This window comes from Oncorhynchus masou, chromosome 17, assembly GCF_036934945.1.
Source record: "Oncorhynchus masou masou isolate Uvic2021 chromosome 17, UVic_Omas_1.1, whole genome shotgun sequence".
NCBI lineage: Eukaryota > Metazoa > Chordata > Actinopteri > Salmoniformes > Salmonidae > Oncorhynchus > Oncorhynchus masou.
The window spans coordinates 28960229-29032317 of record NC_088228.1 but is presented as its reverse complement, the minus strand read 5'-3'; the positions used below and the strand labels follow the sequence as shown (position 1 = coordinate 29032317).

The 72089-nt window shown below is 42.1% G+C and overlaps 3 protein-coding genes and 1 pseudogene across 4 annotated transcripts; 3 read left to right on the top strand and 1 right to left on the bottom strand.

The window, feature by feature from the left end:
* The first annotated feature begins 32030 nt into the window (after nucleotides 1-32030).
* On the top strand, nucleotides 32031-45520 carry LOC135558808 (cAMP-dependent protein kinase catalytic subunit beta-like). The gene is made up of 10 exons (XM_064992948.1): nucleotides 32031-32337; nucleotides 36471-36532; nucleotides 36803-36931; nucleotides 38708-38806; nucleotides 39064-39146; nucleotides 40318-40444; nucleotides 41676-41771; nucleotides 41903-42025; nucleotides 42290-42454; nucleotides 43183-45520. Exons 1-10 carry the CDS (start codon nucleotides 32292-32294, stop codon nucleotides 43306-43308), a joined length of 1056 nt encoding a protein of 351 aa, XP_064849020.1. The 5' UTR covers nucleotides 32031-32291; the 3' UTR covers nucleotides 43309-45520.
* Nucleotides 45521-47563: 2043 nt separating this feature from the next.
* Nucleotides 47564-49195, top strand: exosc4 (exosome component 4). Its single transcript, XM_064992949.1, has 3 exons — nucleotides 47564-47778; nucleotides 48237-48443; nucleotides 48696-49195. The coding sequence occupies exons 1-3, from the start codon at nucleotides 47608-47610 to the stop codon at nucleotides 49053-49055; spliced, it is 738 nt and encodes a 245-aa protein (XP_064849021.1). The 5' UTR covers nucleotides 47564-47607; the 3' UTR covers nucleotides 49056-49195.
* Nucleotides 49196-49987: 792 nt separating this feature from the next.
* LOC135558247 (glycosylphosphatidylinositol anchor attachment 1 protein-like) lies at nucleotides 49988-55116 on the top strand (annotated as a pseudogene).
* Nucleotides 55117-55947: 831 nt separating this feature from the next.
* LOC135558807 (ranBP-type and C3HC4-type zinc finger-containing protein 1-like) lies at nucleotides 55948-61059 on the bottom strand. Of its 2 annotated transcripts, none has more exons than XM_064992947.1 (9): nucleotides 60778-61059; nucleotides 59439-59613; nucleotides 59207-59302; nucleotides 58957-59098; nucleotides 58783-58873; nucleotides 58395-58680; nucleotides 58195-58313; nucleotides 57901-58011; nucleotides 55948-57797 (listed from the first exon to the last, which is right to left on the bottom strand). In XM_064992947.1, the coding sequence occupies exons 2-9, from the start codon at nucleotides 59548-59550 to the stop codon at nucleotides 57753-57755; spliced, it is 1002 nt and encodes a 333-aa protein (XP_064849019.1). In that variant the 5' UTR covers nucleotides 59551-59613; nucleotides 60778-61059; the 3' UTR covers nucleotides 55948-57752. The 2 variants fall into 2 exon arrangements, with proteins under 2 accessions (XP_064849019.1, XP_064849018.1); XM_064992946.1 differs by lacking the exon at nucleotides 60778-61059 and adding an exon at nucleotides 60052-60761.
* Nucleotides 61060-72089: the final 11030 nt, after the last annotated feature.

Here is a 72089-nt window from a genome sequence, read left to right as displayed (position 1 = left end):
CTTCTGCCGAAGTCGGTCTCTCTCCTTGTTCGGGCGGCGTTCGGCGGTCGACGTCACCAGTCTTCTAGCCATCGCCGATCCACCTTTCATTTTCCATTTGTTTTGCCTTGCTTTACCGCATTCCCCCATTACTCGTCTTGCATATAACCCTTTGTTTCCCCCCATGTCTGTGTGTGGAATTGTTATGTGTAAATGTATGTGTACTCCAGGCTGGTTTGTACCGGGTTATTGTAACCCGTGTGTGTTTAGTTTTCTGCGTGTTTAGTTTTCTGAGTGCTGTGTTTTGTTCGCCTCAATAAAGGGCTCCATTTGCTACCCATTTCTGCTCTCCTGCGCCTGACTTCCCTGCAGCCAGTTACTCACTCCTTTACACATAATACCAGGGTCTACTTGATCTGGTGGGCTTTCTGGAATAAGGACAAGCCTATATCGTGAAACCAATGAAACCTTATGAAACCAAAGGGTTTACTTTAACATCTATTGTTTTACCTAACACAATGTGGATGTTTATTTTTAATTTAAAATAAATATCTGGTACCATGATAATGCCCACTGTGTCATGCACAGAACAGACAGAAAAACATTTAGAATGTTGCACCGTGATGCATCGATGTATCACTGCTTTTGTGCAGGATATTGGTCAAGTCATATTTCCACGAGAAAAAAAAATGAGGGAAGGAAAAAATGGAGGCAGGGAACAGCAGGGGAGGTGTAGATACATGCTATTTTCTTTAAGAGGAGAGTCAGTGTGAACTCCAGTAATCTGTTTATCTTGTGTTAGAAAAGAAGGAAGAAAAACACCCCGCAAAACAGTTAGCACTTGCTCTATTATACCCACTGTACACCCACTGTACAAACATTCCTCAACTTTCCCCAACTTATATCTCCTTATAACCAAACAAACATCTATACTGTGCTTTGAAAAAACTGTTGACAGCCCCTCACTTTGTGTATATAAATGTTATTATTGCATTTGTGGGAACCTTTTCCATAATACAGTCACCTTCATTTTACAGAATAAGACGTGGCTTTTAATGTTACATTATTTTCCCCACAATGCTTTTTTCTAAGTGTTCCTTTTGTTAGTCAGTGATTCAAGGCTGTGCGTGGTATTAACATTGCAATATGTATTGAAAAACAGGCCTGAATAGCCCTTTATGATGTTCATTCTCATCTTAAAATGAAAAGCTGTTCTTTGAGGGCATCATTCCAATCTGTAGCCTACTTTCAATAGGAAGTCAGGGTTCTTCATCCATATAAGAGGGAGCTGTGTTATTGTGGCCGCGATGGTGTAAAGGTAGACTAGCTGTGTTTCAGTGCTCTCAGAGCAATACTCTTTATCGTTCCAGTAGCTGTCATAGGCTACCAACCACAATATGACCAGATGTAACATCTAGCACTAAAACCACGGCTGCTTGTTCGTCCTTATCCGTCTAGTACACAGTGGCCCTGTAGCAGATAATCTGTCAGGGGCAGTGGAAATTACAGCACATATGTTTAGTATAATACTGTACACTCATTATATAATACAATATCGCATAGAGTTACAATGACTTATCTTCATGATGACTCTCATCATCTAATAGCAGAAAACAAACATGTTTGAAACATTTTTGGCTTCCTATTTATTTAATTGAAGTGTCCAAATCAAATCAAATCAAATGCATTTATAAAGCCCTTCGTACATCAGCTGATATCTCAAAGTGCTGTACAAAAACCCAGCCTAAAACCCCAAACAGCAAGCAGGTGTAGAAGCACGGTGGCTAGAAAAAACTCCCTAGAAAGGCCAGAACCTAGGAAGAAACCTAGAGAGGAACCAGGCTATGAGGGGTGGCCAGTCCTCTTCTGGCTGTGCCATATCCAATATTTCTAGATTGCTATTTTGCATAAGTGAATAAAATACATTATTTTGTATTTTTATGTGATATATGACTATTTGTGATCTATTAGTGTTGATCTATGTACACCTAAAAAATTACACATATGAAAAAAAGAGAATTGAGTAGCAGGATTGTCCTTGACCCCACTTGATGCTCAAAGAGCATTCCATGTTTTCCCGGGTGACTTTTAGGGTTTACTGGAGTTTATTGTGCCATTTAAGAATGGCAGCTGGTAAAGTGAACAGGAACATGTTTAACAACCTCAAAAGATCCCCTAAAGCTGGGTCTGTCTCTGAGTCTCTGACCACCTCATGCAAACACACAAACACACACACACACACACACACACACACACACACACACACACACACACACACACACACACACACACACACACACACACACACACACACACACACACACACACACACACACACACACTTCTTAACCCCCTACCCAGTGCTTGCCGTAGACTATTCGATTATTGATCATTTGTCGTACATTGTGCCTCGTTAATTATTAATCGAGGCAACATTTAAAAAAACGTAAATTATATCATAATAGAAGGGCTTGAGTCTGTGGATTACTCTGTGAAAAGTTGCACTCCAGCAACATAGTGTCCAGTAGTTGAGGACAGCAATGGGTAAGATGTGGCCCCTTTCTACAGTATTGTAGCATCAATGATGAAAATACAGTACATCAATTGTCCTACATGTTTTGGACATAGGCCTATATATTTTGCACAGGAAGAACAAATCTTAAAGGAGTAGTCATAAGTATTCAGAGAAGATTCATTTTGTCGTAAAGAGGACATACAGCTCTCCTCTACGAGTCTGCTCTCCGCAGATGTGTGCATGTCTGTAAAATGTGTGTCTGTTGAGAAGGTTGTCCTAGTTGTCCTTGAGATACACACAGAAATATTCACATGCACACACACGCATAGGCTTCTGCACACTCACATACTGTACATACTATACACTATAGATCCTCTCGCCTAGACACACTCAGTAAACAGCACACACAGACACACGCAATGACCTACACACACACAAACAAACATAGACAAACACACACACCCAACACAAACACTTTTGGGACTCTGTGTGTGTGTTTTTGTGTGTGTGTGTGTCTGTGTTTTCGCGTGCGTTATTGCGTCTGTGTTCATATGTGTGTGAGTCATCAAAGCTGACAGCTGGGTAAGTGACACAACCTGGGGCCCTACCATCCAGATTAGACTGCGGCCCAAAGGGCCGCATATTGTCTAATAAGTTTAGCATTAATTGCTTCCCTTGGGGACGTTTAATCTTGAATTAATGAGTTAGCAGGGAACCTGAACACTGGATTAGCTGGGAGGAGCAGAGGAACATTTTCTGTGACACATAACTCCTGCTCATAGCATGATAGGACTTGTCTCTGACTGTCAGCACTGCAGATGTAAACTTAAAGTGTCAATGTGTCAAGGTGTCAAACTTGCCATGAATGTGACAGTAACTTACAGGCAGCAAATTGGCAAGTAAGTTACTGTATTTCCTATTGCAGTACACCCATTGTAATCGTATTACAGAATCAAAGCAAGTACTGTGTAATGACACAGTACAATATTATCGAATTTCCAGAAATACCGTTGCATGGAATTTTTTAAGCTCTATCAACTTTTCATTTCAAGCTATTGTAACTTACACCAGATTCACTAATCAAAGAAAGGTAAGTCAACTTTGCAGTTTGTCAGTCAAATATACTATTTATAGTTTAATCAATTTAGGTTTCAGTAGAGATAACAAGCCTCCATTTACAAATGACTCCTTATTTTCAATTAATATAATTTACTATCAAGTTAAGTAGACTATATACACAACAAGTGTACAAAACATTAGGAACACCTGCTCTTTCCATGACATAGACTGACCAGGTGAAGCTAAAGCTATGAGCCCTTATTGATGTCACTTGTTAAATCCACTTAATCAGTTTAGGATTAAGGGAGGAGACAAGTTAAAGAAGGATTTTTAAGCCTTGAGACAATTGAGACATGGATTGTGTATGTGTGCCAATCAGAGGGTGAACGATCAAGACAAAAGATTTAAGTGCCTTTGATCGGGGTATGGTAGCAGGTGCCAGGCTCATCGGCTTGAGTGTGTCAAGAACTGCAACGCTGCTGGGTTTTTCCACATTCAACAGTTTCCCATGTGTATCAAGAATGTTCCACCACCCAGTTGACACAACTGTGGAAGGCATTGAAGTCGACATGGGCCAGCATCCCTGTGGAACGCTTTTAACACCTTGTAGAGTCCATGCCCCGACGAATTGAGGATGTTCTGAGGGCAAAAGGGAATGAAACTACACATTAGGAAGATGTTCCTGATGTTTTGTACACTAAACAAACCTAAACTGTAAAAAAAAAAATGTTTTTTTTTTTTTACAGTAACTTACTGGCAGCTAATTACCTGTAAATTACTGAAAAAATATTTTTTTAAATGATAGTGTAACAATGATATAATGAAGATTTCAGTAAGGACCTTTATGCTCCCATCTGTCTCTTGCTCGTGTAAACTTTTTAACCAGTTTCAAAACTGGCAGTGCACTCAGTGATGTCAACCAACCAACATGACACTTTAACTATAATGACATTCTCAGTGCTGTTTCAGAAACGTTTTACTTGTAAATTTTTATGCACTGACTAATTGAAGTCGCTCTGGATAAAAGCGGCAGCTAAATTACCAACATGTAAATGTAACAATTAACGATTGCAAACCATTCTGGGTATTATTCAAATAAGCTCTGCCGCCCCCAAAAATAAGTTGAAGTCATCTGAACTTGACATTTTTAGTCAATACAGCTGTTATGTTGTTTCAGTTGATTTGACTTTTTGCTTGTGAATTTCTAAATTGTAAACACATTGATCTTTGTTGATTCAACTTAATTATAAAAATAGACAATTAGACAAGTTGAAGTCATCTTAACTTGACATGTTAACTCAACACAGCTGTTATGTTGCTTCAGTAGATTGTTGTTGTGAATGTATAAGTTGAGTAAACATGTAGTTCTTAGGTGATTCAACTTGATTTCATAAGTTAAGCCAATTTGATAAGTTCTGGTTCTAAAAACTTGATGTTTTTTGTCAACGCAAAACTTTATGGTTGTGAATTTCTAATTTGATAAACACATTGTTTTTTGGTGACTTGATTTAATACATTTGGACATTTTGAGTGAGTTGAAGGCAACTCAACTTAAAAATCATTGTCAACTCAACAAATTTTGCAAATGTAGTTTACTTCGCTACATAAAATGAGTAATTTTGACTGAATCTCAATATATACATTTTTTACAGTGCCGTATGACTCTTTCACAGTATGTTACTGTTGATAATACCCCAAATTACCATATACATTAATTTTCCATTGCATTGTAGTATTCAGCCACCATGTAAACAATGTTTGGTCACTAAATCATCAGAGTTACATAGGCTAATGGAATCTTGTATGTCTTGTATGGACATTTGTGGTAAAAATCCAACAGAATCAATAACTCAAGTGTTCCTCCTCTTTAACGTGTATTGTTCTGCTTGTCCGTTTGCCATTACACGCACACGCACGCACGCACGCACGCACACACACACACACACACACACACACACACACACACACACACACACACGCACACGCACGAACACACACACACACACACACACACAAGACAAAACGTCCTGCTGACTTTGAAGCCCTGCGACCGTCTTGTCCATCCTTTCAAAGAACTGTCCAGAGTGGCGAAAAAGCCCGGCCATCAGCTCTCCTCTCAGAACCTGTCCATCACTGTCAACGTGGATCAGTGGTGCAGAACTCTGCCTGTCTCTCCTACAGTGCTAGTCCCTGCCTGCCCGACTGGACTTGTGCAGTCCAGCCCTCATATCGCTGTCAGGAGGCAATGCCTGACACCCCGCTGCTGCAGCTGATTCCAGTTTGTATCCATGGATCGATGCCAATGATCTGCCGTTGTCTGTGGTAGTGTGCTGGGAGTGCAGTACTAGGAAGAAAAAGTGGAAGACAGTGGAGAATGGAGTGGTGCAGCACTCGAGGTATGTGTCATAATGTGTGTACGATGGCAAGCTATCATAATCGTGATATCATATGCAGGCTATCATGGCTTTTCATAACCGACAATGACAGATGACGTGACAGTATACACGAATACCATTCCCCCTGAGAGAGAGACGGGGGGACGTGAGTCACACACACAACAAGCAGTGAGGCTCTTGACTTCTCCCAGTTGAATGGGCAGGACAGAGAACCATACATGATTCTATTCTATGATTCCATGATTCTGCCTGTACTGACTGAGCATAGAGGGGCCCACCGCTGTTGCACCACATGTGCGAATTCCATCGTTATAGCAGGGGTTTCCAGAGAACTCTTCCAGAGAGCTTTCAAACAAACCACAACAGGCGGCAATCCCAACTTCTCAACCTCCCACTGAGAGAGCCGGGGACGGCCAGTGGAGAAGTGAGAGCTGGGATTGGAATTTAATTATAGCCTGAAAGCCCTCTCTCTACTTCGCTCCGAGTCCAATATGGGAGAGAAGGATGAGGGATAGACTAGACCTGGGGGCTGCCTCTGTTTGTGTGACGGATACGAAGGCCGGGGGAAGCCACTCAAAACAGACCACTGAGACACTCAGCCTGCTAAATGGTGTTTGAAAATCTTGACAGACTGATAACCTGCATGACAGGCAGACAGACTGACTCATTCAATTCAGTCCAGATTTATTTCATTAACTCGTTCAATCATATTCCAAAGGAGTGCAAAATCCACTCTCTCGATTTCTTAGTTATAACAGTCTGTTCAGTAGCTTGAGTAGTAACATGAGTTTGATTCTGGAATATGTTTGGCACTATAGAAATAGCCTGCCTACATGTATGGCATTATTGCTATCATTATGTTAGATTCATTGCTTTTTTACTGATAAGAAAATGCACATGGACTCTCTTGCTTCCCTAGATCTGTCTGGGAAGTAGCGTGAGTAGTAGCATGAGTTTGACGGTGCATTCTGGAAGATGTACAGAAGACACTTGACTGTATTGTATAGCAAAACAATATTCAATCCCCATTTTAGATTTAGTGCATTTGAACTAGAAAATGCACAAAATGGACCCTCTTCTTTCGTATGAGTTTTTACCATGAGTTTGAGTGTTTGACTGAAAGATATATACTCGGCAGGAATTGTGTGGGAATAGATGATGGTGGCTTTATTCCATCACCATATTAGATTCAGTGCTTTTTAACTGATAAGAACAATTCACAAAGATCGTGATAAACGACTGTCAGCCGTAGAGTGCGAGCCGAAGGAGTAAATTGTTATCTCCTCAGATTAACTACCGTATAGATTTACCAGACTATTTATCAGTTTTCCTCTGCTGAAATACATCACTGAGGGACCTGAGATTTGTGGCGAAAAATCAATCTGTCTTTTTCCACATTGCTGACCATAAACGCAATTCCCTAGTGTCCCCTCTCCAGGAACAGGGATGGACTATTACAGGGGGAACCTATGGCCTTATGATTGGATTCAAAGCTGCTCTGGCTGACACATCAAGGGAGGTTCTGCGCAGCATATTGGGCCAGACTGGCGGCAGAGCATGGAATCTGCAAAGTGAGTTAAAAGTCAAAGTCATGGGCCTGCTCCCAATCCATTGTGTACAGAGCTAGGGCAGGGCAGCTGACTGACTTGACTGAGGATGAAAACCAGACTGGGCTCTCTGTGGTCCCATATGGCTGCTGAAGAGAGAACCCAATCTGTTGGACTGCTGGCTGTTCTCCGTTGCATCACTCTTCTCTTCGGGGATACAGGAAGCGTCTGCAGAGTTCCCCCTCCAAAGATAGGCAGGATAGAAACATCGAAGGGCATACATTTAGAATGTTGAGGGGTGTTGGTGTTACTGACAGAGGAAGAGAGCTGCTTCTGAATGAGTTTCAGGCTTTGGTTCTGTATGGGGCTCCTTTTAAGGAGGATGGTGGGCTTTCAAGGAGGGTGGGGGGGGGGGGGGGGGAACCCGCTAGCACACAAATCTAGATGGAGGTCACTGCCAAAAAATTCCTAAATCCTGATCTGCTGGCCGACAGGAAGACTGCAGAACTTTCCCCATGTAAATAATGTCAGCAAATCACCCCCCTGTACAACGCTTTTATAAAAATCTGGATGTGTTTAGACTAAGACAGGCATGAGAATATGGTCTGCATGTCTTTTTCTGTTATGGTTCCTTAAATCACCTCAGCACCGTTAAAACAAAATACCAGAGTCTGTTCTGTCAGGTACAAGGCAAACAATGGGCATGGAGGATGACGTCCACTGGAGGGTGGGGACTAACCTGTCAAGCCTTGATTGGATCGGCATCAAGCGTCATGCTAATATAACTTTCCAAGCCGTTTTCCTAACAAATTGTTAACATAATTTCAAAATTCTCAGACCTCCATCTATGGATTTGGACAGTGCTGTGGTGTTGAACTTTCCACCTCGATTCTTCACTGTCAAACATACTGGAGCCTAGCCAGTAGACCTGATGAATAGGTTTTAATGCTTCGCAGCATGGGTTCTATGGTCGGACTTGCATGGGCCAATGGCCCATTGCCACGGACCATAACTAGCTGGGAACCCAGTATTAGAAGGCTGTTGGCTGAGAAGGTCAATGTAAATTCCAACTAAGGTGGAATCTCTACTTTGCCAATCCCAAAATGAAACTCTCTTCACTGTACTGAAAGATGGCTGCGAAAATACCTGTAAGGGACTAATGTTGCTGACATGTATAGTCTCCCAGTGTTAAAGACGACTTCACCTGTTTTCTATTCATTTGTGTAATCACACTCCTCCAAGTGTCACATTCCACCCCGTTTTCAGTTCCGGCTCAATTCCACCATTCCTCATATCCAATTTTATGACACATGCAATCTCTTTCTTTTGAGCATGATTACTTTTTTCCCCCCAGGAAAAGTGTTGTCCACCAGATGTTTCATCTTCACTCCTTTCACATCGCCGTTTTGGTTTTGAGATTTTGAGATGTAGCTTCTAAAGATGTTGTCAGAGTGTAGCAATGTAAAGTGAAGTTGGGGGAAATGCGGAGGTGTTCAGAACCAGGAGAACGTTCCACATAAGACTGGCTACCAGAGCGGCCACTGTCTTTGCCTTTTAGTCCTACTACAATATGGCTGCTTCTACATCTGCAACTATATAGAACTGGAACTGTTTTGTACTATAGCCAGATTACAAGCCAATGTAATAGACCAACATGGGTGGCCCTTTTTCCACCTCCTGGGTCTTGATTTAGTGTTCAAAAGAAGCATGAGTTATTGTGTGTATTGTGTATCCAAACTCCTCCTCTTCCCCCACTTCTGCCTTCTCCGTCTCTACAAATCTCTGTGTCCAAATAACTGAACTGATACCCCCTATAAATAACTTACAGTATAAAAGAAAACACTAGTAAAACCTTGGAATATAAAACAATGAGATTAGTGTTTAAGAGTGAATACATGGCACTACATTGTAGCTCTTTCAAATAGATTAAATCATTTCATGTCACCAAGACATTTTTGGCATATCATGAACATCCTGCTCAAATATGGTTGAGGAATCTTGAGTCATACAATACAGTCTTGTTTGGCCTAATTATACAAATGGCTTTTAGTATGTTTGCAAAATATTATGGCAACTCACCAAGTTCACGTACATAGTTCTCTTTTTTTTTTCTTGATGAAAATACCCTGTGAGTTCAGCTCTAAACAAAGTGTAAACAAAGGGGGCCAGTACACAGATGACATGTAGGGGCTGTGACATGTCATCATGAATGCTAGTATTTATCCCAGCACTCATTGCGACTGACTGGGCCGGCCTGGACTGCCGTGGCAGTCGCTAAGTTTAATTAACTATCTGGAAACTATTTCAACCCTGCCAAGTTTCTGTCACTTCAGGTATGTCTCCATTTAACTCTGTCTTCCATTCTATGTATAGTGGGCTGGCATGGAGTCAGAATGCATTTCCGCGGTGAGTAATTATAATGACAGACAGTGCCAGGGGATGTAATAACAAGGCAAGGTGAAAAAATAAGGAGATTTCTCTGAGCTAGTTCTTGGAAACATTGTATGTTTTTGGCTCATAAACGGTGCCATGACAAGCACTGTCAACAAGGGCATCCATGTGCTGGAGGCTACAACTGGGTCACGCCTTCTTATCCTGTAGCCTGTGAGGATAGGCTATACAATTCTCCCACTTCTTCAACCTACATAAGTTCCAGTTAAAATGTTATCAGTATTTGTCAGACCTATTGGTTCAAATATTATAATTTTCCCAAACACTTTGGGCATTAGATTGAGCCTGCATTGAGTGCCAGATGGGCTCGGGTTTGAACATTTGGGACTATTCCATTGGTTCAATTGCACCAGAAAAGCTCAGTCAAGCACACATCAAGTATTCCAAAAGAGAAAAAATACTATTTGAACCCAGGTTTTATATTTGTTGACATTATCACCAGGCTCTGTTAAGCACAGCTTTCCAATTTCATCACCTTCTTCAAGAGTGTAAATTATATTTCTGTTGCCATGTTTTCATTGTTACCAATCCTTTGTCTCTGGAAAAAACCGTGCCACACCACAAAGACATTGACTGTGCTTTACTCTGGCTTCCTGCCTTCCTTTACAGACCTTCTTCTTCGTTTGTCTTTTTAGCATAATCAAACATTTGTGTTTGAAATACAACTGTCATATCGCTGTTATGTATTGTTCATGCGTTCCATGTGTAGATGTTACCACAACTGTCATTTTGCGGCATAATTCATTGGGGACATCAAAAGCTTTTGTTCTCTATGTTAAACAGGGCAATGTTCCTCTCCACAGCCGTTTCATATCCAACTCTGTTAATTGGCACTTCAGGATGGATACAAGGAAATGTGCCACCAGCCGACACAATGCATGGAGTTGTCATATTGTCCAATTCATCAACAAATATACATGTATGTAAATATTAGAAAAATGTATTGCCTAACTTCATCTTGATAAAGTGCAATGCAAAAACATGTTTCAAAGTGGGATTAAATAGTGATGTAATGTTTATTTCATTCTATTTACATATTGCGTTTAAGTTAGGCATCAATTATTATTTCATCTTTAATTTGTGGTTAATAACATTTGAGTAGATGAGAGATACAAAGTATATTGAAAGCAGGTGCTTCCACACAGGTGTGGTTCCTGAGCTAATTAAGCAATTAACATCCCATCGTGCTTAGGGTCATCTATAAAAATGTTGGGCAGGCCAAGTTGCCTATTATATTGGCTACCATGACTATGCTCCCATAGGATGACAACGCTCCCAACCACAGGGCACGAGTGGTCACTGAATGGTTTGAAAAGCATGAAAATGATATAAACCATATGCTTTCTCAGTCACCAGATCTCAACCCAAATGAAAAGTTATGGGAGATTCTGGAACGGAGACTGAGACTGCGTTTTCCACCACCATCAACAAAACACCAAACTATTGAATTACTTGTGGAAGAATGGTGTCGCATCCCTCCAATAGATTTCTGAAAACTTATCAACAGCGACCCTAGAGGAATTCTGAGGTTGGCAACGTTACATAAACCTATTTGTCTGTTGTGCAGCAAGTCTTGGCATGGGTGGTTTTTATTAGACAATAATATTATATTATCGCTACATTCGACTACAGAAATTAAAATAATTAGCACAATGCATATTTTAATACACATCACTGGCTTCCCAGATACAAAACATGAGTTCGACAAGATGGGGCCTAGGGCCATAAGTCTGTACATGCAGAACACTGTAGGTGGGGGCTTGTGGTACGGAGTTAGTTCGGTATATGGGGTGGAATTGATTACTGCCATTAAATTCCAAAATCAAAAATAATTTTTCAAAGTGAGTGAGTACAGTACTGTGCGTGAAGCATTAGTCATGTTGACTGTGGTGTCATAAATAATATTTTATAGCTGTGAGGAGACGTGTCCGTTAGCATGACATCTGGGTTTTAATTCTGAGAGGAAAAAGCCTCATATCTGCATGATCCTACTAACACGAACCATCTGAGGAGAATACAGATGTGTGTCTTTCTCGTTAAACCTCCTCGAACAGCATAGCAAGGCAACGCTCTGTAACCCATCTATTTCAATGCTCTAACCTTTGTTGATTAAACATGTGTTTTCTTAGCTCTGTTTATACATAGTTCTAACATGCATCCTTAGTCCTGAACTTGTCCACATTCTGATTGTGCCCACATTTTTTGACAGGTGTAGACGATTAAAGGACGTATTCTGAACAGATTTTTACTTAGATCAGTGTAAATGGCAAGATCAGGACGAAGCACGCATGTCTGCATTTCTGGTCAATGCCATGCCGTGAGTGCGTGTGGTCTACATTGTGTATCTACTGAGCACCTACAAGTGGCTGGATTCAAGTCATTTCAAAACCTTGGCCTGGATTCAATCTGTATCGCAAAATTCAAAGGTAATTTCCGATTGAGCTGACATATGCAGAGTTAACCGTAAATACAGTCTCTGTGAACGCGGGAACATTGAAATTTAAAGACAATCGAGCTATAACGCAGAATTTCAGAGATACTTCTGCGATACAAACTGAATCCAGCCCAAGATTTAGAAATGACTGTAAACAATTTCAAATGATTTGAAATCAGTAATAAATAAACACATTTCACCTATGAAGAAATGAAATGGAAATGAGAGGTATAAAAAGAACAGTAAAATGTGGCTTCTTAGAAAAGATTGATATGTCAGTTCTGATGAATGTGGTGTGCGTATGTGTGTGTGTGTGCGTGCGTGTGTGTGCGTGTGTGCGTGTGTGTGTGGGGAATAAGTAACAATGTGGAGTGCAGTCATATCAGAGGAGAGATAAGGGCTAGGATTGATAGGATGTATATTCAGCCGATGCGTGTGTATCTGTGACTCGAGACGACTTCACTGCACGATCATGGGATCTTTGGGACTTATTATCATCACTCATTTTAATGAGGTAGCAAGCGATAGGGCATCTCGAGCGCAAAGGGTAATGTGTCACAGCGAGAGTGTACAGAGCGCCACAACATGGTTTGTTCCGGAATTACAGCTACTTCGAACAAGACTGCTAAAAAGACCCACTCAACACAGCCTGAGTGAGAGAAGAAAGGTGCAACATACTCTTTCATACAACTGTCATTGCCTGGGTTACCAATCCAACTCCAGGGCCCTCGCAAAAGGGGAGGATGGAAAAATACCAACGGCTCAATATCCTGTATATGCAGTATTCCCATTAAAATTAACTTCCATTATTATCAGTGCCTACAGTAGATTTGAAGGTTTTGCACAAATGGCATGAACATTATTTTTAATATGTTACAGTATAATATCCATGGGTGGTTCTGTGGGCCAAGATAATGTGGAGGATATATAGCGAGCAGTAGGATGCTGTTCTCTTCTGTCCTTCATAACCCGAGGCACTACTGACACCAAGCGTTACTTGTTCACGGCACAATCGGAACATGAGGAGATATAATATACCCTCTATAGTATGATATCGGTTTCATTTCACATAAAACCCTGGGTTGGGGTCTTTGAATCAGTTGGTAACAATGGAAATTGCTAAAAAAAATTGTATATACCTGTTTGGTTATCATTAGGCCCATCACTCCTCGGGGCTGCTTAAAACCCCTCTATGTGCCTGAAAGGGAACAAAAGGAATATAAATTAAGGGTGTAACTGAGCTCTGCATTGGCTGGTCTCAGCGGTGCCTTCGTTCGCGGTCTTTCATCTGATTCCTGTCTCTGAATACTTTCTTTTAATTACAATGGGTAAAGGCAGAGCGGTGTGGACTTGGGGAAAAAAAAGACATTAGGCACAGGAGGCAGAGCTGCAATGAAACGAAAAGCCAGAGACAGTAGACACCTACTGTCATGGTCTGTCTGGTGTCCATTGGAGACAGACTGTAAGACTTTTCAGAGAGAAAGAGAAGGGTTGAAAACACTCCTGCAATGTGCTGAGACTAAAATAATGAGAGACAGCCAGTCAGCCATATTGTAGCCTTTGCCTGCACTCTATAATGTTACCAGTGTTTTCTCTGTCAAACACAGCAGCACTAATACACTTGGCCTCTCATCTCAAATGACAAAAAAAAAAAACACACAAAAAAACACCTACAACATTCTTACCATTTAAAACTCGGATAATCTGAGTGTTGTTTGTGAAAGGTCAGTCCATAGTCACATCTTGTTCAGTGAAACGTTATGCAGGTTATGCAGGGGAATGCCAGATCACAATGGCCAGATGTTGAGAGCAGAAGCTGAGGCAGTGGTCGTTTTATTTGCTTGGAGTCCGCCACCACACTCCGCCGCACTGACAACACTGAGGGATTCTCCTGGAGTATGCTGAGATCTGGATGTGCTGAGAACTAGGAGACACAAACAGTGGGAAAAGCATTATATTCAAACAGTAATTACAGCTGTCAAAGACTACAATCTTACAAATAAAGGTGCAAGTTGGAACCAAATAAGGCTCAACAACAACGCCATAGAGGGACCATTTTATGGCCTCTGAAGAACCATAAATGGGATGGTTCTTTGAAGAACCATACAAAAACCAGAAACCTAGTCTGCCCTCCAGGACCGGAATTGAATAGCCCTGCTGTAGGATTTTAAGCATTATTTGCATATTTCCCAGGATGTCTGTAGAGTGAATTTTAGAGTTACAGTACACCCCATGACTGTGCTTGCTAGTGACAGAGACATGGCTGTTGCATTCATTCATTTTTAGCCCTGTGGTCGTCACCATTAGATCCTAAGTGAATATGTTGTCATTAAAATTACATTATTTAAAACCATTCAAATCATGTTGCTTATTTTGAGGGCCTAGTTTTACACTAATACATTGGCCTGAAACTCATAGTAAACATGCCACACCAGGCATGCAAGTCACATTATGTTGGCTTGCAAAGGAATGTGTAATTCCAATTGGAATCCATCCAGTGGGGATATCCACAACCTGATTCAGAATGACTACTAGGGTTGAGAAGACTAAGATACACTACATGACCAAAAGTATGTAGACACCTGCTTGTCGAATGTCTCATTCAAAAATCATAGGCATTAAAATGGAGTTGGTACCCATTTTGCTGCTCTAACAGCCTCCACTCTTCTGGGAAGGCTTTTCACTAGATGTTGGAACATTGCTACAGGGACTTGCTTCCATTCAGCCATAAGAGCTTTAGTGAGGCCGGGCAGGGATGTTATGCCATTAGGCCTGGCTTGCAGTCGGCATTCCAATTCTTCCCAAAGGTGTTCGATGGGGTTGAGGTCAGGGCTCTGTGCAGACAAATCAAGTTTTTTCACACAGATTTCGACAAACAATTTCTGTGTGGACCTCGCTTTGTGCGCTGAGGTATTGTCATGATGAAACAGGAAAGGGCCTTCCCCAAACTGTTGCCACAAAATTGGAAGCACAGGATCATTTAGATTGTCATTGTATGCTGTAGTGTTAAGATTTCCCTTCACTGGAACTAAGGGGCATAGCCGGAACCATGAAAACCAGCCCAAGACCATTATTCCTCCACCAAACTTTACAATTGGCACTATGCATTGGGGCAGGTAGCATTCTCCTGGCATCCGCTAAACCCAGATTCGTCCGTCGGTCTGCCAGAAGCGTGATTCATCACTCCAGAGAACACGTTTCCACTGCTCCAGAGTCCAAGCTTTACACCACTCCAGCCGACACTTGGCATTGCGCATGCTGAACTTAGGCTTGTGTGCATCTGCCTGGCCATTGAAACCCATATTCTTGAAGATTCTGACGAACAGTTCTTGTGCTGAGTTGCTTCCAGAGGCAGTTTGGTAGTGAGTGTTGCAACCGAGGACAGACAATTTTTATGCACTACGTGCTTCAGCACTTCGCGGCTGAAACGTTGTTGCGCCGAGACGCTTCACAATAACAGCACTTGCATTTTACCTGGACAGCTCATGCAGGGCTGAAATTTGACAAACTGACTTGTTGAAAAGGTGGCAACCTATGAAGGTGCAACACCGAAAGTCAATGCGATCTTCAGTATGACCATTCTACTGCCAATGCTTGTCTATGGAAATTGCATGGCCCTAGAGTTCTGTGGAGATGACTGCCCGCTTGGAGTTTGCCAAAAGGCAACTAAAAACTCTCAGACCGTGAGAAACAAGATTCTCTGGTCTGATGAAACCAAGATTCAACTCTTTGGCCTGAATGCCAAGCGTCACATCTGGAGGAAACCTGGAAACATTTTCTACGGTAAAGCATGGTGGTGGCAGCATCATGCTGTAAGGATGTTTTTCAGCGGCAGGGACTGGGACACTAGTCAGGATTAAGGGAAAGATGAACGGAGCAGAGTAGAGAGAACCTTCATGAAAACCTGCTCCAGAGCGTTCAGGACCTCAGACTGGGGCAACGGTTCACCTTCCAACAGGACAACAACCTTAAGCATACAGCCAAGACAACGCAAGAGTGGCTTCGGGACAAGTCTCTGAATATCCTTGAGTGACCCAGTCAGAGCCCGGACTTGAACCCAAAGCTTGAGAGGATCTGCAGAGAAGAATGGGAGAAACTCCCCAAGTACATGTGTGCCAAGCTTGTAGCGTCATACCCAAGAAGATTCAATGCTGTAATTGCTGCCAAAGCTGCTTCGACAATGTGCTGTGTAAAAGGTCTGAATACTTATGTTAATGGGACATTTTTGTTTTTTATTTTTAGATTAGCAAACATTTCTATAAACCTGTTTTTGCTTTGTCAATTTTAGGGTATTGTGTGTAGATTCATGAGGGAAAAAAAAGATTTAATTCAATTTAGAATAAGGCTGTAAACTAACAAATTGTGGAAAAAGTCAAGGGGTCTGAATCCTTTCTGAAGGCACCATATAGTGTAGGAGACTAAAACATCTAAACTGGGACAACCATTTCATTAATAGGTGCAATAATTTCAAATAACAGATTGGAATAGTTAATACATTTTTTATTTATATTTGAGCAGCATAAGATGAATTAATAAATTCATGTTTTCAGCAAAAACATTGAAAATAACCATTTTTAAAAAATCTACCTGCAATAGAGCATACTTGAAAATATGATAATGATGGGCTTGGTTTTGGTTCAACTCTGGATATTAACATCAACACTTTTTACACTGAAATTAAACACTAGTTAACACTGGCCATTTTGCCATTTGCTATGAAAGAGACACGTCTGCAGGCTTCCATACGTTTCAAGAACCATTAAGAATTCTAAAAGAACCGTAGATGCTACGTCGAGAACTCTTATCTTAACTCAAAGTTTTTTTTATTGGGCAAAAGTTCTCCAAGGAACCTTAAGAGCTAAGGATAACTTGTCTTTCCGTGTATGAAATAGCTAACTTCAGGTGACATTAGGTTACCATGATTGAACAAATGACATTGACAGAAAGAAGGAAGCAATAAGAGAGAGAGAGAGAGAGAGAGAGAGAGAGAGAGAGAGAGAAAGAGAGAGAGAGAGAGAGAAAGAGAGAGAGAGAGAAAGAGAGAGAGAGAGAGAGAGAGAGAGAGAGAGAGAAGAGAGAGAGAGAGAGAGAGTGAGAGAGAGAGAGAGAGAGAGAGAGAAAGAGAGAAAGACAGAACTGAATGGATCTATTAACTCAAGTGTGGTGGGGGGGGGGGGTTTCAATAGAAAACCCTGTACCTTTGTGTGCATATGAAACAGTTCTAAAAAGTCATCAGAAGTATTCCAACCAATTAACATCAACAGTGGTTAAAGAAAGGTAAGCCTACATTGCTCAAGGACAGCGTATCCTATCTGCCATTTCCACTTGCCTTAGTACAGTAGTTTAAGTATGACTTGTACTTCGTGAAGCGTTTACTGTATGTGGCGTTTATGAATACCACCGTATCCATACCAGCTTCACACATTCTTGCACTATTCTAAAACCAGCAGCAATCCAGACACCTTCTAATCCAACAGCATAGATAGAGAGGACAATACAGATTTTTCATAACGAGGTGCTGTTCTATATTCATGTGTATAATTGTCCAAAGGGACTACTGAGGACATAATGTAACTGCTATGACTCATACAAACCAAGCACTAGCCCACTGCGAAAGAGAAGGGGGGAGAGAAAAGCTTCAAAAGGCTTGATGAAATGTAGCATCATCAAAGTGAGGATTCGTCCCCTGAGGAGGTTCATCCTTACTATCTCCACAGACATCATAAGTGCTCGGAGAGCTGCTGTCTGTAGGAAGTGACAAGCGTTGTCGGGTCACGGGGGGGGTTGATCTCAATCATTATCACACAGGTTTGTTCTGCCGCAGTATGACCGTCCAGAAGTCCAGGCAGTGAAGGCAGCGCTGTGTCTGTGTCTGTTTTTATCTGGTCCTCTCAGGAAGGAGGGGGAAGTGGTGACCACACCTAGAGACTAGTTATACCACTGTACCTGCCCTTCTCACTATGGTCAATGAGGTGAAATCAAAGGCCTGAGACAGGGGTTTCGAACATGTGGCCTGTTAGTCATAATGGCCTCAGTCCCACAATCTGATCCAATCTCCCCCGCACAAGACATCCCAACACTAGCCTCAGATTAGTAGGAAAGAAAATGATTGGAGGGAAATGATTCACATAACAGATCATGTAAAGTTAATGCTGTTTAGGGAAATCAATTGCTACACTATGAGCATGTATCTACACAGGTGTCTAAGAGATTTGCCTTTACTTGGATTCAGATGGCCCCTTCAGCAAAATGACATTGACACCCCTTTACCTAATAACAGAGACAATATGGAACTCAAGAATAGAATTATGGATGACTCAATGGACAACAGGAGGAGAGTCATTTGACAGCTCCCGATAGGCTATTGAAATTCTGTTGAGATTCCACGTGGAGTTCTCAGGCAGGGTAACACTTCTCCAGCTGAACTTCCTGTCAGAGCCGCCCTGTGAGACAACACCTTGCTTAGTTTCTATCTCAACCCCCTGCATGAGTAATGACAAGCCATTTGTCATCATATATATCCCATCATAAATGGTTAGGACCTGTGTCATGTCATATCTATATTAGCATTACATAGGCTTCACGACATTGCCATTCAGCGGAGCATTTTACCGGGGTGTTTGCATTCGTTTTGAAGGATTTATGTCTGAGCCACTTACTGTGCAATGTCCAGTCTTCATGCAAAAGGGGCCTCCAAGAGTATGTGAGCCTCTCTCCGAGAAGTTGATCATTTGGGTATGGAAACAGTTGAAGAGAGTGATGTAACAGTCAGTGTGGGTGGGGTATTGGAGGCAGACATTTAAAAAGGAGCTTACTGGGGCTGGAGCACTCACTCTGGCTTTCATTGTCTCTGCTTTGATCTGGCTCAGACGGCCATGTTGTATGCAGTGCTATCCTCCCATAATCTTTGCTCCGTCTCCAAAATGTGGCAGTAGACTGCGTAGCTGAGACTGGGTCTCTCTGCAACTTTGCACTGCCTCTAATGTCAAGCTTGAATGTCCTCCCGTAAAACTGTAACTATTTGGAGTTGGTTGTTCAGAGGATAATAGGATTTCATTTCTTACCAATTTCAAGATATATACTCCTCTCTGGGTAAAATCAACAAAACGCACTAGAGAAAGCAAGCATTTCGCTACACCCGCAATAACATCTGCGAAACATGTGTATATGACCAATACAATTTGGATTTGATTTGAAACAACATCACAAGTATCATCATCTTTTCCTTCTTTCATTCATTAGGCTACTTAACAACACTGCACATACCAACACAAATGTAATGCTTGGGTGATTTGAGGACAGTCAGTGGTGTCACAAAAAAAAGGACTGTAGTATCCTTTTCATGTTCTGTAAGTACCAGGGAAGATTCTGAGCTGTATAAGTCCGAAGCAGCACTTCAAAGGCAGATTGGCCATCTATCTCAAATTAGTTGCTTGTTCAACCGTCTGAGCACTCTGGAGCCATCCTCTGTTCTGAAAAGTAAATTAGCTCTATCTCTCTCATAATAGTCTGTGTAGGGGAAATTACAACCATTTATGTTGCAGACACTAGACAGTCCAGCCATGCAGGGTTCATTGTATAGAAGCATAAAACAGCAGCACAAGCTTTCTCTCTGCAGCCAGACAGCCATAACCCACAATGGGACAAAGAGATCTGGTACAGTGAGTGAAACAAAATAGACACGAACCCTACTACACCTTATGGTTTTCAAATCAACATTCCCAGACAAATACAGACTAAGGGCACCCCGCTGTCCTGGGACAGAGTGCCCAGACCCGACCAGTCGAGAGGTGGCAGAGGGGGCACTAAACGGTAAATCTCCTGGATCAAATCCTTGACACTCAGGAGAGGAGTGAGTTACAAAGGTACAACTGTGTGGCGCTGGAAAAAAAAACTGGTATAGCTGGGGAAAACCTGGTAGAGCTGGGGAAAACCTGATAGAGCTGGGGAAAACCTGGTAGAGCTGGGGAAAACCTGGTAGAGCTGGGGAAAACCTGATAGAGCTGGGGAAAACCTGGTAGAGCTGGGGAAAACCTGGTAGAGCTGGGGAAAACCTGATAGAGCTGGGGAAAACCTGGTAGAGCTGGGGAAAACCTGGTAGAGCTGGGGAAAACCTGGTAGAGCTGGGGAAAACCTGGTAGAGCTGGGGAAAACCTGGTAGAGCTGGGGAAAACCTGGTAGAGCTGGGGAAAACCTGATAGAGCTGGGGGAAACCTGGTAGAGCTGGGGAAAACCTGATAGAGCTGGGGAAAACCTGGTAGAGCTGGGGAAAACCTGGTAGAGCTGGGGAAAACCTGGTAGAGCTGGGGAAAACCTGGTAGAGCTGGGGAAAACCTGGTAGAGCTGGGGAAAACCTGGTAGAGCTGGGGAAAACCTGGTAGAGCTGGGGAAAACCTGGTAGAGCTGGGGAAAACCTGATAGAGCTGGGGAAAACCTGGTAGAGCTGGGGAAAACCTGGTAGAGCTGGGGAAAACCTGGTAGAGCTGGGGAAAACCTGATAGAGCTGGGGAAAACCTGGTAGAGCTGGGGAAAACCTGGTAGAGCTGGGGAAAACCTGGTAGAGCTGGGGAAAACCTGGTAGAGCTGGGGAAAACCTGGTAGAGCTGGAAAAAACCTGGTAGAGCTGGAAAAAACCTGGTAGAGCTGGAAAAAACCTGGTAGAGCTGGGGAAAACCTGGTAGAGCTGGAAAAAACCTGGTAGAGCTGGAAAAAACCTGGTAGAGCTGGGGAAAACCTGGTAGACCTGGGGAAAACCTAGTAGAGCTGGAAAAAAAACTGGTAGAGCTGGAAAAAACCTGGTAGAGCTGGAGAAAACCTGGTAGAGCTGGAAAAAACCTGGTAGAGCTGGAAAAAACTAGTAGAGCTGGGGAAAAAACCCGGTAGAGATGGGGGAAACCAGGTAGAGCTGGGGAAAACCTGGTAGAGCTGGAGAAAACCTGGTAGAGCTGGGGAAAACCTGGTAGAGCTGGAAAAAACCTGGTAGAGCTGGGGAAAACCTGGTAGAGCTGGGGAAACCCTGGTAGAGCTGGGGAAAACCTTGTAGAGCTGGAAAGAAACTGGTAGAGCTGGGGAAAACCTGGTAGAGCTGGAGAAAACCTGGTAGAGCTGGGGAAAACCTGGTAGAGCTGGGGAAAACCTGGTAGAGCTGGGGAAAACCTGGTAGAGCTGGGGAAAACCTGGTAGAGCTGGGGAAAACCTGGTAGAGCTGGGGAAAACCTGATAGAGCTGGGGAAAACCTGGTGGAGCTGGGGAAAACCTGATAGAGCTGGGGAAAACCTGGTAGAGCTGGGGAAAACCTGGTAGAGCTGGGGAAAACCTGGTAGAGCTGGGGAAAACCTGGTAGAGCTGGGGAAAACCTGGTAGAGCTGGGGAAAACCTGATAGAGCTGGGGAAAACCTGGTAGAGCTGGGGAAAACCTGGTAGAGCTGGGGAAAACCTGGTAGAGCTGGGGAAAACCTGGTAGAGCTGGGGAAAACCTGATAGAGCTGGGGAAAACCTGGTAGAGCTGGGGAAAACCTGATAGAGCTGGGGAAAACCTGGTAGAGCTGGGGAAAACCTGATAGAGCTGGGGAAAACCTGGTAGAGCTGGGGAAAACCTGATAGAGCTGGGGAAAACCTGGTAGAGCTGGGGAAAACCTGATAGAGCTGGGAAAAACCTGGTAGAGCTGGGGAAAACCTGATAGAGCTGGGGAAAACCTGGTAGAGCTGGGGAAAACCTGATAGAGCTGGGGAAAACCTGGTAGAGCTGGGGAAAACCTGGTAGAGCTGGGGAAAACCTGGTAGAGCTGGGGAAAACCTGGTAGAGCTGGAAAAAACCTGGTAGAGCTTGAAAAAACCTGGTAGAGCTGGAAAAAACCTGGTAGAGCTGGGGAAAACCTGGTAGAGCTGGAAAAAACCTGGTAGAGCTGGAAAAAACCTGGTAGAGCTGGGGAAAACCTGGTAGACCTGGGGAAAACCTAGTAGAGCTGGAAAAAAAACTGGTAGAGCTGGAAAAAACCTGGTAGAGCTGGAGAAAACCTGGTAGAGCTGGAAAAAACCTGGTAGAGCTGGAAAAAACCTGGTAGAGCTGGGGAAAACCTGGTAGAGCTGGAGAAAACCTGGTAGAGCTGGGGAAAACCTGGTAGAGCTGGAAAAAACCTGTTGTAACTAAGACATGAAGGCTGCTTGCCAGTTGCCTCTACTGTATAGACAATCTATGTTGTGTTGAGCTCAGAACTCGATGACTCAAGGAGTCAGGAAGTATTTGCTTTGGTGTATAATACATTTTCTAACAAAATAATTAATGCTCTGCTCTTGGAAGAGAGATAGCTGCATCAAAGGTCTGCAAGAAGGCTGCATCTTTGCAATAGACTGTATCAAAAACATACACTGCCTTCGGAAAGAATCCAGACCCCCACATTTTGCCTTACTCTAAAATGGATTAAATAAATGCAAATCATCAGCAAGGCACTGCACATAATACACTCGCTCCACGTATACAACACGTTGTTTGAGCTTGTCAGTGCCAAAAGTACATCGCCAGTGGAACGAAGGGGTCAGTGCTCAGGACTACACTGTTGACATGCTATTGGAATGGCTTCTGACGGCAGCAAATGGCTTATATCACCTGCACATCATTAGACCATGAACTGTACTTTTCAGCACTCACTACATGAGTGGCAAACAAAGCCAAGAACTATATCCCAATGAAATACCAGATCAGTCCTCAGCTGATGAGCACAGAAAGAGAAAAAGATCTTTCTTTGGCTCAGATTTTCTCTGTTTTAATTACATAAACAAATGTGTGATTGGGGCTTGCCTGCTGTTGTATTTCGGGCCCGGCACCAGCTGTTTGAGACATGCAGACACAGCTGTATACATGTGTCTTTGCACACTAAATCAAATGTCCCCTTGTGCTCATCTGGAGCGAATTAGGATGGGGGGGGGGGTTCTGATATACAGGGGAGGAAATGGGTAATGTCCTGGAACCACATGCAACATCCTAATAGGAGCTAGTGACTGATAATAAAGAGATTGCCAGGTCATCTCTCTCTGTCTCTCTCTCCCTCTCTGTGTGTCCTCAGTCCTCCCTCTCTCGTCTCCTATCCCTATAACCGTCTCATAACTTCTAAATTAGTCTCACTCTAACTACCTCACAGAACAGTGATAACTTTCCCATGATAAAAAACACAGGAGGATTTTATTTTCAACATGTGGTGACCCCACTCACTACACATTGGCAAAGCACAAACACAGGTGTTTGCCCATAGACTACCGGCGTACCACCACCACAATGAAATGAAAGGCAGGTAGGGAATGGACATCCCATGCAAGGGGAGTCTCTCCAATTCAATTCCTTTTTGGAGGTCAGTGAACATGTACAAGATAAATAATGCAAAACTAAAACTATGTGACAGGGTTACTGTACATTAGTCATAACAGTGATGGGAAAATATGTGACCTCTCATTCAATCATTTGAGAACATCAATCTGCATTCCCTTTGACCCTGCTTTGCAAAGAACGTAAAACGGAAAGCAAGAAAGGCAACATGGAGAGCAGCTGGTTCTTTGGGATGAACATGACATGCTGTTTGTTGGTGAGAGGAATATCCATGAGTCTTTACATTGTTGCACACAGTCTGACTTTAAAATGCATTCCCTTTGGATTAGAATGATCTAGCTGTACATGCATTTGGTGCAAGAATGACAAACTACTTCTTACTAGAACAAGCTAGTCAAACTCACTTAAATTGTTTCCTGCAAATTTGAGGCTGCTAAAAGTGGTCCTCAAGCAAAGGCTCAATGCTTACAAGTTAGTATACTATATAAGGCTTCATTTTCCGAAGTTGAATCAACAATTTACTTCACAGAGTAATGCTTCCCCCTGCTGGATGTTGTATGTACTGTTAGGTCAATTTGAAACCATATATGGTATGTGCTTGAGAAAATCTAGGGAGAAAAGTCCATGTTATCTCAATAGGAAAAGATCAAGGTGTCCAACCTCAAATACTTTGGACTTATAAACAGTGAGATATAGTCAATGTTTACATTATCACAGAATGGGAAATTAATTATTTATTTCTTAATTTCATCACATGAAGTTTGACTGTTAGGAATTAATAAAAATATGTGGAACGAATCAGATATGAACATTATATACAAAATAAATATCAATGCAATTGTTGAAAGAGCTATATGGCTATTGTATTTGAAACTATTGCGTTGAATTAAATCTACAGTATGTCACACATTTCCACTAGATGGAGGCCTAGTCTTACTTAAATATATATAAATATATTTTAAGAGCAGGAAGCTGTTCCTTCTCAAGCGCATTAAACGCTTCTCTGTAGCTACAGCAGGCCTACTGTTCATCTACGTGGGCTACATAAGACCTGTTCTGGAGTGTGCTGTCCCTGCCTGGCCTCAAACCCTGACTGCTCAGCTAGAACGTGTCCAGAAGAGAGCCTGCAGAATCATTCTGGACAGGTTTATACACCTGCTACCAGGAAACCCTCTAAACCCTCATCATCATGTCCTTGGAGAGCAGGACGGGCATCCTTCAACAGCCAAAAATGTAACACTCCCATGACACGCACAGGCCATTATCAGAACTCTCCCATCGCATTCCACACTAAACTGATCGATGCTCGCTCCATATAGCCCAGAAGCCTTAGAAATGACTCCCTAAGGACTCTAAAGATGTATTTTCTAAAGCTGCCACCCAGACCTTGTCGTTGTAATAATGTTGTTTTCAATATATTGCATATTTTAACATTATATTAAGTGTTTTGTTGGTTTAGGATTTTACTATTTGATAATTATATGTGATCGATGTCATGACAGTAAATTGGTGTACAATTCAGTCTATAACTGCGAGAAACCATTAAAACCAACTACAGCTACTACTACTATTGCTACTACTACATTTATGACCAAAGGGAAAGAATTACTCAATGACAGTCAGAGATGGGCTGATGAATTGCTCATAACTTCAGCTTTTTCAATGTTTATGTTCAAATCAAATTGTGGAAGGAGCTTGGAATATTGAAATATGAGGTGACAGCTGATCACAAAAGTGATATATGAGTGACAAATAACAACTTGAATTCAAGGACTTCCTCATTTGAAAACATGGCCCATTATGACATTACACATTTGACTGCTCTAGAATGTTCAAATGGATCACTTTATGCTCTGTGTTTTGTCTGTTATTCTGTCCGAATTTATTTGAAAATTATGGTGGAAAATAAGTATTTTGTCACCTACAAACAAGCAAGATTTCTGGCTCTCACAGACCTGTAACTTCTTCTTTAAGAGGCTCCTCTGTCCTCCACTCGTTACCTGTATTAATGGCACCTGTTTGAACTTGTTATCAGTATAAAAGACGCCTGTCCACAACCTCAAACAGTCACACTCCAAACTCCACTATGGCCAAGACCAAAGAGCTGTCAAAGCCTTCCGGAGACACCTGAAACCCCACCTCTTCAAGGAATACCTAGGATAGGATAAGTAATCCTTCTCACCCCCCCTTAAATGATTTAGATGCACTATTGTAAAGTGGCTGTTCCACTGGATGTCAGAAGGTGAATTCACCAATTTGTAAGTCGCTCTGGATAAGAGCGTCTGCTAAATGACTTAAATGTAATGTAAAATGTAAAGGACACCACAAACAAAATTGTAGACCTGCACCAGGCTGGGAAGACTGAATCTGCAATAGGTAACCAGCTTGGTTTGAAGAAATCAACTGTGGGAGCATTTATTTAAGAAATGGAAGACATACAAGACCACTGATAATCTCCCTTGATCTGGGGCTCCACGCAAGATCTCACCCCGTGGGGTCAAAATGATCACAAGAACGGTGAGCAAAAATCCCAGAACCACACAGGGGGACCTAGTGAATGACCTGCAGAGAGCTGGGACCAAAGTAACAAAGCCTACCATCAGTAACACACTACGCCGCCAGGGACTCAAATACTGCAGTGCCAGACGTGTCCCCCTGCTTAAGCCAGTACATGTCCAGGCCCGTCTGAAGTTTGCTAGAGAGCATTTGGATGATCCAGAAGAAGATTGGGAGAATGTCATATGGTCAGATGAAACCAAAATATAACTTTTTGGTAAAAACTCAACTCGTCGTGTTTGGAGGACAAAGAATGCTGAGTTGATTCCAAAGAACACCGTACCTACTGTGAAGCATGGGGGTGGAAACATCATGCTTTGGGGCTGTTCTTCTGCAAAGGGACCAGGACGACTGATCCGTGTAAAGGAAAGAATGAATGGGGCCATGTATCGTGAGATTTTGAGTGAAAACCTCCTTCCATCAGCAAGGGCATTGAAGATGAAACGTGGCTGGGTCTTTCAGCATGACAATGATCCCAAACACACCGCCCGGGCAACGAAGGAGTGGCTTCGTAAGAAGCATTTCAAGGTCCTGGAGTGGCCTAGCCAGTCTCCAGATCTCAATCCCATAGAAAATCTTTGGAGGGAGTTGAAAGTCTGTGTTGCCCAGCAACAGCCCCAAAACATCACTGCTCTAGAGGAGATCTGCATGGAGGAATGGGCCAAAATACCAGCAACAGTGTGTGAAAACCTTGTGAAGACTTACAGAAAACATTTGACCTCTGCCATTGCCAACAAAGGGTATATAACAAAAGTATTGAGATAAACTTTTGTTATTGACCAAATACTTATTTTCCACCATAATTTGCAAATAAATTCATAAAAAATCCTACAATGTGATTTTCTGGATTTTTTTCTCATTTTGTCTGTCATAGTCGAAGTGTACCTATGATGAAAATTACAGGCCTCTCTCATCTTTTTAAGTAAGAGAACTTGCACAATTGGTGGCTGACTAAATACTTTTTTGCCCCACTGTATGTTTAGTACAATATCAAAATGCGCCACAGCACAAATTCTGTTTTGTGTAAATGCATAAAATTTGGTGTCAACATCGTTCAAGTGTCTAGACAGGCCAAATTGAAATATTAAGATTGCAATGATCTATCATACTTACAGTGTCAATCAAAGTTGGGATTTTGAGAACATTTGAAAGAATCATTAAAATTACTTCACCATCCAGTACCAGTCAAAAGTTTGGACAGACCTATTCATTCAAGGGTTTTTCTTAATTTTTTACAATTTTCTACATTGTAGAATAATAGTGAAGACATCAAAACTATGATATAACACATATGGAATCATATCTAGTAACCCAAAAAGTTTTAAACAAATCAAAATATAGCCACCCTTTGCCTTGATGACACACTCTTGGCATTCTCTCAACCAGCTTCACCTGGAATGCTTCACATATGCTGAGCACTTGTTGGCTGAATTTCCTTCACTCTGAGGTCCAACTCACCCAAAACATCTCAATTGAGTTGAGGTCGGGTGATTGTGGAGGCTAGGTCATCTGATGCAGCACTCCATCACTCTCCTTTTTGGTCAAATAAACCTTACAAAGCCTGGAACTGTGTTGGGTCATTGTCCTGTTGAAAAACAAATGATAGTCCCACTAAGCGCAAACAAGATGGTATGGAGTATCGCTGCAGAATGCTGTGGTAGCCATGCTGGTTAAGTGGGCCTTGAATTCTAAATAAATTACCAACAGTGTCACCAGCAAAGCACCCCCACACCATTACACCACCTCCTCCATGCTTCACGGTGGGAACTACACATGCAGAGATTATCCGTTCACCTACTCTGCGTCTCACAAAGACCAAAAATCTCAAATTTGGACTCATCAGACCAAAGGACAGATTTCCACTGGTCTAATATCTTCACTATTATTCTAAAATGTAGAAAATAGTTCAAATAAAGAAAAACCCTTGAATGAGTATGTGTGTACAAACCTTTGACTGGTACCATATCTATTTTGAAATCAAGCTTATTAAAGAGCAGTGATACTATCAAGAGCGGTGTGCAGGTTTCTTCTTTTTTTTCAGAATTAAACTGTTTAAAATGTATAGTATTGTTACCTATATGATCAACTCAATGTTGTTTGTGAAATCCATCCCTTTCTGTATGGTACTATATTTAGTCTTTGGATGCATTTACACATTTGAATACATGCTCAAATCTTAATATTTGTTGGTATGCAGACCAATTTATATATAGACAATATCTAAAGAAATCCACACACTCTCTCTCACACACTCCCATAGAGTATGTGTAGTCTAATCAAATCCATTGCAAGTCAATGGAGACTGAAGAGTGAGTTATTTTGCAACATTTTTAATCTTTCTCAGATCTTTATCATGTTCAGATCTTAATACTTTTTCCTATATAGAATATCTTACCGATACAGTGAATATTTTCTGTATATGCAAAAATTACCTTACTGAAGAGCTCAGTGACTTTCAAAGTGGCACCGTCATCGGATGCCACCTTTCCAACTGGTCAGTTCGTCAAATTTCTGCCCTGCTAGAGCTGCCCCGTCAACTGTAAGTGCTGTTATTTTGAAGTGACAATAATTAGGAGCCACAACGGCTCACCCGCAAAATGGCAGGCCACACAAGCACACAGAACGGGACCACCAAGTGAAAATCATCTGTCCTCAGTTGCAACACTCACTACCGAGTTCTAAGCTGCCTCTGGAAGCAACGTCAGCACAAGAAATGTTCATTGGGAGCTTCATGAAATGGATTTCCTTGGCCCGAGCAGCCGCCCACAAGCCTAAAATCACAATGTGCAATGTCAAGCATTGGCTGAAGTGATGTAAAGCCTGTCTCCATTGGAATCTGTAGCAGTGAAAATGCATTCTCTGGAGTGATGAATCACGCTTCACCATCTGGCAATCCGACAGATGGATCTGGTTTTGGTAGATGCCAAGAGATTGCTACCTTCCCCAATGCATAGTGACAACTGTAAAGTTTGGTGGATGAGGAATAATGGTCTGGGGCTGTTTTTCATGGTTCGGGCTAGGCCCTTTAGTTCCAGTGAAGGGATATCTTAACGCTATAGCATACAATGACATTTTAGGCAATGCTGTGCTTCCAACTTTGTGACAACAGTTTGGGGAAGGCCCTTTCCTGTTTTAGCATGACAATGCCCCTGTGCACCAAGCAAGGTCCATACAGAAATGGATTGTTGAGATTGGTGTGGAAGAATTTGGCTGGCCTGCACAGAGCTCTGACCTCAACCCCATCGAACACCTTTGGGATAAATTGGAATGCTGACTGTGCCCAACATCAGTGGGCGACCTCAATAAGGCATTTTTTTTAACCTTCATTTAACTAGACAAGTCAGATAAAAACAAATTCTTATTTACAATGACGGCCTAACCTTGTGCCGCCCTATTGGACTCCCAATCACGGCCGGATTTGATACGGCCTGGATTCGAACCAGGGACTCTAGTGAATGAATGGAAGCAAGTCCCCGCAGCAATGTACCAACATCTAGGGGCAAGTCCAATAATATTGCCCATGATTTTGGAATGAGATGTTCGACGAGTAGGTGTCCACATACAGTGCGTTGCGAAAGTATTCGGCCCCCTTGAACTTTGCGACCTTTTGCCACATTTCAGGCTTCAAACATAAAGATATAAAACTGTATTTTTTTGTGAAGAATCAACAACAAGTGGGACACAATCATGAAGTGGAACGACATTTATTGGATATTTCAAACTTTTTTAACAAATCAAAAACTGAAAAATTGGGCGTGCAAAATTATTCAGCCCCTTTACTTTCAGTGCAGCAAACTCTCTCCAGACGTTCAGTGAGGATCTCTGAATGATCCAATGTTGACCTAAATGACTAATGATGATAAATACAATCCACCTGTGTGTAATTAAGTCTCCGTATAAATGTACCTGCACTGTGATAGTCTCAGAGGTCCGTTAAAAGCGCAGAGAGCATCATGAAGAACAAGGAACACACCAGGCAGGTCTGAGATACTGTTGTGAAGAAGTTTAAAGCCGGATTTGGATACAAAAAGATTTCCCAAGCTTTAAACATCCCAAGGAGCACTGTGCAAGCGATAATATTGAAATGGAAGGAGTATCAGACCACTGCAAATCTACCAACACCTGGCCGTCCCTCTAAACTTTCAGCTCATACAAGGAGAAGACTGATCAGAGATGCAGCCAAGAGGCCCATGATCACTCTGGATGAACTGCAGAGATCTACAGCTGAGGTGGGAGACTCTGTCCATAGGACAACAATCAGTCGTATATTGCACAAATCTGGCCTTTATGGAAGAGTGGCAAGAAGAAAGCCATTTCTTAAAGATATCCATAAAAAGTGTAGTTTAAAGTTTGCCACAAGCCACCTGGGAGACACACCAAACATGTGGAAGAAGGTGCTCTGGTCAGATGAAACCAAAATTTAACTTTTTGGCAACAATGCAAAATGTTATGTTTGACGTAAAAGCAACACAGCTCATCACCCTGAACACACCATTCCCACTGTCAAACATGGAGGTGGCAGCATCATGGTTTGGGCCTGCTTTTCTTCAGCAGGGACAGGGAAGACGGTTAAAATTGATGGGAAGATGGATGGAGCCAAATACAGGACCATTCTGGAAGAAAACCTGATGGAGTCTGCAAAAGACCTGAGACTGGGACGGAGATTTGTCTTCCAACAAGACAATGATCCAAAACATAAAGCAAAATCTACAATGGAATGGTTAAAAAATAAACATATCCAGGTGTTAGAATGGCCAAGTCAAAGTCCAGACCAGAATCCAATCGAGAATCTGTGGAAAGAACTGAAAACTGCTGTTCACAAATGCTCTCCATCCAACCTCACTGAGCTCGAGCTGTTTTGCAAGGAGGAATGGGAAAAAATGTCAGTCTCTCAATGTGCAAAACTAATAGAGACATACCCCAAGCGACTTACAGCTGTAATCGCAGCAAAAGGTGGCGCTACAAAGTATTAACTTAAAAGGGGGCTGAATAATTTTGCACGCCCAATTTTTCAGTTTTTGATTTGTTAAAAAAGTTTGAAATATCCAATAAATGTTGTTCCACTTAATGATTGTGTCCCACTTGTTGTTGATTCTTCACAAAAAAATACAGTTTTATATCTTTATGTTTGAAGCCTGAAATGTGGCAAAAGGTCGCAAAGTTCAAGGGGGCCGAATACTTTCGCAAGGCACTGTACTTTTGCCCATGTATTGTAGTTACCACAACTATTTAGCTAAAGGGTTAGCTGTATTTGATCATACTGTGGCGGTCCTTGCTATATGAGCCACGTAACCAAAGATAATTTAATAATTTAGAAAAGTTACAATTCCCACCAAGCGGGTGGTTGAACCCTTATTATTAGAGCAATGTTGAAGGTGATGTTGAAGTCAAACCAGGGTACTGCAGGCTGCCATTAGCAACTTAATTATCCTTATAACGTCTTCTGTGTGAGATGTACTTTATAATCAGTTCACGGACATACATCTGGTGTATTTTTGTATTTACACGAAGATTGACCAAGAAGATTGAGAATGCCATTTTTACATTCACTATAATGGGGGATCCTGTTTCCTGCAAACGATGCCTGCAGTACCGCGTCGGCCTTGAATTTCTGTGGCTTCAGTGAGAGGGGGCAGTCGTACTCCCCTGTACCAACTCACAAGCCTCTAATTTAAGCCTTTAGTAAAGGCGGAATCAGATTGAGTGCGATATCCCATCTCTTCACATATAGAAAGTCTTTGACCAAGCAATCAACAGTGAACGCTTGGGGGGGGGGGGGGAGTGTGAGAGCAGTGACCGCTAGCTGCATGTCAGCGAGATATAGAAGAGCCAGGAAGGGGAGTATCTAAAGAAGGGGGTGGTGAACAGGGATTTGGACTCCTTCTTTCATATTTGGCTGTAACGTTATCAATTGAATTTCTCTATATTGTTCCAAATTAACGATTTTGCCTACAAGGGGAACGTCACTCAACAACAGCTGTAGCTAGCTACCGCCATCTCCCGCAGTCTGAGCGATCGCCGTGTCTTCCATAAGATGGGAAACGCTGCTACCGCCAAGAAAGGCAACGAGCTGGAGAGCGGTGAGTTGGGGCGGTCGTGTAGCATTATCTATACTAGCTAAAGTTAGCTAACTACCCAGTTAGTATGCGAACATTGTCACGTTTTACTTTTTTTTTTAAAGGACAAGATCGGGAGGGCGCACACGCAAATGTATCCCCGATGTTGTAAACATTTACATGAATTACACCCTCGCCCCTATATTTTGCTATCGACGATCATTTATAGTAATTGGTTTGTGAATTAATCCCAGCTAGCTCACCAGTACAAGGGATGCATAACTAAATAGTTACAACCTGGTCCAGAGGCCTAGCTAGCCATTAATATGAGCTAGCTAGCGGGTTGTTTTAGCACTTTCGCTATGATGTTGTCTACCTAGCTAACGTCAGTGAGAGCTAGCTGTATATCAGCGTTAGTGAGCCACCGCCAGGCCCGTGAGACCTCACCAAGCCAGAGTAATGTTCAATGCCAGCTACGGTACTGTAACATAGCAAAGGCTAGACTATCTGACGTGTGTTGGTCTCATAGCCTATGAGGCCTGTTGTTTTGACATTGCGTTTGTAGATTCGAGTTGTTTTAGCTAGCTAATTTGTAATCTTACAAGTGTGATAGATCGTTCACTCCACTCTTAAACTATTTATAATTGTCATGTTAGATTAATCACACCTAAGGATAAGTCGTTTAATAAGTATGGGGTTTCAATTATCAGACTGCCTCCACATCAGTCTTTAGGCGCTGTATATATATATATATATATACAGCTTTCCCTCTACAGTACTCTCTAGCGCTCCTCTAAATAGTGACCAAATATGGTGAAGAAATGACAAATGCCCACTTGCCATTCATAAAACCAGGCCCGTAATGCAACCTTCCCAAGTGATTTATCTCAAGTCATTTTGGTTTAGAGTCTGTTTAATCTTAGTGATGTGCAGTTCTACATGCACACACATACAGCACAGTTTGTCATTGACTGGGACAGCTTGTCACCAGACCTTCGTAAGAGGATAAGGGGAATTACAAGCTTTGACGCAACTAGCCCTGGGACTGTATTAATTTGCATTGGTACACTTTGACATATGTATGCTGATAATCAATGCACTGCATGACTTGATACATTTTGAAATGTTTACCCATGAAGTCCTATACAGTCAGGAATATTGACACATTGGTTTGTGTCCAGATCTGAATGTGTGTGAACTGCTTGCAAACTTATCTAACGCGAGTTAGTCTGGGAAATGCCCCTGGCTTGTGAGTGTGCATATGCTGTTCCATCTACTTCACTTTTGATAAAAATGTACGGACAAATTTGAACATTTATGGTAGGTAGTAATGTATCTAGGTCATTTTAAAAGCTTTATCACTTTCCAATGCTGTTAATCTGTTCATATGACATTTACTGAAGTGTTGGAAGAGACCAGGCAGAGGCACAGGGACCTGGTCAGCCACAGGTATTTTCCCAGTTTCAGGAAGCAAGCGGTGTTCTTTGATCTGATCGGTGCAACCAAAAGCCTGTGCTGTGCTGTCTGTTTTCCTGTCTGTTTTGACATAACATGAGCCCCAGTCTCTCAACCTTCTGGTGTTAAACCTGTCTAAGCCACAGTGCCCTCTGCTGCTGCTACAGATTTGTCTGCCCTGTTGCTGTTTACAGGTCTGGCAACCTGGTTCCTGATAATAGCTCTTTGTTTGGCTCTCAGTTTGACAGGGAGGGAGGTAGGCTAATTCTGACACTGAATTCTGAGCCTTGTTTCACTGTTCCATATCAACCTTCCATGTTGTTAAACATGTTAGGCACATAAAAAAAATAAAGGAAAATCTTGCATTAGCCAACCATGTTCTAAAAATATTAACTTCGTGGTGCTCATCTCTAAACTGTACTGAGGTGTATATTATTCGACTGTACAATGGACACCTAGCTTATGTCTTTAAAAGTGATCACATTCAGTACAGTTAACCATAACCAGCTCTGATTATGTAAACATTTCCATTAGCTAGGTGGTCATACAGTGCATTCGGAAAGTATTGAGACCCCTTGACTTTTTCCACATTTTGTTACATTTTAGAATAAGGCTGTAACGTATTAAACAAATAAAAAATCCTCAATTCAAACACACTACCTCATAATGACAAAGTGAAAACAGGTTTTGTAGAATTTTTCAAATATATTAAAAATAAAAAAACACCTTATTTACATAAGTATTCAGACTCATTGCTATGAGACTTGAAATTGAGCTCAGGTGCATCCAGTTTCCATTGGTCATCCTTGAGATGTTTCTACAACTTGATTGGAGTCCACCTGTGGAAAATTCAATTGATTGGACATTATTTGGAAATGTGCACACCTGTCTATATAGGGTTCCACAGTTGACAGTGCATGTCAGAGCAAAAACCAAGCCATGAGGTCGAAGGAATTGTCCGTAGAGCTCAGAGACAGGATTATGTCGAGCCACAGATCTGGGGAAGGGTACCAAAAGTTTTTCAGCGGAAGTAACTGGGAGACAAGTCGGGATCGAGGGAATGATGTACAGAGAGGTCCTTGATGAAAACTTGCTGCAGAGCGCTCAGGACCTCCGACTGGGGTGGCAAAGGTTCACCTTCCAACAGGACAAAGACCCTAAGCACACAGCCAAGACAACTCAGGAGTGGCTTTGGGACAAGTCTCTGGAGAGACCTGAAAATAGCTGTGCAGCAACGCTCCCCATCCAATCTGACAGAGCTTGAGAGGAACTGCAGAGAAGAATGGGGGAAAACTCCCCAGGTACAGGTGTGCCAAGAAGACTTGAGGCTGTAACCGTTGCCAAAGGTGCTTCAACAATGTACTGAGTAAAGGGTCTGAATACTTATGTAAATGTGTTAATTTTTTAAATATGTGTTTTATCATATACAGCATAGTCTACTTGTCAGGCCAGGGTAATGTGGGATTTTTAGTGGTTCAACACACTGTAGCCTATATAAAAAGAACTGCACGATTATTGAAGCCTTTTTCTGTTTGCTACATCTTTGTATTTGTACATAATTTGCCATCCTAGTCATGTCTTGTTTAAACTTTCTTACCCACAGGAGTCATTAACAAACATTGTAATTAGTCATCTTGTGTTTCTTTGCCAAACTGATTTCCAGAAGAAGAATGACAACTCTTTCTCTCTGTCTCTAATACTGTCTTTTTCTTTCCTTTGTTGTCATCTTCTATTGTTCTTCACTGCATGTGGTCCATGTTTGTTGATCTGATATACTTGTTAGATTTATGCACTCTCTCTCTCTCTCTCTTTCTTCCACATCATCCCTTCCACATTGCTCCTGCAAATCCTTGGGTGATCTATAGAGACATTTGGTATGCCCATTCTTCCACTAGATTCCCAAAATGACAGAAGTCCGAAACCTTGCACGCGTTGATTCTATTGTAAATGAACCCAAGCTTGGCTTGTAGTAGTGGTTCAGTATATGCTTCCATTTAGGTTCTGCCAAAACCATTACCTAACCCTCTGTGTTTTTGTCATCTGCATTCTGTCATTCTGGATATCTCCTGTCTGCTGTGTTCTTCCATGTGTTTTGGTTTGTCCTTGTTCGTCAAAAACCATTCTGTATATAATACTCTGAGTGTTAAAGCCTTCCCGTGAACAGTATTGGGCCCTAATGCACCGTCGGTGCAGAAAGAAAGTGATGCACAAGAATTCTGCATGCTTCGAGAGAGCCCAGCCTCTTCACCTGTCTTAGTGAATTCGTACATCCCCCCCCCTATCTATTTATAAAAATACAAATGGAACTCTTGGCATCACTTCTTACTTAGACTGCCCGTCTTGGTTGGTGTGTTTTTTTTTGTATCACTAGAAAAAACGTTTTGATGTTGTCGTCCCCCCCCCCCCCAACCTTTCTCCAGACATGCATTGTGTGGATGTAAAATGCAGATAGGAGTTTGGTTAGTTAGACCTTACCAGTCTTTGTCTCCATTGAATTCCATTTCATACTGATTTTGTTACAATTGATACCCGGTCACTGTTCAAGAATTTCCACATCAGATTCCATTAAGATTTCCTTTGTACTTTGTTGCCCACTCCATGCAAATCAAATCCCAGGTCAATAAATAGGAATGCATCATGCGTTGACAGACAATTCCTTCCTGTTAGCTAATTGTGCCTGTGTATATCTTTCTTCCATACAGTGAAAGAGTTCCTAGCCAAAGCCAAAGAAGACTTCTTACGGAAATGGGAATGTCCACCACAGGTGAGATGTTTTCAATGCTCTTAAGGTTGGAGATACAAATCCAGGGTTTGGGGACTCTCATTTATTCTTTCTGTGATTCCTCACATCCTATCTCTTTGCCTTCTTCCCAACCGAATTGGGGAGAAGGTCCAAAGTCCTTCACCAATGTGTATAGAAAAGGATACGTGGATGTGGGGAATATCTAAGTTGAACTGAGTAAAACCTGGGACTGCTGCTGTGGTATATCCATTAGGTAATCCACACCCTGTGTTTTGTGTGACCCCATTCTAGACCACGACGGGCCTAGATGACTTTGACAGGCTAAAGACCCTGGGTACAGGCTCATTTGGAAGAGTCATGCTGGTCAAACATAAAGGAACCGAGCAGTTCTTCGCCATGAAAATACTGGACAAGCAAAAGGTTGGTGCCCAGTGGAAAACAGCTGGCCTTTTCAAGGACGGGTAACCCATGTATGAGCTGACAAGGCAATGTATCGCCTTGCTATGGGAAGAGGATGAAGAGATGCTATTTTAGGGCATCAAACGGGGCAACAAGTGCAAAGCCTTGGTCGAGTGGGTATCACTCCAGGCAGCAAGCACATGCATGCCTCCCCACCGAAGACCTGGGTTCAACCCTGTCTACCTCCTTACTCTCATCCCAGCTGTTTGTACCCGTCTAAATAAAGCATCAAAAATACAGTAAGGATAATGTGCAATTCCACTCACCAATAAAATAATATCTAACAAAAAATGGGGCAAGAATTAAATAACACTGTAGATCAGTCGTATTCAAACTTTTCCAGCGGGACCCATTTTTTTCCCCCCAGAAGTTCTCGCGACCCCAACCCAAATCTAATGACACGACCGTAAAAATCGGTACATTTTGATTTTTACATCAACAAATACCTTTTTGATTCATTACATTTTCATCTCTTATCAAAACTAAAAGAAAACAAATACAATTTTCATTGAGTAAATGTATTTATTTGAATTATCTTTCTCAAATGTATGTTGTGACTTGTTCCATACAATAACATGTACTCAAATATTTGTAATTTTTTATTGTGCAGCGCCATTGCAAGGTTGCGACACCAACTTTGAATACCACTGCTGTAGATGTTATCTGGTGGCATAACATAAGTATGATTGTATAATGTTAGTCCCGGCCGGCCGGCAGTAATGTCTGCCAGTGGTTCCTCCCATCACATGCACGGATATGATCGGACCTGTTAGTGTCTGGATTATAATACCATAGTCTCTTTCCAACCTCTCCCTCAATGTGAGCAAGACAAAGGCGCTGATCGTGGACTACAGGTAAATGAGGGCTGAACATTGACGGGGCTGTAGTGGAGCGGGTCGCGAGTTTCAAGCTCCTTGGTGTCCACATCACCCACAAACTATCCTGGTCCAAACATACCAAGACAGTTGTGAAGAGGGCATGACAACACCTTTTCCCCCTCAGGAGACTGAAAAGATTTGGCATGAGTCCCCAGATCATCAAAGTTCTACGGCTGCACCATCGAGAGCATCCTGACCAGTTGCATCACCGCCTGGTATGGCAACTGGTTGGCATCCTACCCCAAGGCGTTACAGAGGGTATTGCGTATGGCCCAGTACATCGCTAGCGCCAAGCTTCCTGCCACCCAGGACCTATATACTAGTTGGTGTCAGAGGAAGGGACAAAAAATTGTCAGGCCCCCCTCCCCTTTAATTTTACACTGCTGCTGCTCGCTGTTATGCATAGTCACTTTACCCCTATGTACAAATTACCTCGACTAACCTGTTACCCCACACATTGACTCGCTACCGGTACCCCATGTATATAGCCTCGTTATTGAAACATATTTTTTTTATTTAGCAAATATTTTCATTACTCTTTTTTTTAACTGCGTTGTTGGTTAAGGGCTCGTAAGTAAGCATTTCTACAGCTGTTGTATTTGGCGCGAGTGACAAAAATGTGATTCCTGGAATGCAATCTAAAAGCTGTCCTAGCCACATAAGCCTCCTGATCTCGCGAGCTAACATAAATGGTCTGCTACCTCAGTCTGGTGGTAATTACGAGCCGAAAGATGTCCTGCCCCCCCCCCCCCCAAAAAAAAAAAAAAAAAAAAAACTCTACAACTTTGTCATGCCATCATTAAACTGTAATTGAACTGTCGGTCAAGACTGTTGTCTGATGATCACTTCTTTCTGGTAGGTGGTGAAACTCAAGCAAATAGAACACACGTTAAATGAGAAGAGAATATTGCAGGCCGTGTCTTTTCCCTTCCTCGTCAGACTTGATTATGCCTTCAAGGTACAGTTCATTTTTTTCCCCTTCTGCATACAGTGTTTTTAATCTGGCCATTGAGATCAGAGGCTATGAATCAAGCGTCTCAAACTAGGAGTGCTGATTTAGGGCTCGTTTTTCCTTTTGATCATAATGAATTTGATTTAAATGGGGGCGGGGGGCTGATCCCAGCACTGAGACGCTTCATACATATGGCCTTTTTATTATTCAGTTTCCTCAGTATCTGACTGGATTTGTTTATGTCGGTCTGTGTCCCTCCACAGGACAACTCCAATTTGTACATGGTGATGGAGTATGTTCCAGGAGGAGAGATGTTTTCACATCTAAGACGAATCGGAAGGTTCAGGTGAGTGTCTGTCTGAACGTTCTGCTCGCCAATACAATATCTGGTTGATTATAAGTTTTTCATAGATTTTCCATTTGTTGATTAAATTGTTTTGGGCAACTTTTTTTTTTATACCTACTTTCATCTATGTATTTTTTTGGGGACAGTGAATTTACAATATTTTAATTTGGCTTTGTTCTCCAGAATTAGATTTCAGATCAAAAGTTCTGAGGTGACAGTACAGAATGTCCCCTTTTATTTGAGGGTATTTTCATACATATGTTTTCCCAATTTAGACTTGAATGCACTTTATGTATCTAGTCTCTCCATTTTGAAGGTTGTTGGAAGTATTTAGAAAATTCAGGTTTAAAAGTTGAGTATTTGGTCCCATATTCCCAGCACGCAATGACTACATCACGACTACATCACGTGAATCAACAATGTTGTTGGATGCGTTTTCAGTTTGTTTTGGTTGTGTTTCAGATTATTTTGTGCCCAACAGAAATGAATTATAAATAACGTGTTATTTTGGAGTTACGTTTATTTTAAATAAAGCTGTAACGCAATGATTATCCGTAATCATGGTAGCATCCACAGTATTGTAGAAGTGTTCAGAAACATATTCTATTCTTATTTACAATTAAAATGACTCCAAAATGACACAATACGTTATTTCTCATTCATTTCGATTGGGAAAGGGGATACCAGTTGTACAACAGAATGTATTCAACATAAATGTGTCTTCCGCATTTAACCCAACTCCTCTGAGTCAGAGAGGTGCCGGCAATCTTTCGGTTACCGGCCCAACGCTCCTACCTACCAGGCTACCTACCACACGACACAATCCTGCAAATGCATCCAACAAGTTTGTAGAGTCACAACCTTGACGTAGTCATTGCATGCTGGGAATATGGGACCAAATAGTCAACTTTCGTACCTTTTTTTGTAACTTTTGTACCAACAGAATACACTACAACAGAAATCCAAATACTTATGACGTCTTCAAATGGGGGGGGACTAGATACAGTGCATTAAATGTTTTCGCTTCACTGTCCACATAAATACAGAGGGAGGTCTGTGTGTTTATTTTAAATTCAGTGCTCATATAGCTGGTAGTTAATTACAACTCCAATGACATTTTTGTGCTTACTACGTGATCAGTTAAACAGATTCTCCTACTTTTCCTTCACAGTGAACCCCACGCACGGTTTTACGCGGCCCAGATAGTGCTGACATTTGAGTACCTCCATTCACTAGACCTTATCTACAGAGATCTGAAGCCTGAGAACCTTCTAATCGATCAGCATGGCTACATCCAGGTATGCGTGACCAGTGCTTCAAGTGGATCATTTTCATTGTACAGCACCAGGGTTCTTATTTTAGAGCCAATGTTGCACAAGGGATGCCGGTAGGCCTACTGACAGGGATGCAAACCTGTCGCTTTTTGGCGATATTCAGCGTTTTGATCTCAAAATAGCCCATCCGAGTGAATCGTGTAGATCCGAAGAGAAAAAGGGGAAGGGGACTGTGTCTCATATTGAAATCATTGACTGAGCACAGGAAGTTAAAGGTATTGAACTCATAATTCCTGAAAATAATGCATCAGTGATATGTATTTCCTGCAACGTCCTGAAGTAGTAAAACTTCTGTGTGTGTTGTGTAGCCAGTTAGTATGCTGAAACATTTCTAAAGGTTAGTATGCTGAAACAACAAATGTCTGCAAAGTAGGCTTACCTGGCTGGCAGAATGATATGATAACTTTGTACCAATCAGGTTCACATGAAACACCGCTACAGAAACACTGCTACTAGCCGAACACAATAGGCTCTTGCTGGTGCACAATTGAATTAAAGGGCAACTACACTCTCCCGCATAGATTAATACTTTTTTTGACCTCAAATGTGGTCTCCTGTGTTAAGCATTGTTGTGGACTTAGAACATAACATTTTGTTGGTTTTCTATCAATAAAAGGGTGATTTTGAGAGAGAATTCTGAAACCTGGAAAAGCTAAACCAAGAGCAGAATTTGGCAAGGAAAATAGATTTTAGATAGCTATCTGGGGAGGCAGATTATCATTACCTGTCATAATCAACCATAAACCAGACCGAAGAGCCCAACTCCCCCCTACCCCAGGACACAATTTTCTCTGTCTATTGTGGTTTGTAAAGTTAGGAGTGTTGTGATTATTCAAATGTGTATTTATTACTTGTTATTATCTGAAAATAAGCCAATTTTCTTGCTCCTCACACAGATTTTTCATGTTTCCAAGTGAATTTTTGTGTTACCATTTTGGGCCCTCGCCAGTTTGCATCCTTGTTCTCGAGCAGTAGAACATTTGAGGTGCCAGTACTGTGTACCGGTGAGCACCGGCCCAACTGGAGCACTGTGCGTGACACATCACTGCCTATGGCGTATACTGCAATGTCAAATCAAATGTATTTCTAAAGCCCTTCTTACATCAGCTGATATATCAAAGTGCTGTACAGAAATGGTGGGTTATGTTTTCTCTGCTAAGTTGCTTTACCGACTGTACGTGTTCTTGGTGGTCAGGTGACAGACTTTGGATTTGCCAAGAGGGTAAAAGGCAGAACCTGGACGTTGTGTGGAACTCCAGAGTACCTGGCGCCCGAGATCATCCTCAGCAAGGTGAGAGTCCTGTTTGTGTCTCTCTCTCATACACACACAGTGCATTAAATTACTACATTTGAATACATGGAACATTAGTTTGTTGCCATGAATTTAGATTACATATGTGCATGTGAACTACATTTGTGTAGGGCTACAACAAAGCAGTGGACTGGTGGGCCTTGGGGGTCCTTATATATGAGATGGCTGCTGGATACCCTCCCTTCTTCGCTGACCAGCCTATTCAGATCTATGAGAAGATTGTGTCTGGAAAGGTATGGACTAGTCCATTTTTACATTAAGCATGTCTGAAATGGCCTACCTATTTAACCTCTAGTTTTAACACATTTTGAACACCTGTTATGTTCTCATGGAGTAAGTTTAACTCAGTAGGTTTTAACTGCCCAATGAATGCTTGGCTTGCTTTTGGCTTAGCCTCTTCTGTCTTTAATCACTTACTATACAGTTCCAACTAGGAGCAAATTAACATTTCTCAATACATGACCATTTAGACAAATCTCTGTGTGTCCCCCCTGTAGGTCCGCTTCCCATCCCACTTCAGCTCTGACCTGAAGGACCTGCTGAGGAACCTGCTGCAGGTGGACCTGACCAAACGCTATGGCAACCTGAAGAACGGCGTCAACGACATCAAAGGACACAAGTGGTTCGCTACAACGGACTGGATTGCCATCTACGAGAGGAAGGTACATACAAGGCGGTGTCGGAGGATGAGGACAATCAATGCGAAGTTGAATTGCTCTTTATAGCACCTAACTTTTATGAAACGCATTGGCCAAATTCTTACCTACTAATTACTAACACGACATACTGTGTATTAATCATACTACATACTATTTCAGCAACAAATATCAACATTACTACTCAGCCATACTGAGAAGGCGTAATCTACATGCACAATCTCTCTTGTTCCATGCCATTCGTACATTTCTGCAGAGCCTGTCCCCTATTCTGATTATTAGCTGTTGTCAAACAGACGTGGGTCTGAAAAGATTTACTCTCTTCCTCAATAGTGTGCAGTGAATTCTAAATGAAACGCCGAAATGAGTATGACATCCTGGGATTTAAAGTATACTACATTTTTAAAATGTCACATTCTATAAAACTTTATATTTTTGCATCGCCAAAAATCCTAACACAAGTACAGGTATTCAGACAAGGCCTCTGTATTTTATTAGTGTCCAGTAGTGCTTTTCCTGAGTATTATCATCTTACAACAACCGTCTTTATATGGTGTCATAATGTTTTCTATTTGACTTACTAGAATTACTTCATAATGCATTTTGCTGACAGGACGTATTACCTCGGCATCTGGAAATTCTTGCAGTATGAGAATCTCATTGAAGTACTAGCTTGGTCTCCTCTTAAGGCACACTAACTCCGCTCCTGGTTATCCTGCTCTCTGTGTTGTCAGGTGGAAGCCCCGTTCATACCAAAGTGTCGAGGCGCTGGCGACACGAGCAACTTCGACGACTACGAGGAGGAGGAGATCCGCGTTTCCGTAACGGAAAAATGCGCTAAGGAGTTTTCTGAGTTTTAGGACGTGCACACGTGGATATATCAGGGCTAAAACACACATGAAAAATAAGGGGATCTTTGCACTCTTCTAAAGACTTGGGGTTGGAGCAGAGACCATTGTTCAACTATTACTATGTAGTTCCTTCATTCCACAAGGCTGAATGAGGTCGCCATGATCCTTGGGTGCCAATGATAACACCTTTACTGTCACACATACCTGCGTATTAAAGCAGACACACCACCTCTTTTTTTTAATCCCCTCTACCCACTCTGTTTTTGAACTTTGAAGCAGTTGTTGTCTTGGATGTTGTGCTCCCCTTTACAGATGTGATATTTTTCGATTTAGGAGGAAAACCAGAGGGTAACTATACGAGAGAGGCCAATTTCATATAAGTCCACACAGTGTAACTTCAAACCGACTTGTCTGTGGCAGTATCACACATGGTTGTGTGGTTTTGTAGGACAGTGCCTCCAGTCGTCAACAGTTTCGATTTTATGGTCTGTTACAAATCTGATGCTTTTCAATAGAAAATGATTCTCACCTTCTACTAGGATAATGTTTTGGCCAGCTTTCAGAAATAGTATTTGTCCTTTTTGTATATTTTGTCACTAAGACGCATTAAACACCATTGAGTACTAAGAGCATGACCAAAATACAACTAATTGGGTGACAGAGGAAGAGTAGTCCCTTTCTTTGCCTTTGTCTGTAAAACCCTTTAGACCATTTCCAACGGCCCCACAGAGTCCATTCTCTGGCCTATTGGTATTCTAGCCCAGTAACGGGGAAGTCATTGCAGGGAATGGCGAACCCAACTACAAACAGAACATAACAAAACAGCGGTCAGAGAAATTCTAGAAAATGTTGAATTTGTATTCTCCTTTTTATTTAACATTTTAATACATGGATTAAAACTGAAGGTTTTTTGTTCCCTAAGATTTCAGGTCCGCTAATAAAAAAGGACACTTTTTTAATTGAATTTGTGGAGCTGCGGGGCTCCTGATGCGTTAAAGTGAAATCAAGTCCTTTTGAGGTGCGTTCTTTAACTTGATCAGTTGTGTGTATTGTGTTGTGGCTTTTGCCTCAACATTGTTAGTAAAAACCAGTACACACCTCATAACAATATATTGATGCTAAGCAGTCTTGCAAACTCCTCAAAAGGGATTGCGAAACAATTTTTTCCCCCACGTTTTTCCCTATTGCTGTTCTTGACTTCCCTCCTTTCCTTGTTTGTTTCATTCTTATGACAGAATGTAGTGTTGCAACTTATAGGTATGCATAGTTTGAAATGCTTGATTAAGGTACATTAGTTTTTTTTCTCACAGACATACACTGGCAAAAAAACAAGACTGCTCCTTGACCTTTGTATCACATATAATCCAGTCATTGTTCAGCTCATTACATTATAAGTATATGCATTGTTTCATATGTTTTTATTTATACACATTAGAGATGCTAATACATTTTATTTTTTAAAGTGTCTACGTTTGGAAAGTTTTTTTTTTTTTTGTAATCTTGTAAATAACGGCATACTGCTCTAGGAGTGTTCATGTGTGGGCCTTCTATTTGTCAAACTATATAAAGCAGGATAACATCCAAGAGAGAGACCAGGCTTCATCACACATCATGACTGAAATATTCATGTACTTGTTAAAAAAAAAATTGATCACTTTCGCATATGTCATAGGTTTTGTTTGGCATGTCCACTTCTCTCAGTTAAAGAATTTCATAATTTCCCAGTCAAATGAGATGGCTTTGGCATTACAACAGCAATCATTTCAATGAGTTTGGCTATAAATTAAGTCATTCAGGAAATTCCATCAATATTTGACTGTTTACGATTCACAAATGATTACATTTCCTGAAGAAAATGTGTTTTTCTTAGCTGTCTTAAAATATTTGTATGGCAGTGGGAGATGTGTTAAATGTGGAATCCAAGCTGATAAGAAGCTGAAGCGGTTCAATATAGTAAGAATAGGTCTGATATACTAGTAGACTGCTATAAATGAAGAAAATGGCAGTTTGCCTCAAATGAAATGTGCCTAAAACTCGTCAGGGATGTGATATCCTACTCCTGACACCAATGTAGTTTAATTAGGAGTTACCCTGAACGGACCTTAAACCCTCTTCCCTGTGACTGTCATTCCAAAATCATTATGTCAAAAGTCTTAAATGGGTGGTTCACTTTTATTTTGTACCAATTCTGTTCTTATGTAAATGTAATGTTATAAGTGTCCAGACATTTTTTTCCTTTAGATTTCACTTGCTTTTGTGAAACCTACCGCACCAGCAATATACTTTCTCATTGCTCCTTCTGCTTCATTATGGGAGCCACTTGCCCTCCACCGTGACTCTCAGTTCTATTACATTAGTCAATTTATTGAACAAGGGCGTCTTCTGTACGGGGGAGTTTAATTAACGCTCAGTCTGAACATTAACACACATCGCTTGCGGTACATTTTTTGTTAGCATAATACGTATCAGCGAGGGAGGGGGGGGGGATAATTGATACACACCTTTTAATAGGGTTAGTGTTCCCACACGGCCATATCCATGTTACAGCCTGTGCTAATCAGCTATCTAGCATGTTTTCGAACACCTGTACGTAACGGAAGGCCGCCAGAAACGTATTGTCACTGAGGAAAAACACTGCTGCAACTGATAAAGCCGGGTAAAACTGTACAGTTAGTGTATATTTAGCGTTTGTAAAATTATTTTGATGTGATATGAAAGTAAAAGGCTTTACGTTTCTAGAACCACATTGCAATTGAGGATCTACTCACGTTTGTATGGAGTATTTGGCTGTTTTGGCTGCCATAGCCAGTCTACCTCTGAAAATAAGGTCCTTGAACCTTAAGTATTAACGTACGGTAACTTTAGGCTCCTTAAAAGCTTTTACTGCTACGGGCTAAATCAGGGTCACAGTGTTTCTTGGTCTTAAACAAATCTACTTTGAAACAAAACTATTTACGTCACACACATGGTTATGGGCTTAAAAAAGGAGACTGGTACCATAGATACAGAGCGTATTCCAATTTGAGTTTGCATCCAAATGTGACACTTTATATACAGCACATACGAATTATAACAAACACAATTTTATGTAAAAAACATGATGTTTATTAATTATGAAAAATAACATTACACCCATGAGGACACTGGGTATTTTGACTGCAGGAAATAGCTACAAGTACATATTCGGCTAGAGGGCCATGGATAAACACAAAGACACACAAATGTCATTTTGTAAATAGCAATGCTCTCTGTACAGTGATGCAGGTCTATAGAGGTTGTACACATGAAATGGTGTATTACTTTATCCACAACCTTATTCCATGTTGTTGGACTCAAGCGATACTTATGAGTACGAGCTTGTGGTGATACGACAAATGCGAACGCACGCGCATGCTCGTAAAAGAGTGAATGGAAAATGGTTATATTTCCATGCAATTTACATCAAACAGAGATTTGGTTAATAAAAAGTTAATCACTACTTTAAATGTCTTTGGATAGGTCGCCACACGGTATTTGGTTTAGTTATAGGTTAGTGATGGGAAGTTCGGCTCTTTTTACCCCCCTCCCCCCTTATCAGCGAAAGATGAACTGAAAACTCGAGTCGATGACCATAGGGGGAATATTGGAGCTATCATTTGTGACAAGACATGTCAACGTGTGCTTTAAACAATGTACATGTGTTGATTGCTAGGCATACAAATAATATTATTTATTGATACATTTGAAACGAGGTCTAGTTGTGGCGCAACAAAAATATATTGTGAACAACTCTTGGCGGAATGCATTGCTTGTTGTGAGGGTGATAAAGCACAGTCCCAAACGAATCGTTCTCGAGTTCGAGTAATTTGAGCAGAGGCTGTGCATGTTTTGGTTGTACAAAGCTGTATCCATAACATTCAATAATCAATTAATTGCACTCATTCTTGCATCATGTGAATAATTATCCGTTCTAAACATGTATTGTTCTTCTCTATGCTTATTTCATGATCTATTTTACTGCGCTCATATGACAAACAGTTAGTGGTTGGAGCATTTCTCTGGGGCCGCAGAGCCGTAGGAGCGTGTATTAATCCTGCTGTTTGTCTCATTACAACCAGCACTAGTAGGTCAAACGAACGACTGAAATGAATGAGTCACTCAGAAAAACGAAAAATTGAGTCAGTGAAAAGATTCGTTCGCGAACTGTACATCACTATTTCGGTTGCCTAAAGCCACCGTATCTACTCCAGTGGACGTGTGGGTAATGTAGTGTATAACACACGTGCGTAGTTTTTTTTTTTTTTGAATCGCCAGTTCAAACGTTGAAATATGGCAGGCCTGGAGTTATTGTCAGATCAAGGATATCGTCTTGATGGAAGAAAAGCTGCTGAACTGCGGAAAGTACAAGCTCGTATGGGTGTATTTGCCCAAGCTGACGGGTCTGCTTACATAGAACAGGGAAATACCAAAGCGCTGGCAGTTGTGTATGGTCCTCATGAAGTAAGTTTCCTGCTAAAATAGCGTGTTAGCAAGATACCTTGTTAGCTAACGTTACATAGATAACACGCTAGCTAACATACAACTGAGATTAATTAGCTATGGAAATTGCTTCAGCTCGGCTAGCATTTCAGATCAGTTTGTTTATCCAACTTGTAATTTTTCCAACATAGCTAACGTTAATGTGTTCAGCCCCTTGGTTCTAGTCTAGAGAGCTAAACTAGCCACCCTGCACACTTCCACCTGTGCCTCGGGTCCAGACCTCTTAGTAGATGTGGTAGTATACACAGGGAGACTACACTTTCCCACCTATGGCCCAAGGTAACGTGAGGGTGTATTACTGCTGCCACCAAGCAGTGATTGAGAAGGAACAGTTGGCGCAATACCTGAAGAATCAGTGAGACTGCAGTTAGGGGGTTCGAGAGGAGCGCATTGAAAATCAAATGTACTCTGTTCTCCAGGTGCGAGGCTCCCGCAGCAAGACCCTCCATGACCGTGCTGTCATCAACTGCCAATACAGCATGGCTACCTTCAGTACAGCGGAGAGGAAGAGAAGACCCCACGGGGATCGCAAGTCCACAGAGATGAGCCTTCACCTCAAGCAGACTTTCGAGGCAGCAGTGTTGACTAATCTGTACCCACGCTCTCAAATAGACATTTATGTCAAGGTACCACACTATTTCAGATATGAATGAACTATAAAATGGGTTGTGGTGGAGTATGATGCTATTCATAAAATGGTGAAATTAAAGTGGTTGTATATCCTGTCTTTGGGATTTGGTACCAATTTTAAGTTTTGTTTGGTTAGTTTCATATTCTCGGGTATAGAGATTTCTTCATCAATTTGAACCCTGAAACATGGGGTTTAAAAAACAACCCAACTTGAATTGAAACATTTCACACTCCCTCTTACCTCTCAGATCTTGCAGTCAGATGGAGGGAACTACAGCGCGTGTGTGAACGCCGCTACTCTGGCAGTAGTCGATGCGGGCATCCCCATGCGTGACTATGTGTGTGCCTGCACTGCAGGCTTTGTGGATGAGACCCCATTGGCAGACCTGTGCCATGCTGAAGAGAGTGGAGGGGGCACATCACTGGCCCTGGCATTGTTGCCTCGTGGCGGGCACATTGCCCTGCTACAGATGGACGCCCGACTCCACCAGGACCACCTAGAGACACTGATGGAGGCGGCAATGACGGCCTGTAAGGGCGTCAGCAAAGTGTTGGACGAGGTGGTGAGGCAGCATCTACAGGAGGTGTCTGCGCTGACTGGAGAGTGATGTATCTTGGACTTTGGGGTAGATTGGTCTGAGTGAAAGGCAGGGTAAGGTAGAGGAACAAACTTTTGTTTATTTTTTATTGTGCAATGGTGTTATGCTTTTGTATGAAATGCTTTATTAAAAAATGAAATCTAAACCCATTGATGTGTTCTGTCTGTGTTTTGAATGATCCGTAAACTTGACTGAGAATGATTGGTTGACAGAGCCGTAGATAAGGGTCTACATCAGATAAATCAATCAGCAAAAATAAAACTAATGATTTGTGGCATCACCTGAACCATGTTTTGAAATAGATTTCTGTGAAACTTTAAGGTCATCTTCCAAACCATCAGGGAGAGCCAGTCATAAATGGCAATACTGTGATATGTATGTATACTGAACAAAATATAAACGTAACATGTAAAGTGTGTTTTTTGCTAAATCGAGAGTTGAGTTGGTCCGTCACACAATAGTCCGGTAAGAAACTAGGAAGAACATGTTGCGCAGTATGGCCGAGCTGCACCTGTCATCTTGGGTGCTACCCTTACTGTGCCAGGGAGGTAGGCTCTGGCTTACAACTACGCATTTGTAAAGGTATTAAGACGCATTGTTTGGTTGAAAATAAATACCGTTTCGGTATTTGCGCGTTCAACGTAGCTGGTTCTATGACGCCAGCTAACACATCTTCCAAATCAATATTGGGTTAGCAGGTACGTTCGCTCGCTAGGTTAACGGCGTTTAGCGCTAAAGCGAACACATTATTGAATATTATTGTGTGAGTCTTAGTTTCCTAGGGTCCAGCTGAGCCAGTGTGAGTGGTACAAGGCAACAATATGGGACTGCTGTCTGACCCAAACCAAATGCGAGCCCTGACCGACCTTTCTCACCTGTTTAAATACACCAATGTGGTGAGTCCTTGTAGAATCCTGAGAGAGAATCCGTTGGGGAATGGAATGGAACTGGGCATCCTCTTGATGTACCCAATCCACTTTGTAGGGTATCATTTAAATTGTCCCCTATAAAAGTAGGGTGAGTCAGCCTGATAAGGCTTTTTTCTATAGCATATCTCTAGTGTCAGGAAAAATGATCTGCCCTTCCTATCACTAACCCCAATTTTGACGTTCAGTGCTTAATTTACCTATCACAATTCCAGCTGTAAGAATGATATAATCCCCTTATCCTCTCCCATAATATTCTTTCTGCATTTCTCTCCTCTCTTCTCTGTAGTGGGATGCCAGTGGATTGGCTGGTGAATACTATGCAGTCTCAAGGGCTGGAAGTGTTTACTCAGAGCTTCACCTGCAAACTTCCCCTCCCCGATGAAAACAAAGAGAGATATGCGAGTGTATGCTAAGACAAAGATGTCTAAACATGCATTTAATTTGATCCCAGTGCGCGCACACTTTCACACAGATGCATTCTTTCCTCTCAGGCTTTAATTTCTTCTCTTTCTCTCACTCATCCTTTTCTCTGTTTGTCTGTCAGTCTCGGTCAGATGGTGCATGGCACTAACATTTATGGGATCCTGTGGGCCCTCAGAGCCCCTCATACTGGTGCTGGGCGCCCCCTGTGGTGAGGGAAACAACGACAATCAGGCTGGGCCTTGCCCAGTACTTCAGGAGTAAGCATACTACTTACACAGACCATTAGAGAAGCACCACACAAGAATACACTCCTACCTCCTTTCTTTAATTAATCAGTCAATGATTCGGTCAGATCCACTGGGGCTAAGGATACCTTTCTGGTGAACATGACCTGATCGGCATGCAGGCCTGGCTCGAGGGATACCACCACACCAACACCAATGGTCAGTACCTGCATCTCTGTAATGATGTAACCCTGTAATGCACCAGTCGTAGAGACACCATTATGGACTCTGTATGTATTCTAAATGTCTCTGTACCATCAACCCCAAACCTGCCACCACTGTGCCTCACTATGGGTCCCCCAGGTGGTGACTGGTCTCTGCTGTAGGGGAGAGGTGGCTCCATCCAGGCAGCACTGTCTCTGGAGCAGAGCAGTGACATCATCACCAGTCTGCACCTGGTTCTGGAGGGGTTCAATGGCCAGCTGCCAAACCTGGACCTGGCCAACCTCTTCTAAGCCTTCTGCCAGAAGATAGTGTACCTGTGTACCATCCAGGGCAAGGTAAGGAGGAAGTCCAAATGCCAGCAGTTACTTCAGTGAGTAATTTATTTGATATACTTGCAGAGGTACTTTGATTTGTTTTAAAGTCTAATAATAGCACACCACAAACATTTCAGCTTGTCCCTTCCTCTGTATTTGTGTCAGGTAAGGACGAGCCAGTAGTAACACGTTTAATTATCCGGCTGCCCAGCTACAGAGGAATGACTGGGACAGTACGTTGGGCTACATCCACGCGGCCCAGACCATGATGGTGTTGAAGCAGGCCAGCGGGCGGCCCTGGGGGAACCATGGCCCATTCCTTAGATACCATATAGAGACTGCTACCGTCAGGGGCATCAACACCTTCACACAGTACAAGACCGACACTACCACCATCGGCAGGTCAGCTACTGATGTCCAAGCTTCAATTCAGATGATCAGAAAACCTTTAACATTTTTGTAATTTCTATGGTGACATTTTCACTCTTAAAATTCCATGCAAATAAACCTGTGTGTCCCCCTCATCCTCAGGCTCCTGGAGGGGATATACCGGAAGCTGAACAACCTCCTAGAGCATCTGCACCAGTCCTACTTCTCATGCCCTCACTCTCTCGCTTTGCCTCCAGTGGTTATTACATGCCCGCCTTTGGCCAGCTGGCTGTCATCATGCTGCTGCATGTGTCTATCGACCTCTGGGACCTTGGGGATTCTAGTTTTATTGAACCATTATTTAACCAGGTAGTCCAATTGATGTCAGATTACCTTTTTCCAAAGGGAGACCTGGACAAGAGGGGAGGATGGTTGGAATTGGCCAAGAGGGGATGGGTTGGAATACTTTCTCCTCTGTCCTCCAGCCCAGGGATCCTGTCTATACTGACTCCAGTAGTGATCAGTCATATGACAGGGGTAGCTGTGTACACCCTCCCCATCCTCTCTCAGCAGATGGCTGTGCAACACTTCCCTATGTCCGAGACTGAAACTGTGGTCCTCACTGCTATTGTCATCTACACAGCCTATTGTTTTCTGGCACATTCATTTATTTTCCTTTGCAATCCGTATACAGCCACGAAGTGCTGGCGCATAGGCTTACTCTGATTTGATTGAGGAACAGCAAGCTTGACTGGTTTATAAATGGTGTGGAACTGACTGAATAAAGGTGATCTCATATCCTTTACATTCATAAAATCATACAATGTAGTTATGTCTATGATATCACATTGGGACACGTAAACTAAAGTTCTCATTTGTATTTTTGATATGAAGTCCACCAGGACTTGCCAGACAGTGATGTTAAAGTAATTGACTCATCAGTTGCACACTGGTAGACCTTTTGGCTATTATCTGCAGGAACAATAGGTAGGCTAGTGGAGCGACACTCTCACACTGGTCCAAAATATGATACAAGAAAACGGATTGAAAAAGCTAAATGATACTTCTATGGTATTTTCAAAGATATTGATACAGGTCTACTGATTTAATCAACGTGTTGACAATGGAGTAGTCAACTGCTGCTTTCTGTGTATCAAAGCCCATGATTAATACTTCCTTCATTCTTCAATCATACCTGTAGTGCAGATAGCTGAGAAAATGCCTCTTTAAAAGGAAGCTTGAAGCCTGTTGATGTCAGCAGACTCTTACAAGATTCTTAAATTAATCTGTGGGTCAGATGTTAAAGTATTTTTTTTAAATAAATGACATACTGCAATTCACAGAGTTGCAAACACGAATTTAACATGAATGTTGTTTTCTCTTCTCTTAACATGTATGGACCCAGATCTTAATTGTGCATCTATTCTATTTATTTGAGAGACCAATTTTTCCATTTGTCAAAGTGCTCATCTCATCATTTGTTTGATTTTAAATGTAACCTTTAATAAAAAAATAACCATTTGGGTTATTTACTTCCATTTCTGTTTTAATTTGAAGAACAAACATTGTGGCAACATATCTTGCAGAAATATACTTTCATCTCAAGTGAAGACAGGTTAAATGTTAAAAACTGTTTAATGTTCTCTTACCTAGAAAATACTCCGGATCATATAGGCCTAGACAATATCCCAAAAAACAATACACTGAATGCATACATTTTCAATTTTTTCCAATCTGGAAGGTAAACTCAAAGTATTCAATAATTTCGCTGTGTGGCTGGCTACTCTTTCTATGTCTGGCTACTCAATGTGCTTGTTGAAAAAAAACTGCACAACCTGCATAACTATCTTATCTCACACACTAAAAATATGCATCTATGCCAGGTTTCCCCCAATTATCACACACACCTTGAAGATACTGTGGCGGGTGTAAATTATTTCCTTTCACCATGTCCCTTTTTGTAACTCCAGCCTCAGTGACACCTTGCTCTAACATGAGTATTGTGATATGATCACTATCTGATCAAGGTTTGTTGCGTCCAGGGGTGAAAGTAGATTTCATTTCTTACTGGTACGGGACTCCCTGTGTGCACGCAATTTTTAAAAGCCTAGGTGTAATCATAGAATGAAATATAGAAGGGCATTTTGAGTGGCGCAGCGGTTACTAAACAACTAGATGTGTAACCTAATCACATGTAGTCTGAATTTATGCGTCCACTGCCGTCTGGACGCGTCTCGTTATCCGCCACTAATCTCTGCCTAAACCGATCCGGCAAAATAAATAGTTGGGGTACGCCGTACCAGTAAAGGTTGAGCGTATTACTAATTAACACAATACCAAAAAAAAAACAATACCGTTATTTAACATTACCACGTATCAGCCGCATGAAAAATGGGTGGGGTATGTTCCAAATTGTGTTGTGGTTCGACGATAACACTTACATTTTCATTTCACCCTTCTACACATTGTATTAAAATGGATCCCTTATCCCTCCATTGTGTCTGCATTTTCATCAGATTAGCTGGTGCCTCCCTGTATGCACATTTTACATATATTGTTTAAAAATAAAATGAATTTCTTTATCTTAAGACAGTTGCTGATGCCATAAGTCAGTATTGTGCTAACTGTCAATGATTTTAGTAGCCGGTATAATGATTATTTCAATGGCTTTGACCATCCAGATCGGTTTACACTTTATTGATAATGTTAGCACCAAGTATAAACAGGGCTTTTGTCTACTCTCTCCCTCTTGGCAAGGACAGGTCACAGAGCAGGGCTGGAGGGTGCTGAAGCTGGTAGCTCTACTATACCTGGCTGTTTTACTGGGCTGCACTGCCCTCATCAACTTTTCCCTGGGCTTCATCGTGGCTCTGTCCCTGGTGCCCATCACTGTTTTCATCACACCACACACACCCAAGTAATACTCTCACCCACAAGTTTCTCCCTGTGCTTCTTATAGAAGTACTACTTCTCAGTATGTCTTCTCATTGATGTTGCACTCTAGTTTAATGTCTAAGGGCTTGATTCAATCCGTAGCTCTGTAGATCAGCGTTGTAGCGCTATTGAAATTGAAAGGTTATTTTCCGATTGGGCCGACATATGCAGTGTTTACCGTGAACTAGTGTTTACCGTGAACTCAGTCTCTGCGAACATTGCCTTTACATTTATATTGCGCTGTCGTGCAGGTCTTCTGTGCTACGGATTGAATCGAGCCCTAAGGGAACAATGCAGTGTTAGTTCCACTGTTCCTTGAGTGCGAGGATATTGTGCACATGTAATGTTTCACTCCCTCCTTCACTGTCGAAGTGCTGTCGACAGTCATGGTGCTCCACTGTTAAGTTTCCCTACCAGAGTTCTGTAGTATTGTCTTTACCCTCTCTCCGTCTGCAGCCATCATGGTGCTACTGAGCCCGGCTGCACTCTGCTCTACTGCGTCTCCCTGCAAGACGGTTGGATGCTTTTTCTGTCCGTCATCCCATAGGGCATTCTGGACCACGCCCTCTATGACTCATTGGTCTATCCACTCCTGGCTCTGCCAATCTACCCCTGCTGGCTGCTGCTGTGGAACATCCTCTTCTGGAAGTAACAGTCAAAACTGTTCGCTGCTCTGGCCCCCCAATGGTGGAACAAACTCCCTCACGACGCCAGGACAGCGGAGTCAATCACCACCTTCCGGAGACACCTGAAACCCCACCTCTTCAAGGAATACCTAGGATAGGATAAAGTAATCCTTCTCACCCCCCCCCCCCCCTTAAATGATTTAGATGCACTATTGTAAAGTGGCTGTTCCACTGATGTCAGAAGGTGAATTCACCAATTTGTAAGTCGCTCTGGATAAGAGCGTCTGCTAAATGACTTAAATGTTCTGGAAGTAACAGGGGGAAGACTGGTCCCAGACCTGTCTTTATGGGAACTCCACCTATCCTGAAGTATGAAATGGGTTCTAGACCTGCATTTATGGAATGAACTGAGGTGTGCTCAGGTCTGACCTTTCACCAAGGATTAAGACTGACTGACATGCCCGGGAGTGGTTAAGTGCATTAGGTTGGGCTTGTGTGGCAGAATTACAACTATAAGGTTGTATTGGGTTCAGGCTTGTGTGCATGGGATTGTTTTGGTTTATCATACCCAAATACATACCTGGAACTGTTTTGGATGTTTCTTGGTTATGTTAGTGAATATTCTACTAGTTGATCAAACTGAACAACAGTACCACTGACATTGGAAGGGGCAAAAGAGAATGTTAAGGAGGCAGCACCATCCTACTACCAACCTCATGGTAAATAAAGCCCTCCAGAAAACATCCATAATCACATCTACTGTATGAACTAAGAATTGTCTTTACTTTCAAATGTTTAGAGAAAAAAAAAGTATTTGAAGTCATTTATAAATGCTCAAATAAAAACTTAATTCAAACTTGATTAACTTACGTTTATTCAGTTAACACCATTTTATACAGTCATGTTTCTGACAAAACAAAACATTCACTATCACAGTCCGGACAGAAACTTATTGGAAAGTAGGTGAAATGTATTACACGTCAACATTAACATTGCCAAACATTCTGTTAAACACTAAATACAATGTTATAAAAATAAAAGCACTTTAAAACCCTGTCACTTCCACAGCCTCCTAGCAAGCAAGTCCTCTCCTATAAAACAATATGGCACCAACCAATGACAGACAAGACCTGGGCCTGTATTCACATTGAGGGTGCCTGATTAAGCTGAACCATGAACAGGCAAAAGTGGTGAGAGAGAAGCGCCAATCTCAAATCAAACAGCAATCTGCGCCGCTCGGTCATGTTGTCAACAAGGCATCCTGATGCATCGTTCAGAAACATCTTTTACATAAAATACCAGTTTGAATTGAACTAGTTTTCATTGTCAGTGTTTTTTATCCACGCAATCATGTTTGCATGTGAAAACACAGAAGCCTACTCATTACCCCACCTGCTTAACCTACATCATGGTTGCTTTGAGCTGACCGTCAAAAGCAGGGCACCTGGCTCACACTCGGTTCCAACACGAACGCAATCAACTCTTACCCGGTTCAACGGGGACATTAATCAAATCCCCTCATGGTCTCAGAGTAGGAGTGCTGATCTAGGATCAGGTCCCCCATGTTGATTTAATTATGATCTAATCTGATCCTAATAGGGCTCACCCCATTTAGTCAACTGGTCGATTGTTTGGGCGACCAAGATTTTAGTCGAGCAGTCAAATGTATTTTTTATGGCACCCAAGACCTGTCTGATTCGTGCCTGTCTCGATGTACAGATCCATTGGAGGCCGCGAGGATGGCTCACCCGTATCACCAGTAGTACATTTACCGTTAATTTATTTACGGTAGTTTCTGTGAATGCATTCATTATTATTAGTCTTTTACTGTTCTCATTGTCAAAGTGGACACTGTTTGCAGAGCGCACAACCTATGCTACACTTGTGAGAAACAAGTTTAGGTTTATTTCATTCCATTTTTTAGTTGTCAATTTACTCTTCTTTTTTTTAGTCTTTTTGTTTGGAGCACTCAGTGTTGAGTAAAGACATGCACCTGATTACGCATAGAAGTCGACCAAGGCTACCTGGCAGCGCCATTAAAAGCAACAGACAAGCTCAGCGAAAATAGTTTATTTTATTAAAACACATAGGGTGTGTCTATATATGGATTATTATTATTTTTTTTTTTTACCAATCGATTGGTCGAAAGAACAGACTACTTTCGGTCAACCAATATTTTTTGGGGGGTTGGGACAGCCAGTACTCCTACTCTGAGACTGTTTGAATACAGGCCCTGTGTTTCAAAAACAGCTTTCTTCAGCTTTCAAAGTATCAACTTTCACAGTTGGCCAACTTCAAATATATATAATATTATCTCATCTGAGATATATCAGGTAGAGGGATGAGAGAAGCACCACCCACCCCTCTAAAATAAATATTGGACTAGTCCACCCCCCCCCCCCCCCTTATGTAAAATAAATAAATGGTAAAGTCTGCCACAAGGCAAAGGATGCTGACTCATGTCCACAGAGTCAAAAGCCAGCTCATTGACTATACAGGTAGTTCCTTTTGTGAGCCTCAGCAAGTGGAGTTCCATGTCTGTGCTGCAGCGTCCAGAGGTTTGTCATCATAGTATGTCAGTAGTGGTGGTGGGTTTGTAGCTCTAAATTGGTGTGTGAGTGATCAGTCTTTCAGATTATTGTATAGGTTACGGTTGAGGCAGTTAACTGCTCAATGCACTGATCTGCTCCTCTCTTCTTCCTTTCTCCTTTATCACACAGATGAGAATAAAGAAAATCATGTAGTTTACTAAAGGGAGAATAAACGGTGATGTGTGCCATCTGTCTGTAGGCATGCCATAGATACAGTACCTGTTGTATGCGGCTGTGCTTGCGTGAGTCAGGTCTGGCTGTACTGCAGATCTCACAGCCTGGTCGGGTAGGCTTGTTGATGAAGGTGCAGGAGGGACACGCCCATTCGGTCTGCAGATCAGAAGGACAGAGAGGATGTGTGTGAGAGTAGGAACTTTCTATTAGTGTATCACAACCAGTGAAATTCAGCGGTATACTAGCTACATGGAACTATCAAGTAAAGGAAGAGTAGGCGCTCAACGCGATCATCTTGTGTAAAAACTGTCAATTACAAATTTAAACATCGGGGTTGACCTGTGTTTTACTGGCTTTGCTGGGCTTATCGGGTTTATCTTTAAGATGCAGCTTCTCCAAGTTGAGGGCGTCTCGTATCTCGCTCGTAGCCAACCTCTCGGCCCCACTTCCGGTGCTCCCTACAGCCAAGCACAACAATGAAAAAGGAGTTCAGTCATGCGTGAGCATGTGCGCAAGTGCATGCCAAGAGGTAAACTTACCCTGGGTGTTGTGGCTAAGCCTGGAGGGCAGGGTGCTGTAGCCCCTCCAGTCCTGGGAAAGAGGCCCGTTGCTGGTAGGCGGAGGTGGGGTGAGGTGGGCACCCTCCTGGTCCTGCTGGAATAGTTGGCGGGTGAGGCGGGCATGGCGGGCTGAGACCAAGTAAAGGTAGGCCGTATCCCCATCCCTCTGGACCCCATACGAGGCCAGGGACCTAGGCTCTGTGCACAGGCATTGTCCAATCACCCAGCGCTGCACGCGAGGGTGAAAGCCATACTCCAAAAACACCTGAGAGAGAGCAATGACAGAGGAGAGAATGATTTGTGGACAGTTTCATTTGCCGAATGTAGCCCAAGTATTCTAGCAAACAGAGACAGAAATGTATCTGACCTGCTGCTTGAGTGCTGCGACAGTCATGTGGGGAAATACTTTCACTGTGACGCAACAGGAAGAGGAGATGTCTTCCACTGCCACAGACAAACTGCAAGAGACATGAAACTTCATTAGCACAAATTATCCATGTTCTTTTGGACTACTCCCAAGCTACTGCCTGTTATTTCTCACCTTATCTCTCCTTCGGCGTAACACTTCTCAGACAGTTGGATAGTGAGCACTGCCTTCTGACGAGCTAAAGCAGATGCGTGCTGAGCAGCACCCTGGCTGTCACCTGCCTCGATCGCCCGGGCAAGCTCCAAGCACAGCTCCTCTTCAGAGAGAGAACATGTTCACTCGCACACAGAAAAATTTACCCTATGTAGTCTCGCAAATGTGGTAGAAAGAGAGAGTGGGGGAATCGTGTGGTGAGGGTACTCACCAGTGAGTGGTAAGGAGGCTGTGCTGCGCTGTTCTAGAGCTGCGGTTGCGTGCTGCTGTCGGTCATCCATAGGATGTGGGGAACTATTTACAGCAACTACAGTGAGGGAGAGAGTGGTCAATAGTGTTAGCCATAGTATGGTATACTAGGAAGACACTCTTCTAATACACAATGACATGAATGCATCTAAGCATGCAGACAAGAGGAAAAAAAGACTGCCATGCCCTCTGACCTCTGTGTGCCTCTCTTAGTGATGACATCACCACAGTGGCCCACTGCTCAGCCTCCAGGTCACAGCGGAAGTTGAAGCGGATACAGTCATGAGGGGGTGTGGCCAAGCGCATCTCGTGAAGGCATGGGGACTTGACCTCATACTGCACAGAGCGCAGGTCAAACTCCGCAATGAACTGGGAGAAAGAAATAAAGAGAATAATTTGCTTAGATCTCTTATCTTTGTGGACTTCGTGGATATGGACCTACTTCACCTTAGAGGGACAAACTGTAACCCCAGTGGCAATGTGCTAACTTTGATGTTTAGTTGTTTACATGCTGGAATAATCTTCCATAAAGAAAACGTTGTCTTCCCTTGTACAGACCAACACAAGGACAGATAAGTAAAACTGTAATCACCACGAGACAGCAGTTCCCACCAATGGGATTACTGTAGTATTTGATTAAACAAGATTCCAATTCAGTGACTACTGTATTTTCTGTAAACAGATATTGCTCCAACAGACAAACAAACGCGTGCAATTTCTCATGTCAAAGCATGAAATGTATTGCATGGCATTATATCAGGGGTTGAGATACAGTAGATCTAGACGTTACAGAGCAGTGTATCTTACCACACTACGGCCGCTTCCGCTAATGTCCCTCAGTGCTAGCCGAAACTCTCCAGCTTTGCTGGGGTCCATGCTAAGTTGAAGACGGAGAGCCTCATCACCAGCTCCAGGGAGGCAAAGCGGTCGAATACCCGAATGGCAAACCGACACCCGTACCGACATCAAAACGGTATTGCAGTTAGCCAGCGCGGGCCCGCCATGTACAGACTGGGACGGGGCTGGCACAGGCGGTTTACCCCAACCGCCAGAACTCAGTGCCATATCCCACAAGCACAACAACAGTTGGAACCTCCAAAGCACAACGGTAGTTATGTCGGTATCGCTAGTTGTATCAGTCTTGTTTTTGAACAGCCTACATGTTAGTAAAGTGATAGCGTTTCATTGCAGATATCTATCTGGCGTGTATCTCTCCTAGCTACGATAGCGAAACGAAACAGCCCCTCCAAAAAAATATCAAAACAGGAAGTAGCTTGGTTCGTTCTTTATTTACCTCCGATGGAAACCGGTCTTAATAAACATGGTCCGAGATCGAGATGGAAAAAAACAACAGCTTTTGCACACCGTGTTAATTAATGCAACGTTAATGAATGCTGTATTCGGTATTAGAATATATCTAATGACAAATAAGTATATTATTGATAATGAGGAGGAAAACAAACAATTATACTTAAAGTGAGTCAAATACAATAATAACGCGTTCACTAGCGATATTGAGTCGTTTCATCTTACCGTCCAAATGGAATCTATGCAACTGGCTATACACAAGATGGACCACAGCCTGCCGTTTCCAACGGGAACAAATTAGTCATAGTGGGCAGAACAAACAATGGAATTTTAAAAAAGTTTTGCAAATGGTAAAGTCTACAAAACTTAGTCCACTCTGTTCATAACATATTCTAGTTTTGAGAACAGAAAACTGTATTGAGATCAAATGTTTCATCGATGACAAAATTTGGGGAATGTCGGCCAAAATCCATCTCGTTCCATCTTCTCCCACTGCTGGCCAGTGGGCTTCCTCTCACAACCATATTTGGTAGTGAGGGGAAATGCCAAGTGGATGCTTCACATTTATACATCCGGTGAAATATCTGTCTCATTGTTCTATCTGTGCTCATATCCCCCGTGGACTGGTTTGTACATAAAACATTCTCCATTCATGCTGCAAAGTAGATTTCTGCTACCCGACATTAAACTTCATGTTAGGGGTGGGTAATGCCTGTTTTTAATCCATAAATAAGGTACGGGCAGGGCTCGGGTATCACTAAATTGATCACTAACATTTTGAAGCTGAGCCATTTGCTTATGCTCTGCTGCGCAATACAGTCATATCTGACTACGATCTGAACCAGAATATGGCTTTACAGGAAACATGGAATATGGCGATTCTCCTTAAGCCCAGGAAGCTACCGTTCAACTTGCCATTCACCAGTTTTTCAAGCTTAAAGGGGAATTTCACCCTTGCTCTGCCACGGCATATAGTCATTACTATATTTAATACATGACATTTTTATCTTAAATATTATCCAAACCGCAAGCTAGAACTAGCACATTTTCATTTCACTGGTAGAATTATGAAGTTTTTTTACTTCCTGTATATTCGTCTGCTCATAATGAACCACAAAGTCTGGCATTAATAGCAAATGCAGATACTGCCCACGAAGGTAGATGGGGCATGCTCACAAACTTGGACGATGGCATTGTGTACTTCAAATGAACAACATCCCAGCAATCTCAGAACTTCTGTGGGACCACAGACCATGTAATCAATTTAATACTCAGGTTATCTGGAGTCATTCCTCACAACCTGCTGAAAAATACCCCAAAGCGGCAGCATTTTGGGTACAAAAGCATGAGGGAGCGGGCACACATTGCGAATATGGAGCACAAGATTGTGGGACAGAAACCAGCAGAGGACACTGAAAGGTATACAATCAAGACTCCAACAGTAATGACAGCACCACCTCATTCTTCTCTCTGCAGATTCTCAAAACACGATACAAAGACATGTCTACAAAAAGCCCCTGCAAAGTCAATGGGCTGGGGGAGGTTTAATTAAAGACAGTACTTTTAAATGAGGCAAGTTTTTTGGGGTTGTGCTTAGACCATCATTTCTCAAACTTGGGTACCAACTTTGACCAGTAAATGTGTTGTTGTATATGAGAGCGATTGAGATGCCATTTATCCTCAATCTAACATACACGACAATTCATACTGTGTAAGAACTGCACTCCTAAGACTTTTCACACCTTCAGCCACCCAGCCCATTCACTTTGTTGACTGATCTTTCCTCTCAAAAGCCGCTCCCAATATCCTTGTCCCTAAACAATACGCTAGCTAGTCCCATTTGGTTGACAGCTTTAAGAGAGACTGAGAGACTCACAAAGAGTCTCAGCTTCCCCAGCCCACCATGCCAAACATCATTGCCAGTGTACTGAAGCCAGATAAAGGACTATTGCTGCGTTTACACAAGCAGCCAAATTCTGATATTTTTTTTGACTAATTGGTATTTTGACCAATTAGATCGGTTCTGAAAAATATCTGATGTGATTAAGACCAGTTGGTGGGAAAAAGATCAGAATTGGGCTGCCTGTGTAAACAAAGCCAGTATTGCTCAGCATAAGACCGTGTAGAACCACCATCAAATAAATATGGATCTTTTCTATCCATCTTCAAAATTTGTCTGTCTTTATGGATTCACAGAATATATTTCTTTAACCTGTACAGGGCTCTGGAGTATCAAACAAATGTTAGACATTATGATATCTGAAGAATGTTTATTTGTCCAAATCTAAAATACAGGGGAGTGTACACTATTTAATGCTAACTCTAGAGAACTGGGTATTTAACAAGAATGTTATATGGTAAATGAAACATACAACATTTGTTGTATGAACAGCGTAATACACTTCACTGTGTCTCATGTGTTGTGCACACAAGTGCAGAGAACTGTAGCTACAGATTGTTACAACAGATAAAGTAATTTACCCAAAGATTGTTTTACCAATATCTTGTCTATTTCAAGTCTTCACTCATTGCCCGAGACCGGTGGGTGTCCACCCCAAAGTGCTGTGTCATGATTTAAATTTAATTTCTAGGCAAGTCCGTTAAAGAACAAATTCTTATTTACAATGACGGCCTACCTCAGACGACACTGGGACAATTTTGTGCCGCCCTATGGGACTCCCACTCACAGCTGGTTGTGATACAGCCTGGAATCGAACTAGGGTCTGTATGCAGTGCCTCAGACTGCTGCGCCACTTGGTTCCCCCATGATGACAGATACCTGTCTCGATCAATGAGAGAAGACTTGAAATAACAAGATGACATTGTACACATTGTTGGATTACTTAAATGGAGCAGTTAAATAAAGGTTAAGTAAAACCTTATTTTTTTATTAAATGGAGCAAAAAGAGTAATGGAGTATTTTCCAAATTCAAACTGACCCCTTGCAACTGGACACGGACATTTTATGTTTCCCCGAATTGAGGACGAAGACGGCATTGCTAAGGTTGGTAGAAAATTCTCTGTGCTTCAGCAAACAGTATTTATCCTGTAATTTCGAGGAATGGATACCAACATTTTTGGTTAAATCACATTATCTGGTGTAACAATCTGTTGCTAAGAGAGCTGGTGGTCATGAACGAAATTACTATTCACAAAGAAACATACTGTATGATCAGGGAATACGCGTAAAGCTGTGGGAGGAGTGCTGTTATGACCAAACTGCCATTCAGCTCCTCATGAGTCATCTGCTTGAAGTCCAGCATAAAGTCTCATCCCTAGAGAGGGATTCAGTTCACGGGATACGGTTCAATGAGACACAGGCAAAGTCATTCTGTTTGTGTCTAGAATCCACCCCAGGAAGAAGCCAGGCACCACGGTATTGTCTAAGACAAACTAATTGAATAAATGACTCTATTGTGGTTTGAACAACAGTTGAACTGTGCCAACATAACATCAAAAGTCATAAAAATTACATTTACAACAATATTTCACCTTAATAGAAATAAATATGGCATAACCTTCAACTTATGCACAGTGACCAGAACATGTCTGCCTAGGTGCATAGGTAGGCAGACAGTATTCTACCTACAGACATGTCTATCAGGCACGCTTAAGGCAAATATTTTTTATAGTAAAACCAACTTCAGTTTTAGAGATTTAAAATGGTAAATTGTTGTATTATTGTTAATCCTCACTGTTTGCTAGTAAATCTAGCTTGCTAGATATACAATATGTGTTATTTAATCTGTTTGGCAGTGGTGGAAAAAGTACCCAATTGTCATACTTGAGTAAAAGTAAAGATACCTTGATAGAATATGACTCAAGTAAAAGTGAAATTCATCCAGGTAATTACTACTTGAGTAAAAGTCTGAAAGTATTTGATTTTAAATATACTTAAGTATAAAAGTAAAAGAATAAATAATTTAAAATTTCTTATATTAAGCAAACCAGATGACACAGTTCTTATTTTGTATTTATTTTGGAGGGGCACACTCCAACACGCAGACATAACTTACAAATGAAGCATTTGTGTTTAGTGTGTCCATCAGATCAGAGGCAAAAGGGTAGACCTGGGATGTTTTCTTGATAGGTGCGTAAATTGGACCATTTTCCTGTCCTGCTAAGCATTCAAAATGTAACGAGTACTTTTGGGTGTCAAGGAAAGTGTATGGAGTAAGAAGTACATATTTTTTTTTAGGAATGTAGTGAAATAAATAATAAAACGAATGTATTTGTTTTATTATTTATTTTTTACTTCACTATATATATATATATATATATACACACACACAGTTGAAGTCGGAAGTTTACATACACCTTAGCCAAATACATTTAAACTCAGTTTTTCATAATTACCGACATTTAATCATAGTAAAATACCCGTTCTTAGGTCAGTTAGGATCACCACTTTATTTTAAGAATGTGAAATGTCAGAATAATAGTAGAAAGAATTTATTTCATATTTTATTTCTTTCATCACAATCCCAGTGGGTCATAAGTTTACATACCCTCAATTAGTATTTGGTAGCATTGCCTTTCAATTGTTTAACTTGGGTCAAATGTTTCAGGTAGCCTTCCACAAGCTTCCCACAATAAGTTGGGTGAATTTTGGCCAATTCCTCCTGACAGAGCTGATGTGATTGGGTCAGGTTTGTAGGCCACCTTGCTCGCACATGCTTTATCAGTTCTGCCCACAACTTTTCTGTAGGATTGAGGTCAGGACTTTGTGATGGCCACTCCAATACCTTGACTTTGTTGTCCTTATTAAGCCATTTTGCCACAACTTTGGAAGTATGCTTGGGGTCATTGTCCATTTGGAAGACCCATTTGCGACCAAGCTTTAACTTCCTGACTGATGTCTTGAGATGTTGCTTCAATATATCTACATACTTTTCCTTGCTCATGATGTCATTTAATTTGTGAAGTGCACCAGTCCCTCCTGCAGCAAAGCACCCCCACAACATGATGCTGCCACCCCCGTGCTTCATGGTTGGGATGGTGTTCTTCGGCTTGCAAGCCTCCCCCTTTTTCCTCCAAACATAACGATGGTCATTATGGACAAACAGTTCTATTTTTGTTTCATCAGACCAGAGGACATTTCTCCAAAAAGTACAATCTTTGACCCCAATGTGCAGTTGCAAACCGTCGTCTGTGTTATTTATGACGTTTTTTGAGCAGTGGCTTCCTTCCTTGCTGAGCGACCTTTCATGTTATGTCGATATAGGGCTCATTTTAGCGTGGATATAGATACTTTTGTACCCGTTTCCTCCAGCGTCTTCACAAGGTCCATTGCTGTTGTTCTGGGTTTGATTTGCACTTTTCACACCAAAGTGTGTTCATCTCTAGGAGACAGACCGCGTCGCCTTCCTGAGCGGTATGACAGATGCGTGGTCCCATTGTGTTTATACTTGAGCCCTATTGTTTGTACAGATGAACGTGGTTCCTTCAGGCGTTTGGAAATTGCTTCCAGACTTGTGGAGGTCTACAATTTTTTTTCTGAGGTCTTGGCTGATTTCTTTTGATTTTACCATGATGTCAAGCAAAGCGGCACTGAGTTTGAAGGTAGACCTTGAAATACATCCACATGTACACTTCCAATTGACTAAAATAATGTCAATTATCCTATCAGAAGCTTTTAAAGCCATGACATAATTTCTGGAATTTTCCAAGCTGTTTAAAGGCACAGTAAACTTAGTTTATGTACACTTCTGACCCACTGGAATTTTGATACAGGGAACTATGAGTGAAATAATCTGTCTGTAAACAATTGTTGTAAAAATGACTTGTGTCATGCACAAAGTAGATGTCCTAACAGACTTGCCAAAACTATAGTTTGTTATCAAGAAATTTCTGGAGTGGTTGAAAAATGAGTTTTAATGACTCCAACCTAACTGTATGTAAACTTCTGACTTCAACTGTATTTATTTTACTTAACCTTTATTTAACTAGGCAACTCAGTTAATAAAAACAAATCCTATTTACAACGATGGCCTATGAAAAGGCAAAAGGCCTCCTGCGGGGACGGGGTCTGGGAATAAAAATAAACTTAATAAAAATATAGGACAAAACACACATGACAAGAGAGACAAAACAACACTACATAAAGAGAGACCTAAGACCACATAGCATGGCAGCAACACATGACAACACAGCATGGTAACAACACAACATGGCAACAGCAAAACATGGTAGCAGTACAAAACAGGGTACAAACATTATTGGGCACAAACATTATTGGGCACAGACGACAGCACAAAGGGCAAGAAGGTAGAGACAAAAATACATCACGCAAAGCAGCCACAACTGTCAGTAAGAGTGTCCATGATTGAGTCTTAGAATGAGGAGAATGAGATAAAACTGTCCAGTTTGAGTGTTTGTTGCAGCTCGTTCCAGTCGCTAGCTGCAGCGAACTGAAAAGATAAGAGAACCAGGGGTGTGTGTGCTTTGGGGACCTTTAACAGAATGTGACTGGCAGAAAAGGTGTTGTATGTGGAGGATGAGGACTGAAGTAGTTATCTCAGATAGAGTGGAGTGAGGCCTAAGGTTTTTTTAAATAAATAATCATCAACCAGAGATGACCAGTTTACAGAGGAGTATAGAGTGCAGTGATGTGTCCTATAAGGAGCATTGGTGGCAAATCTGATGGCCGAATGGTAAAGAACATCTAGCCATTCGAGAGCACTCTTACCTGCCGATCTATAAATGATGTCTCCGTAATCTAGCATGGGTAGGATGGTCATCTGAATCAGGGTTAGTTTGGCAGCTGGGGTGAAAGAGGAGCGATTACGATAGAGGAAACAAAGTCCAGATTTATCTTTAGTCTGCAGCTTTGATATGCGCTGAGAGGACAGTGTACCATCTAGCCATACTCCCAAGTACATGTATGACTACCTTAAGCTCTAAACCCTCGGAGATAGTAATCACACCTGCGGGAGAGGGGACTTCTTCTTACCAAACCACATGACCTTTGTTTTGGAAGTGTTCAGAACAAGTTTAAGGGCAGAGAAGGCTTGTTGGACACAAAGAATGCTTTGTTGTAGAGCGTTTAACACAAAATCCGGGGAGGGGCCAGTTGAGTATAAGACTGTATCATCTGCATATAAATGGATGAGAGAGCTTCCTACTGCCCGAGCTATGTTGATGTAAATTGAGAAGAGTGTGGGGCCTAGGACCGAGCCTTGGAGTACACCCTTGGTGACAGGCCGTGGCTGAGACAGCAGATGTTCTGACTTCATACACTGCACTCTTTGAGAGAGGTGTACATATACAGTTGAAGTCGGAAGTTTACATACAAGTTTTAATGACTGAAACCTAAGTGTTTTTCAACCACTCCACCAATTTCTTGTTAATTAACAAACTATAGTTTTGGCAAGTCGGTTAGGACTACTTTGTGCATGACAAGTAGTTTTTCCAACAATTGTTTACAGACAGATTATTTCACTTATAATTCACTGTATCACAATTCCAGTGGGTCAGAAGTTTACATACACAAAGTTTTATCAGAGTTTTTAAACCCAAAGGCGCAACATTGCTAGACTTCTGGGAACACTTGCGAAATGGACCAAGCAGACCAGGCCAGGGTTTGAGAAGTCAATGAGAGAAGTAAAAAAATCTTCCTTTTAGTTGTACATTTTCTCAAAATCTAAAGGCACAACCTAGATTCGAGCCAATGTTTTAAGTAGTTGAACATGTTATTACTCCAACCGCGTGAAAGTGACAAACTGACACGTTTTCATTTTTGTCTAAAACAACTTTATTTGGAAGTAGCGCCTTTGATTTGATGGCTTGCACATGCACAGTTCTAAGCGAGATGACTGTTAGACCCAATGACGCTTTTCTGTGCAAGAGCTTAGCTTGCCAGCGTAGCCATGACATCGCCTACAAGTGTGATCAGGGTTATGTTGCACTATATTGGATCACTCCAATATGGTATCCTTCCACTTGGCAGGATACGTTCTGAGTAAGAATTTCAGATTTGTCTTGTGTACCGGGTAGTGCTGCGGCCAGCCTCCGTTAAAAAGCTGCCGCCGTACCACTCCCACCTCTTATTTTTCTTGGCTCATTCCAGAGAGGATTCGCTTGGTAAGAGCTCTATGTTAGAGTGTATAAGCGCAGCTATTCAATAGCTTGGAGCAGCTAGTGAGCCTCTCCATCTGGCTGCTCTGCTGCCACCCCACTTGGTTTGGCTTGTGCCATCTCGTTTGGGTTTTGTCCTTGTTGTGACAATATTCCAACCTGGGCGATACTTGGTTTGGTAGACCAGTATTGCGGCACTGAGGGTTTGTCCCAGTTGTCTATGTCTTGTTTATCTACCAGAACCCTCCTAATTAGCCTTCGGGTTCAGGGACAGCACCTACCTTCGCAAGATCGGGAGTCTGTGTATGTTTTTCTCTGGTGGGCTTGCAGCTCTCCCCGGAGAGTGATTCACATGTCGCTAGACGTGCCACTCTTACCTCACACAGGACGCTTCCATCTTACTTAGACTCTTGCGTGTTCCACGGTGAACGAGCTATGCAGTAGCTAGTTTAACGAGAGTAGACCAATGCAGGACTAAGCACACTCCTTACATCCTGCCAACACCCCCACGTATAATAGAATAAGCTACTAACGTGGCGTGAGTTACAGCCGACCCACACGTATAAGCTAGGATTGTGGTAAACGTGTGTGAGTTTGTGTCCTCTGCCCCTCCCCCATCGTCAGGCAGTTCACACCCCATTCATGTCTCCTTTCCTTCAGATATTGCATGAGACTAAGGCTGGTACTGTCGGTCGGTAGTATTTTAACTATTACAGTATTGCACAGTGTATACTATAGACGCATAGTAATATTACATAGTGGAGCCCCAAGGTATCTGCATCCATTAATTAGGTGAATAGTGGAGCAAGATTGAAGGGCACTTCTGTTGCGACAACCAGACCAGGCCACGGAATCTCCTAATGGATGCAGATACCTTGGGGCTAGACCACTATCCAGTAATGGAAGACATGGTGGCTGCCAGTATCTTCCCTGACAAGAAGATCGTTTGCAAGGTGCCTCAACTCAAACCAGGACCTGAAAGAGTAAGCGATGAAGGGCTGCTAAGTACTTTCGGGACCCTCTCCATTATGGTGAGCATCGTAAATGCGGCTTTAATGCTGCAATCCTGACTCGGCCCTGCTGATCACTTGCCTCCCAGGGGCTGGTTGGAAGCTTCTTAAAAAGAGGCTACAAAGGTCTCAAGGCTGCTCACTATGCTCCAGACGGACATGGCACGTGTCAACGGAAAGGCTTTGGTTTCAGTGGGGACTTCACACCACCATCTCTGGCTGACACAGTCTAAACTGCCGCAGCCAGTCCAGAAAATATTCTTCAACATATTGGTGCCCCTCCTCCCCCGCCAAGACAGCAGGGGAAGGGAAATGGGAACCAGCATTTTACACCTGACAGCCCAAGTACAGGCATTGTGACCACCCTTACAAGCAGCAGCACGTGGCTTAGAAGGATGTCCCCCTGGGGTGCTGGCGGTCATCTTTGGCCGTCTCTCCCAGGCCCAAAGGACAAACTTAGAGAGGCAGGTGGATTCTCCCGGGGTACTGGACATACTCCTGGGGGGATACAAATTCCAGTTCCGATGCTGACCACCACCCTAATTGGGCATCTGCGTCACCTCGTGGCAGATGAGGTGAGGAAGGCAGTGCTCCGGCTGAATAAGGACATAATCAGGAAGGTAGAATGCTAGAATGGCTAAGTAGGTTCTACCCTACGTATTTCATAGTTCCTGAAAAAGGACTGGAGCTTCTGGCCGATCCTGGACCTGTGAGGCCTCAACAAATGTTTAAACGAGGTCAAGTTGAAGATGCTCTCGCCAGCATGGGTGTTGCAAGCAATCTCAAGCGGCCAATGGTTCACCATGCTCAACCTGAAGGATGCGTATTTCATCATTCCTGTTCATTGAGATCACCTCGCCCTCCATTTCGTAAATCTGACCACAATTCTATCCTCCTGATTCTTGCTTACAAGCACAAATTAAAGCAGGAAGCACCAGTGACCCGCTCTATAAAAACGTGGTCAGATGAAGCACATACTAAACTATAGGACTGTTTTGCTATCACAGACTGGAACATGTTCCGGGATTCTTCCGATAGAATGTATGTGCTGACCAACTGGCAGGTGTCTTCACTGACATCTCATGTCCCTGATTGAGACTGTAATACCAACATGTTTCAAGCAGACCACCGTAGTCCCTGTGCCCAAAAACACGAAGGCAACCTGCCTAAATGACTACAGACCCGTAGCACTCACATCCGTAGCCATGAAGTGCTTCGAAAGGCTGGTAATGGCTCACATCAACATCATTATTCCAGAAACGCAAGACCCACTCTAATTTGCATACCGCACAAACAGATCCACAGATGATGCAATCTCTATTGCCATCTGGCGCCCTTTGGGCTATGACTTCACTACAGATTCAGCAAAGAAAGAAACAAAAATACATAAACCTGGACTTTTCCACCAGACTGTGCCCTTAGGGCAGGATGTCACTGTCTCAAATTTCCTGCAGTAACTGACCAGATACTGTTTTACTTATTTATAGACCTGAAATGGTTATGTGTTGGTCTCCATTCACTACTGCAATATTGCTTTCTTGCTTAATTCCCATGGATTTTAAAAGCCTTTTTTGTACTATTTATTTGTGTCTGGAAAGAAGATGGTGGGAATAAAGATTGATGATGTTTGTGATGACAGGTAGCAGGAAAAATGAACAAAGGTGAAATGAGAGTGAGTGAGAATGAGGCGGCAGGTTAGCATTTTAAATTTACAAGACCTTTGGAAAAGCATTGGGAAACCCATTTGCTCCGAACTATGCAAATCTCGCCATGGGGAAATTAGAATTTTATTTATGAAAATAATCCTTATAAAGATCATGTTAAATATTGGACCCACTATATAGACAATTGCTTTTGCAACTGCAATTGTTTTCCGAAATTAAATTAAACACATCAATTTCAATTTCTTTCACTACGGAAAAGAACATTAACTCTATACATTTCTAAAATGTGGGACAATCTCTAAATACTACAGTTGACAGAAAACCTACAGATAACTATCAGGTGTCAGTTTAGTATTTTTATCAACCTCTCCCCCTAAAAATTGGTTTACCAGTCAGCCAACTTCATAGACTGGGTTGCATCTGTGACACAGAGGAAGAATATGATTGACAATGAAAATCTCTCCTTGAGCGTTTCTGCTTGAGAGAATACCACAATACCTGGCTTGATAAAGCTCAAACACAAGTTAAATCCTTGAACAGAAGCCAGTTACTTAACTCCCAACAAAAACAGAATAAAACAGTGTTTTGTCAAATATATACTTACTTTCAATGATAGCTGTAACCAAATCAAATCCAATTTTATTTGTCACATACACATGGCTAGCAGATGTTAATCTGAGTGTAGCAAAATGCTTGTGCTTCTAGTTCTGACTATGCAGTAATATCTAACAAGTAATCTAACAAATTCAAAACAACAACCTTATACACACAAATGTAAAGGGATGAA

Coding starts and splice junctions, on each gene's coding strand:
- LOC135558808 (XM_064992948.1), top strand. CDS start 32,292: ATGGGAAACGCTGCTACCGCCAAGAAAGGCAACGAGCTGGAGAGCG. Junction 36,533..36,802: donor AATGGGAATGTCCACCACAG/GTGAGATGTTTT, acceptor ACCCCATTCTAG/ACCACGACGGGCCTAGATGA. Junction 42,026..42,289: donor AGAAGATTGTGTCTGGAAAG/GTATGGACTAGT, acceptor TCCCCCCTGTAG/GTCCGCTTCCCATCCCACTT.
- exosc4 (XM_064992949.1), top strand. CDS start 47,608: ATGGCAGGCCTGGAGTTATTGTCAGATCAAGGATATCGTCTTGATGGA. Junction 47,779..48,236: donor TTGTGTATGGTCCTCATGAA/GTAAGTTTCCTG, acceptor TCTGTTCTCCAG/GTGCGAGGCTCCCGCAGCAA. Junction 48,444..48,695: donor AAATAGACATTTATGTCAAG/GTACCACACTAT, acceptor CTTACCTCTCAG/ATCTTGCAGTCAGATGGAGG.
- LOC135558807 (XM_064992946.1), bottom strand. CDS start 60,309: ATGGCACTGAGTTCTGGCGGTTGGGGTAAACCGCCTGTGCCAGCCCCG. Junction 59,099..59,206: donor AGCCTCCTTACCACTCACTG/GTGAGTACCCTC, acceptor CTCTCTCTGAAG/AGGAGCTGTGCTTGGAGCTT. Junction 58,012..58,194: donor GCAAAGCCAGTAAAACACAG/GTCAACCCCGAT, acceptor TCTGATCTGCAG/ACCGAATGGGCGTGTCCCTC.